This window comes from Notolepis coatsorum, assembly GCF_963971535.1.
Source record: "Notolepis coatsorum genome assembly, chromosome: 4".
Lineage (NCBI taxonomy): Eukaryota > Metazoa > Chordata > Actinopteri > Aulopiformes > Paralepididae > Notolepis > Notolepis coatsorum.
In genome coordinates, this window is record NC_140168.1 from 114,712,909 (window position 1) to 114,784,997 (window position 72,089).

At 44.6% G+C, this 72,089-nt stretch overlaps 2 protein-coding genes across 2 annotated transcripts; both read left to right on the forward strand.

The window, feature by feature from the left end:
- The first annotated feature begins 1,406 nt into the window (after positions 1-1,406).
- LOC311227351 (ubiquitin thioesterase OTUB1-like) lies at positions 1,407-46,122 on the forward strand. Its single transcript, XM_084312964.1, has 8 exons — positions 1,407-1,460; positions 7,221-7,277; positions 13,037-13,101; positions 26,901-26,999; positions 32,889-33,007; positions 35,382-35,466; positions 40,546-40,740; positions 45,543-46,122. Exons 1-8 carry the CDS (start codon positions 1,412-1,414, stop codon positions 45,738-45,740), a joined length of 867 nt encoding a protein of 288 aa, XP_084169090.1. The 5' UTR covers positions 1,407-1,411; the 3' UTR covers positions 45,741-46,122.
- Positions 46,123-48,513: 2,391 nt separating this feature from the next.
- On the forward strand, positions 48,514-55,880 carry cskmt (citrate synthase lysine methyltransferase). The gene is made up of 2 exons (XM_084312377.1): positions 48,514-48,657; positions 55,173-55,880. The coding sequence occupies exons 1-2, from the start codon at positions 48,570-48,572 to the stop codon at positions 55,874-55,876; spliced, it is 792 nt and encodes a 263-aa protein (XP_084168503.1). The 5' UTR covers positions 48,514-48,569; the 3' UTR covers positions 55,877-55,880.
- Positions 55,881-72,089: the final 16,209 nt, after the last annotated feature.

Consider the following 72,089-nt stretch of genomic DNA (forward strand, 5'->3'; position numbering starts at 1 on the left):
CGGCTGAATGATTGAATGAATGAACGTTATTAACGATTGCAGAATGGGTACAATACAGTACAGCTCAATACAACAACAGTGGACTGACTGGAGGATGAAGACCAGAAAAAGACTTTCGGCTTTTTTACATAAGGGTCCTCCATTTTCAATTCATCAAAACATTTAGAGACATACAAATATACAGTAGTTTCATAAAAATGCTAAAATCCTATTGATTGATTGATTGATTGATTTAAAACTTTATTAACATATTGCAGAATGGGTACAGTACAGCTCAATACATACAATTGTTAAGGGGATGCAGACCAGAGAAAGACTTTCGTCTTGTTTACATCAGGGTCCCCCATTTTCAATTCATCATATTTCATATCTAAATCATATAATATCTCATTGCTAAATATATGCAATATATAATCTAATAATCCAATAATCTAAATCTAATATAAAAATGCTAAATGCATGGGTATTTTATTTTGTCTTTAATGTTAGCTTGCAAACTCAAATACTGTCTTGGTAAGCCTCATAATGAATTGTTTGGGGAAAAAAAGAAAAATATCGTGATGCGTATCGTGTATCGCCGAAAGGTCAGAAAATATCGTGATATCATATTTAGGCCATATCGCCCAGCCCTACAGTATAGTACATAGTAGTGTAGACATAGTAGCAAAGAACATAATAGTAAAAGACAGTACTGTAGTAGTAGTAGTTCACAGTACTAAAGGTTAGTAATTTTATTTATTTATTTTCATTTTAGATATTGATTGAAGAAGTGTGTTTTTAGTCAATGGTCGGACAATTGGGTGTGTTTCGGCTGTACCGACTGGTGGGATGTTCATTCCACCACCGTGGAGTGAAGTACGTTTTTAGAGTTTTTGGAGGTGTTGATTGATTGATTGAAAATTGTATTAACAGATTGCAGAATGGGTACAGTACAGTATGGCTCAATACACACAATTGTTAGGGGATGCAGACCAGAGAAATACTTTCGTCTTGTTTACATCAGGGTCCCCCATTTTCAATTCATCATAACATATATCTGACATACATTGTCATACATGACATACAGATAGACAGTACTGCTACATCTATACATTTATGACATACCAGATCTACAAATACAGTACTGTTTGTGATACAAAAGGAGTCTAAAAAGGAGAATATATACATTTGAGGGGGAAGAAACTGTACATGGGAGGAGGTGGGGTAGGTGGGGGGGGGGTAGGTGGGGTGGCTGGGGGAGGGGATAGAGATTATGTGCAAAATAAATCAGCATTGTTTTCTGGTGAAGTGCGCCTTTATAATGTACAGTAGAGACCATGTCACATTATGTTCTCACTGGAGTCCCCCCCCCCCCCCCGGTGACGCCATGACCCGGATGTTCAGAGGGCGGAAGTAGAACTTCACAGCTAAGATGGCGGAGGAGCAGCAGCAGCAGGACTCAGGACAGGGAGAGATGGAGGGTGAGAGAAGAAGCAATTACACAAAACACAAAACCTCACCTGATAATGCAGCCGTGTTCTTACACGCGTGAATCTCCGCGCCCTGCTTTGTGGTTGTTTGGCGCCTGTAGCCGCCGCGGTCCCGGTGATAAACAGATTTAACCGGAGACCGGGGACAGAGAGGCCACAGGGCTAACGAGGAGCTAACGGGCTAACGGGGAGCTGATGCTACATTCGCTTTGTAACCCTGTGGTCGGACATTCAGAATGATCCACTAGGGATAATAATCCAACAACACTCTGAAGCTCCTAGTTCGCAAACTCCCAAACAACATGTTCAACAACAACACGGCCTTTCACGTCGTCTACGCGTTAATGTTGTTGTTGTTAGCTGAGAGTCCCGTGAGCGTGTATATTTTCCCTAACGGAGTTGCACTTCCGCGTTCGGTTTGCGCGATCTGATTGGCCACTGACTCTACGCCCAACAGCGCGTTACGCGGAAGTGCAACTCCGTTAGGGAAAATATACACGCGTCCCGCGATGACGTGTTGTTTACTATGTGAGCTGCGTGGCTCAGTGTCACCTGTCTTGGCTGAGTTGTAGTTCACAGCAAGACATATTATTATTATTGTAAAGGAAAAGAAACGGCCAAAAACAGTTTAGAGTTAACCCTTTCACTGCTGGTTACCGTCGGTAATAATTAGCTGTATTTTTGTATAGCAGCACCTTTCATACAGAGACTGCAGCTCAAAGTGCTTCACAACAGAATAAAGGGGCATAAAATGAGCACATAAAGTGCAGACATATAAAATCACAGTTTTTCACATTATTAGGCTCTAACATCCCAACAGGCCACCTAGTTTATGGTTTGATTCAGTTTTAAATAAATAGACGATAATAAAAGGAGCAAGATAAAATAGACTGAGTAAAATAGTGCAGTGCAATAGAATTGTAGAATAGATAAAAAAAAATATATATATTTTACAGTGCAATAAAATAGTTGGGTAGTGTGATAGTAAAGGGTTATTGACTTGCCGTTGTGTGGCAGTGAAAGGGTTAACCTTATGTGTGGTGTCGCAGACTGAAAGGGTTAACCTGTGTTGTCGCAGTGAAAGGGTTAACCTTCTGTGTGTTGTCGCAGTGATAGGGTTAACCTTCTGTGTGTTGTCGCAGTGATAGGGTTAACCTTCTGTGTTGTCGCAGTGATAGGGTTAACCTTCTGTGTTGTCGCAGTGATAGGGTTAACCTTCTGTGTGTTGTCGCAGTGAAAGGGTTAACCTTCTGTGTGTTTTGTCGCAGTGATAGGGTTAACTAGAGCTGCCGCGGTATTGATGTTTTCCTTACCGCACACATTTGCAAAATATTTCCTACCGCCGCGGTATTACCGCACACACACACAAAAAAAAAGTTTGAATGCATTTTTTTTGTAGTCTACTCTTTATATAGCATAATAGCCTGCCTCTAGTCTAAATGTCTATCTTTAGAGGATGACTTTGCAGCATGAATATTGTTTGGGATTCGGCATGCACGCATTCGTTATTAAAAGTGAAACACGGATTCGAAGTCTCCCCTCGGTGTCGCGCCCGCCGGTTACCCCCCCGACCCTTTCTTCTTCTTCTTATTATAACGTTACTACTTATGATTACAAAGGCATTCGATTTGTGGCATTAACGTTAGTATAGTTACACGTTCGTATTTACCGGACCACATAGCAAGGCAAGCGTTACTCAATTAATATCTAAGTTCCTTTCTTTGCTCAGAGCGTGCCGAGTTGTACCCATTCTGCGGTCTGTTAATAAAGTTTTCAATCAGACAAGTGTATAGAACGAAGGGCTTTTATTATAACATTTCGTTGCAGTAAAATCATTATGCCTCGTTCCCTGAGGAGCGACGGCGTCGGTAATCCACTCCGGTCTCCGGTGGGAGCTAACGTACTATTAGCCGTGTTGTGATGGCTGAGATTCAGGAAGTAAACGCACTGCAAGATGCTCCAAGCATGTGACGCGTATCTCTTCTGACCAATCAGTGGTCTGCAGTGTTTCATGTGACTTTTCTGGTACCCAATAGGGTCGCTTGGAATCTCGACAGAGAAGTAGGGTATATCTGCAGAGCCGCAAGCCCAACGAGAGCGTAATAATAATAATAATATAATAAAAAACAGCAGTGATGCCGGTATTCAGCCCAACGCTGCGGTGGGCATGATGTAACAGCGATACCGCGGTAATACCGATACCGCGGCAGCTCTAGGGTTAACCTTCTGTGTGTTGTCGCAGTGAAAGGGTTAACCGTTTTGCACGGAGGTAGGAGAGGCCCCGTTCCCCAGCTCCCACCAGAAACGGAACGCAGCATCACCGAGTTGTAGCTTCGTGACACAAAGAAAAACAACAACGGCGTGTTGACGAACACAGTTAACACTTTGGTTGCCTTGGGTTAAATTCATGATATACCATAGGTTGCCGGCTCTATTTGTCTATGGAGAAGTACCCCTTCTTTGCATGGCTATAACTTTTTAAATTCTATTGCTACATTGCCATTATTAGGGCCCATTCAAAGTCCTATATGTATTGTTCATTGTATAGCAACGTTAAACTTTTTCATTCACATATTCATAGTAAAGTATGGTCTATAAGTATGTTTTCATCTCTTTCTGCAGCTTTCTCCAGAACGTGATCTATAGCCCCAAATGCATTATATTGATGATGCAATACAGTTTTATGGCAATCAGCGCGATATAAAAAATTCCAACTAGACGTACTTCTAGAAGTTACTACACGTCATCTGATGTTGACCGGATGGGCTAGGGGGCGTTTATAATTCCGTGGGCAGCGTTATACCAATCATCTAATGTGGGTCAAATGTTGATAATAGCAGTTAGTATCGAAGACGGTAACGTTACACGCTAAAACTCACCCCAGTCTCCGCGCGCCGTTGGGCGATCATCGTAGAGTAGAAATCTTATCATTATGGGATGTAGATTTACCCGGTCCATCTCCAGCTTGTATAATGGTATATACGTCCAAATCATGTTGTTTATCGAGTTATTGGCAATCGATCACTGTGTATTGTGACGAGCTAGAATGCCGGGACCTATAGCGAGTGCCCGGAAGTAATACGGACGTCCAGCACAACCTCTATGGCACATCCTGTTAAGCGATTGCGCCGATCGGCCACCAGATGGCGCTCCTGAACCGCCAGAGAGCTCAGTGGGTCCTCCTGGTGGATCTCAGGCCAGCGGAGGGGACATATGAATCCGATCGCAGATTTTTGAAATATTGATATAAGGACGCTGTAAAGCGTCCTCCGGCAACTTGAGCATGGCCGGGAATGACGTCTAAACACGTTTCCTGGCAGCCAAAGTGTTAACACTTACAGCTACGTGTAATAATAATGTCATAACAATGATTGATATTAGAGAGAGTTGTTGGAAAACATGGTTATTCTATCGTGGTGTCGTTTTTCTTTTTTTATTCAACGCCAGCCGAAAAAAGCAGTCAGTTGTATTGTTTTGGAATCTTCTCGAGCTAACTGTTAGCTAACAGACTGGTCATAAAAGCAACACTTGGAGAGAGATGGCTTGTGTTAAAGTTAAACCGATACAAAATAATAAATATATATATATATATATATAGATGACAAGTCTGCGTCTTTAGCTAACGTCATAATAAACTAGCAGCAAACGTTATAGAATAATGTCGCGTCTGGTAATTTTTATAATGAAGGCTAAAATAGCCAGACAAGAAAGTTGCTCATAATATAATCTTAGTTCATGCGACATGAAACTGCAGGGGGTGTGTATGGGGGGGGGGGGTGAGCTTACATGGCCAGCACAAACACAGCTCTGCATCACTTTTAAAGCCTGGTTACAAAAGGTTTTCCAGACTCTCACTCACCAGTAGTTGGGCTTTTCCAAAAAATAATTATAAAGCATTTCCCAGCCTCAGGTTGGCAGGCGTTCTCCCGGCTGTGTGCTGTCCCGGCGGGGAACACGCTGGCGGCGGTCCGGTCGTGGACCCAGGCACACCACCTGGCAGGCCCATTTATTTAAAATTTATTTTAAGTTGGTAGTACATTTATCGGTTGGCCATTGTACAACTTATCATGCAGCAAACACACGCATGTGAAATGGGCGACACAGTAACACACACACATGCATTGGGTCGCCGATTAAATTCCTTCTCTGCGCTTGACCCATCCCGTCGTCCTTCCCCACAGGGGCAGCCCGGTCCAATCCAAGTGCTCCTGTCTGTCTTCTTCGTAAGGGATGTGACCGCGTTACCGATCTGTTCTGGGTTTTTATCTCTCTTTCTGGAGGGGAAACCCTTGCGAGCGCGGGCAGAACATGCAGACTCTACACAGAAAGGCCCGGGAGACCTGGGCACCACTACCTGGCGTGAATCTTCACAACCAAAAATATATCATTATATATATTTATTTGGCCTGCCGAGTGGTGTTCCCAAGGTTGCATTAAATGATCACACCATCGCATTCCTTGCTGAAACATACTCAACCGCCTGCCAATCGGCAGCTGGGAAATATATTTTGTTATGTGGGGAAGCGCGTCATCTCCGACCTACGTGTGTTCCAGCTACAAAGTCAGAAAAACTTGGATGCTCACACTAAACGCTTTGGGCAGTTTCTTCTCGCACGTTGTCTCGCGTGAACAAGCCGCCATACCGCGGTAGTGGGTGATACCGGTGTTACGGTGTCGAATCAGAGTCGGTCAATGTGATGATTTGATCATTTATTTTATATAGAGAAAATAAATAAACAATTTTGAAGTCTATTCATAAGACGTTCTGGCTAAATACATTGGCATGCCAGCATACGTTAACATAGTTGAGTGCAACCAAGTCACATGACATTTCTTTGAGCATTTAAAAATCAATAAATCTGTTAAGACAACTGTATATGACACCAGATGGCTCAATGCATTAGCCTGCGTGTGGATTTGTCAGAAGCATGTGTTGGAATAATGATAGTGATGCACGATATATCGGCCACCGATATAATATCGGCCGATATGGCCGTTTTTTTACACATCGGTATCGGTCCGATATCAAGATAGGGCCGATATTAAAAAAAAAAATTTGCCTTAAATAGTTTCAAAATATCAGTCATTTCTGAAAATAAGTTACAAAAGTAAAAAAAAAAAGTATGCGTTTTGGAAAATAGCTCTTTATTTGATTATCATAAAGTGTTTTCTATACAGAGATATCGACATCGGTAAATATCGGTATCGGCCAGAACAGCAATATTAATATCGGTTATCGGTATCGGCCACAATTTTCACATTGGTGCATCACTAAATAATGAGTAGGGTTGCCACGGTCATGTGAAATTTCCCATAACTAATAAACTCATGACAATACCGGTATTACCAGACATCTTACATAATGAAACTCAATATCTGTAGAGCGCTTACTTTGATCTTTAACATTATCTGTAGAGCGCTTACTTTGATATTTTTTTTAAAGGCAATGTGCAAATGAGGTATGTTTGTAGTGCAAATCTCTTTAATAAATAGATAAATATGACGTCGTGTTAACCTCTTAGTCTTAAGCATCGGACGGCCCGACGGCGGCATGCAGAGCCGGGCCGGGCCGGGCAGCCATGCACTCGCGCCAGCGCTGCGGCACTTTGTGCTCGTCTGCCGTCTCCGGGCTGCAAATGTCAGAAAATATCGTGATATCATATTTAGGCCATATCGCCCAGCCCTAGTTTTGATACACTTTGAACCTGTACTACATAAGATTTCAGGCTATTGAACAATTATGTTTTCCAGCTCCTACCTCCCAGCTGGAACTTCAAAACAGGCATCTGGCAACAAGTAAACAGAAATGTGAGTACACAAAACCTTTACCTCAGTGTGTTCAAACCTCTGTTACTCTTATTTCATTAGCACTCAAAGTGATACATTCACTCAAAGTGATTATTGTTGTGTAAGAAACTTCAGAATGTTACCTTTCAAAAGAGACCAGACTCGTGCATGTGCTATAAGTATAAAGGGTAATAAATCGCTATTACTTTGGGTATGCAATCGTCAACAACAAAATAGCCCCCATTTTTGCCCCATGCTTAAGAGGTTAAAGTGTCTAGAGTGAGTGTTACGGTGAGTGTTTGTTTAAAGTGTGTGGATGTGTGTGCAGTGAGTGTAGATGGACGGGTGGATGTTACATAGCAGGGCTCCAGACTCACTTTTTACATTGGTTGCACCAGTGCGCCTAACTTTTTCATTTAGGTGCACCAGCGCATAATTTAGGTGCATGCACCCAAAACATTTCACTGCGCCCACTTTGACTACCTAGGATGGCTTAGAGTAGACGACAAGAGTACAGCAACTTGCAATGGGCCTTGTCTACAAGATACACTTCCCAAAGGTCAGTGAATACCACGATCACAACACCAGAGGGAGCTCCACAAATCATGTTAAACCCAGATTCGGCTCAAACAAGGGACTAAACACGTTTTGTAATTATGCCACAACAATGTGGAACGCCCTACCGCGTCTATTCTTTCCCCAATACATTTCCAGTTCCGCGTTCTGCGATCTGATTGGCCACGGACGTTTCTGGTGCGATCTGATTGGCCACTGACGTTTCTGGTCATGTGACATGTGCGCCCAATCGAGTGACGCGCCCATTTCCGCCTCGAAGAGCAGCAAACTACCTAACGCCTAGTTTATCACTGGTTAAGCTTAGGCTTCTATCGCCCTGCTCTAAGACAAACTCTAACCTTAACCAACTTTGAAAGAGTGCCTAAGCTTAACCGGCGAAAGAACTTGCCGTCACACGATTGGCGCGACCAGAAACGTCAGTGGCCAATCAGAGTGCAGAAGGCGAACGCGGAACTGGAAATGTATTGGGGAAAGAATTCAGGCTGCCCTACCCACAGCCGTAAAAAGATGTGAATCCCTACCCACATTCAAAACCGCTCTTAGGGGGCTTTCTCACTCACCCATTTGGGTCCGTTCCGATCCGTTCTGGTCCGATCCGTCTCTGAGTGCGAACTCCCTCCCCCCCCCTCCCTCTCCCCCCTCTAGTTTGTGTACACACTTCAAGTCTTGGTGCGCTCCGGGTTCTGTTTACGGTTTGCGTTTTGAGCGTGTGCGCTTGCCGTAGGCGATGATGTCACGCTCGAAAATGTAAACACAGGAAGTGTTAACACTTTGAGTGCCACTCACGGCTAATCTCGTGTTTACGATACTTACGTTGAAAGCCACTCACGAGATTTCTCGGAATATATATATATATTTTTTTTTAGCGATCTGAAATCATATTGCATCACGCAAGCCTACCCAAGGGCCGCCGGCGATCAGATGTGAAAAAAGCGCCCCCTATCGTCTCCCAGATGACATCAGGGATTTTGGAATGGACTCAATGAAAATGGATGGGGGAAAAAAATATTCCAGTCCACATTTTCCAGTCCACTGATGCAGCCGGGGTACCAGAGTTCATTCTGGAGACTCTGAGCCGCGGCAAGCATGAGTTCTACTGTACACACGTTAGATCTATACACTTATCGATTTTTTCGAATGGTGATCAGGAATTGGAATATACCAGTTGGATACCATCTGATGTCGGGTAAGGCATCTATGTTATCAGTGTTAGGATAATCAGACTCGTTTTGATGAAGATATAAGCTTTTTTCTGATATGTGCTCCAGCGGTTTCACTGTAAAATCCATGAGGAAATGAAAACGGCTATCACGCGCGCCTCGAATGTGCATGCGTGCACGTATACTATTGATCATCTAGCGTTTATTTGAAAACGATTCATAAATAGGCCGACAAATATCAACGTTCTGGAATATTCCAGTAAAAGTCGATTATCACAGAATGGGCTGTTTTTTTACCTCAAAACGGGTGCTTTTCAAAATGCTCTCAATGAAGCGATAAAAAACCAATCTGCCTTGACAGCACTGACTGGAAAATGATTCTTTGATAAGCGACGGGCAGATTAGACACATAGCCATAATTTAAAACATAGATTAGGCGATATTAACGTTAACATGGGCGCCGATGTTGGCATTCAAGCACTAAGTCGTGCGCCCCCTGGTGGCACTGAAAGTGTTAACATGGCGCTGGAGACTGGATGCTGATATAAAATAAACAAATAACCAATAAATATGAAGTTATATTTGAATCTCTGTTGTCAAGCCTTTTCAATATAACCCACCCCCTTTTCACACGAATGGATGGTGTTGTAGAGTCCGCGTTTGAGCGTTTCCCAGGGCTGACGCTAAGCTAACGGCTAACGCTAGTTAGCTTAGCCTGTTCAGCAGCTAACATCCCATCGCTCGTGGCAATTATATTGCATGTCATTGATCTACTGGTCGACCACGGCCCACTGGTTGGGCACCACTGATCTAATAGAAATAAATGCATTCGAACAAGATCGATTAATCGCCCAGCCCTACCCTGATGTAAACAAGACAAACGTCTTTCTCTGGTCCCCTTAACACTTTCAGTGCCCAGCAGGGGGCGCACATTTAGTGCTTGAATGCCCACCATCCACTTCAATGTTAACGTTAATATCGCCTAATCTATGTGTCTAATCTTCCCGTCGCTTATCAATCACTCATTTCCATTCAACATTGTTGAAGCGGATTGTTTTTTTATCGGTTCATTTCCGTTTTATAGCATTTTGAAAAGCCCTCGTTTTCAAGGGGGAAAAAAAGATTGTGATAAACGCCCTGTACTGTAATATTCTAGAACGTTGTCATTTTTCAGCCTATTTATGAATCGTTTTCAAATAAACGCTAGATTATCGATAGTATATGTGTACGTATGCAAGCTGAAAATAGATTATCTTAGTTCCTGATCGCTCGCACAGTCAAACAGCCTGGGGGACACATAGGGGAAAAGCTTATATCTCCGTGAAAACAGGTCTGATTATCCTAAGACTGGAGATCAGATGGTATCCAAATGGATTATTCCAATTCCTGATCGCCATTCCAAAAATCGATCCTTTTATTGATCCAACGCGTATACTGTAAAAAATGACAACGTTCTAGAATATTCCAGTACATGGCGTTATGGAATATTTTCATTTTCCTTGAAAACGAGGGCTGTGCTGAGGGTCCAGAATGAATCTGATCGGCTCCGGTTACATGCGTGAGAAGTAAAATGTGGATTCCGGCGTTTTCTTTTCTCATCCATTTTCATTGAGTCCATTCCAAAAGGTTGCATTACCATCTGGGAGACGATAGGGGGCGCTTTTTTCACATCTGAGCTCCTGATCGGGCTGGTTTACCAACGGGTGACTCGGTTGATGAAATATGAATTCAGATAAAAAATAACACGCTAATTGTCGTGGTGGGCATTCAGGGGGCAGGCTGATAACACGTGTTATGTCATTTTGGGCATTCAAAGTGTTAAGGGTCAACTTTTATTTGACAAAAAGTGATGTTTGGTGAAAGTTAGATTTGCACTTTATTAATCCCAATAGGGAAATTCATTATTGTTTGATGATCAAGAGGCACCTTTTATTTGTTTTAAGTGAAGTTTGGTGAAAAAGCAAGTTATTGCACTACGGTATTAATCCCAATGGGGACATTCATCTTTGTTTGATAATTTTTTAGTGTCAAATAAAAACAAAGGTTATTTGAATGATTTCCTTGGCGTTTCTAGTTTTCAAGAGAGAAAAAATCGATTATAATCGTAAATCGGATTTAAAAAAGAATAATCAGGGATTTTATTTTTAGGCCATATCGCCCAGCCCTACATCAGGGTCCCCCATTTTCTTTTTCTTTTTGATCTACTTTTTCTCCCCGTTTTCTATTTTTCTCCCTTCCCCAATTTCGTATTGTCCAATTCTACCCTCCCCTGTCTCGAACGCTGTTAGGCCACGCCTCCCACAAGCCGGCTGCAATGTGGACCAAGCCTTACATCACGTGTCCCCTCCGGTACTCGAGGAGGCAGCTGTCGCATCTTTTCACCTGCACAGCGCGATCTCTCAGCGGCGAAGGTCTGCGTGGGAGGGACATGCCGCCCTCGTCGCTTCCTGATTCTACTGCGCAGGCGCACCAACCGACCTGTAGGAGTCGCTGTCCACAACGTCCGATCCCCACCCATCAGCTTCCCACCCCCTAATACTGCCAATTGTGTTAGTATGAACGACCAGCCAAGCTGATGGCAATGTGGAGAGCTGGGCTCGAACCCAGCGTCTCCTGCATTGGTGGCGAGCGCCCCAGGGTCCCCCATTTTCAATTCATAGTGAACATTGCTGCGGTTGAGTAGTAGTAGCTACTTACTGGTCACGGGAGGCTTCAATAACGTTTGAATGATAATCCATTTTGTGAATACATTTGTTGAAACAACTTTGTTGGCAGACAGCTCCTGCTATCTTAACGTTAGCTGCACTCTAACGTTACAAAGCTTAATTAACGTGTATAACATACCTGTAACGTTAAGCAGCTTGTGTTCCGCTGGGAAAGCATCACTGCATACACTTTGTTTAATCCAAACGTCCATTCGGAAACGTATTATGAAACCAGTATGAGACGATGTGCTTATTTATCGTTTCAATTCAAAAAGTTGATTCTCATTTAGTTTAGCCCGTCATTCAGCCAAGACGAATTTCAGGGTGATGATCAGAGCCAATCAGAGGCAGATCGGGGCTGGTCTTTGCAGAATGCACGTGTTAGAGCCAATCAAAAGGCAGAGATTCTTTTTCTTTTTTGAGAACGCACATGGCCACGGGGGGGGGGGGGGGGGGCGCGCTACACACACACACACATATACACACAGACCTGCTGGGAGCATCAGTGCAACAAGGGAAAACATTAAGTCGCACTGAACTGATTTTTGGTCGCACTCTGGAGCCCTGCATAGAAGCTGTGACAAGTACAATGACTAGTATCTATTTGTTGGACAGACAAGTTGACGTTATGTTCTAATTTAGTAATAAACCAACAGACAGTAATACCTTCCATCAATTTTCTATCTGACAGATCAATCTAGCTGTTATTTAGCGCATAGATCCTCTGAGCTCCTCTCCAGTTGAGCTTTCGCTGCTGCAGAATTTAAATCCAAAATATTGCCAAATTCTTGTCTCCTCTAGACCCTTCTGTCTCTCCTTCATGTGAAGTTAAATCTACTCTACTACTAGAAGTGAAAGTTAAACTTAAGCTGCTCTGTGCTGCAAAGTCTGCACACTTAAGTTTATAATGTTTAAGTATTGATGACATATTTGACTAATTATATATTTATAATGCGAAAATATATGCGAAAATGAACTAAACCTAAATGGGTTTATATTTCTTTTTTTTAAAACTTTATTTTTTAGCGTTTATCGTTTTCCTGGTCAAGCATGACCGACAGTTGTAGGGTGAAACGAGAGAGAGAGCAGGGGGAGACATTCGGCAAATGACGGCGAGTCCGGGAATCGAACTCGGAGTCAACCAGATCCGCGACGCAGCGCGGTAACATGGTGTGCTACTGGAGCACCCTGGGTTTATATTTCTATTTAAAGAATGGGGTCTCCGACGATTTGAATCGTTGACCTTCAGGGGGCAGCCCTAAGAGAAATAAAACCCATTTAGTTCCGTGCCTACGTTCATCAAATGCACTATGCACTAACACCGTCCTTCCTTCTCCAGCGGGGGTCAACTGTCTGGCATACGATGAGGCCATTATCGCTCAACAGGACAGAATCCAACAGGAGGTAAGAAGCTGGTGATGTGACAGTAAGGGAACAGGAGGTAAGAAGCTGGTGATGTGACAGTAAGGGAACAGGAGATAAGAAGCTGGTGATGTGACAGTAAGGGAACAGGAGATAAGAAGCTGGTGATGTGACAGTAAGGGAACAGGAGGTAAGAAGCTGGTGATGTGACAGTAAGGGAACAGGAGGTAAGAAGCTGGTGATGTGACAGTAAGGGAACAGGAGATAAGAAGCTGGTGATGTGACAGTAAGGGAACAGGAGATAAGAAGCTGGTGATGTAACAGTAAGGGAACAGGAGGTAAGAAGCTGGTGATGTGACAGTAAGGGAACAGGAGGTAAGAAGCTGGTGATGTGACAGTAAGGGAACAGGAGGTAAGAAGCTGGTGATGTGACAGTAAGGGAACAGGAGATAAGAAGCTGGTGATGTGACAGTAAGGGAACAGGAGATAAGAAGCTGGTGATGTGACAGTAAGGGAACAGGAGGTAAGAAGCTGGTGATGTGACAGTAAGGGAACAGGAGGTAAGAAGCTGGTGATGTGACAGTAAGGGAACAGGAGATAAGAAGCTGGTGATGTGACAGTAAGGGAACAGGAGATAAGAAGCTGGTGATGTGACAGTAAGGGAACAGGAGATAAGAAGCTGGTGATGTGACAGTAAGGGAACAGGAGATAAGAAGCTGGTGATGTGACAGTAAGGGAACAGGAGATAAGAAGCTGGTGATGTGACAGTAAGGGAACAGGAGGTAAGAAGCTGGTGATGTGACAGTAAGGGAACAGGAGATAAGAAGCTGGTGATGTGACAGTAAGGGAACAGGAGGTAAGAAGCTGGTGATGTGACAGTAAGGGAACAGGAGGTAAGAAGCTGGTGATGTGACAGTAAGGGAACAGGAGATAAGAAGCTGGTGATGTGACAGTAAGGGAACAGGAGATAAGAAGCTGGTGATGTGACAGTAAGGGAACAGGAGGTAAGAAGCTGGTGATGTGACAGTAAGGGAACAGGAGGTAAGAAGCTGGTGATGTGACAGTAAGGGAACAGGAGATAAGAAGCTGGTGATGTGACAGTAAGGGAACAGGAGATAAGAAGCTGGTGATGTGACAGTAAGGGAACAGGAGATAAGAAGCTGGTGATGTGACAGTAAGGGAACAGGAGATAAGAAGCTGGTGATGTGACAGTAAGGGAACAGGAGGTAATAAGCTGGTGATGTGACATAAGGGAACAGGAGGTAAGAAGCTGGTGATGTGACAGTAAGGGAACAGGAGATAAGAAGCTGGTGATGTGACAGTAAGGGAACAGGAGATAAGAAGCTGGTGATGTGACAGTAAGGGAACAGGAGGTAAGAAGCTGGTGATGTGACAGTAAGGGAACAGGAGATAAGAAGCTGGTGATGTGACAGTAAGGGAACAGGAGGTAAGAAGCTGGTGATGTGACAGTAAGGGAACAGGAGGTAAGAAGCTGGTGATGTGACAGTAAGGGAACAGGAGGTAAGAAGCTGGTGATGTGACAGTAAGGGAACAGGAGGTAAGAAGCTGGTGATGTGACAGTAAGGGAACAGGAGATAAGAAGATGGTGATGTGACAGTAAGGGAACAGGAGGTAAGAAGCTGGTGATGTGACAGTAAGGGAACAGGAGATAAGAAGCTGGTGATGTGACAGTAAGGGAACAGGAGGTAAGAAGCTGGTGATGTGACAGTAAGGGAACAGGAGGTAAGAAGCTGGTGATGTGACAGTAAGGGAACAGGAGGTAAGAAGCTGGTGATGTGACAGTAAGGGAACAGGAGGTAAGAAGCTGGTGATGTGACAGTAAGGGAACAGGAGATAAGAAGCTGGTGATGTGACAGTAAGGGAACAGGAGATAAGAAGCTGGTGATGTGACAGTAAGGGAACAGGAGATAAGAAGCTGGTGATGTGACAGTAAGGGAACAGGAGGTAAGAAGCTGGTGATGTGACAGTAAGGGAACAGGAGATAAGAAGCTGGTGATGTGACAGTAAGGGAACAGGAGGTAAGAAGCTGGTGATGTGACAGTAAGGGAACAGGAGATAAGAAGCTGGTGATGTGACAGTAAGGGAACAGGAGATAAGAAGCTGGTGATGTGACAGTAAGGGAACAGGAGATAAGAAGCTGGTGATGTGACAGTAAGGGAACAGGAGGTAAGAAGCTGGTGATGTGACAGTAAGGGAACAGGAGGTAAGAAGCTGGTGATGTGACAGTAAGGGAACAGGAGGTAAGAAGCTGGTGATGTGACAGTAAGGGAACAGGAGGTAAGAAGCTGGTGATGTGACAGTAAGGGAACAGGAGATAAGAAGCTGGTGATGTGACAGTAAGGGAACAGGAGGTAAGAAGCTGGTGATGTGACAGTAAGGGAACAGGAGGTAAGAAGCTGGTGATGTGACAGTAAGGGAACAGGAGATAAGAAGCTGGTGATGTGACAGTAAGGGAACAGGAGGTAAGAAGCTGGTGATGTGACAGTAAGGGAACAGGAGGTAAGAAGCTGGTGATGTGACAGTAAGGGAACAGGAGGTAAGAAGCTGGTGATGTGACAGTAAGGGAACAGGAGATAAGAAGCTGGTGATGTGACAGTAAGGGAACAGGAGGTAAGAAGCTGGTGATGTGACAGTAAGGGAACAGGAGGTAAGAAGCTGGTGATGTGACAGTAAGGGAACAGGAGATAAGAAGCTGGTGATGTGACAGTAAGGGAACAGGAGATAAGAAGCTGGTGATGTGACAGTAAGGGAACAGGAGGTAAGAAGCTGGTGATGTGACAGTAAGGGAACAGGAGATAAGAAGCTGGTGATGTGACAGTAAGGGAACAGGAGATAAGAAGCTGGTGATGTGACAGTAAGGGAACAGGAGATAAGAAGCTGGTGATGTGACAGTAAGGGAACAGGAGATAAGAAGCTGGTGATGTGACAGTAAGGGAACAGGAGGTAAGAAGCTGGTGATGTGACAGTAAGGGAACAGGAGGTAAGAAGCTGGTGATGTGACAGTAAGGGAACAGGAGATAAGAAGCTGGTGATGTGACAGTAAGGGAACAGGAGGTAAGAAGCTGGTGATGTGACAGTAAGGGAACAGGAGATAAGAAGCTGGTGATGTGACAGTAAGGGAACAGGAGGTAAGAAGCTGGTGATGTGACAGTAAGGGAACAGGAGATAAGAAGCTGGTGATGTGACAGTAAGGGAACAGGAGGTAAGAAGCTGGTGATGTGACAGTAAGGGAACAGGAGATCAGAAGCTGGTGATGTGACAGTAAGGGAACAGGAGGTAAGAAGCTGGTGATGTGACAGTAAGGGAACAGGAGGTAAGAAGCTGGTGATGTGACAGTAAGGGAACAGGAGATAAGAAGCTGGTGATGTGACAGTAAGGGAACAGGAGATAAGAAGCTGGTGATGTGACAGTAAGGGAACAGGAGGTAAGAAGCTGGTGATGTGACAGTAAGGGAACAGGAGATAAGAAGCTGGTGATGTGACAGTAAGGGAACAGGAGATAAGAAGCTGGTGATGTGACAGTAAGGGAACAGGAGATAAGAAGCTGGTGATGTGACAGTAAGGGAACAGGAGATAAGAAGCTGGTGATGTGACAGTAAGGGAACAGGAGGTAAGAAGCTGGTGATGTGACAGTAAGGGAACAGGAGGTAAGAAGCTGGTGATGTGACAGTAAGGGAACAGGAGGTAAGAAGCTGGTGATGTGACAGTAAGGGAACAGGAGATAAGAAGCTGGTGATGTGACAGTAAGGGAACAGGAGGTAAGAAGCTGGTGATGTGACAGTAAGGGAACAGGAGGTAAGAAGCTGGTGATGTGACAGTAAGGGAACAGGAGGTAAGAAGCTGGTGATGTGACAGTAAGGGAACAGGAGATAAGAAGCTGGTGATGTGACAGTAAGGGAACAGGAGGTAAGAAGCTGGTGATGTGACAGTAAGGGAACAGGAGATAAGAAGCTGGTGATGTGACAGTAAGGGAACAGGAGGTAAGAAGCTGGTGATGTGACAGTAAGGGAACAGGAGGTAAGAAGCTGGTGATGTGACAGTAAGGGAACAGGAGGTAAGAAGCTGGTGATGTGACAGTAAGGGAACAGGAGGTAAGAAGCTGGTGATGTGACAGTAAGGGAACAGGAGGTAAGAAGCTGGTGATGTGACAGTAAGGGAACAGGATATAAGAAGCTGGTGATGTGACAGTAAGGGAACAGGAGGTAAGAAGCTGGTGATGTGACAGTAAGGGAACAGGAGGTAAGAAGCTGGTGATGTGACAGTAAGGGAACAGGAGATAAGAAGCTGGTGATGTGACAGTAAGGGAACAGGGGGTAAGAAGCTGGTGATGTGACAGTAAGGGAACAGGAGGTAAGAAGCTGGTGATGTGACAGTAAGGGAACAGGAGATAAGAAGCTGGTGATGTGACAGTAAGGGAACAGGAGATAAGAAGCTGGTGATGTGACAGTAAGGGAACAGGAGATAAGAAGCTGGTGATGTGACAGTAAGGGAACAGGAGATAAGAAGCTGGTGATGTGACAGTAAGGGAACAGGAGATAAGAAGCTGGTGATGTGACAGTAAGGGAACAGGAGATAAGAAGCTGGTGATGTGACAGTAAGGGAACAGGAGGTAAGAAGCTGGTGATGTGACAGTAAGGGAACAGGAGGTAAGAAGCTGGCGATGTGACAGTAAGGGAACAGGAGATAAGAAGCTGGCGATGTGACAGTAAGGGAACAGGAGGTAAGAAGCTGGCGATGTGACAGTAAGGGAACAGGAGATAAGAAGCTGGCGATGTGACAGTAAGGGAACAGGAGATAAGAAGCTGGTGATGTGACAGTAAGGGAACAGGAGGTAAGAAGCTGGTGATGTGACAGTAAGGGAACAGGAGATAAGAAGCTGGTGATGTGACAGTAAGGGAACAGGAGATAAGAAGCTGGTGATGTGACAGTAAGGGAACAGGAGATAAGAAGCTGGTGATGTGACAGTAAGGGAACAGGAGATAAGAAGCTGGTGATGTGACAGTAAGGGAACAGGAGATAAGAAGCTGGTGATGTGACAGTAAGGGAACAGGAGGTAAGAAGCTGGTGATGTGACAGTAAGGGAACAGGAGATAAGAAGCTGGTGATGTGACAGTAAGGGAACAGGAGGTAAGAAGCTGGTGATGTGACAGTAAGGGAACAGGAGGTAAGAAGCTGGTGATGTGACAGTAAGGGAACAGGAGATAAGAAGCTGGTGATGTGACAGTAAGGGAACAGGAGGTAAGAAGCTGGTGATGTGACAGTAAGGGAACAGGAGGTAAGAAGCTGGTGATGTGACAGTAAGGGAACAGGAGGTAAGAAGCTGGTGATGTGACAGTAAGGGAACAGGAGGTAAGAAGCTGGTGATGTGACAGTAAGGGAACAGGAGATAAGAAGCTGGTGATGTGACAGTAAGGGAACAGGAGGTAAGAAGCTGGTGATGTGACAGTAAGGGAACAGGAGGTAAGAAGCTGGTGATGTGACAGTAAGGGAACAGGAGGTAAGAAGCTGGTGATGTGACAGTAAGGGAACAGGAGGTAAGAAGCTGGTGATGTGACAGTAAGGGAACAGGAGATAAGAAGCTGGTGATGTGACAGTAAGGGAACAGGAGATAAGAAGCTGGTGATGTGACAGTAAGGGAACAGGAGGTAAGAAGCTGGTGATGTGACAGTAAGGGAACAGGAGATAAGAAGCTGGTGATGTGACAGTAAGGGAACAGGAGATAAGAAGCTGGTGATGTGACAGTAAGGGAACAGGAGATAAGAAGCTGGTGATGTGACAGTAAGGGAACAGGAGGTAAGAAGCTGGTGATGTGACAGTAAGGGAACAGGAGGTAAGAAGCTGGTGATGTGACAGTAAGGGAACAGGAGATAAGAAGCTGGTGATGTGACAGTAAGGGAACAGGAGGTAAGAAGCTGGTGATGTGACAGTAAGGGAACAGGAGATAAGAAGCTGGTGATGTGACAGTAAGGGAACAGGAGATAAGAAGCTGGTGATGTGACAGTAAGGGAACAGGAGGTAAGAAGCTGGTGATGTGACAGTAAGGGAACAGGAGATAAGAAGCTGGTGATGTGACAGTAAGGGAACAGGAGATAAGAAGCTGGTGATGTGACAGTAAGGGAACAGGAGATAAGAAGCTGGTGATGTGACAGTAAGGGAACAGGAGATAAGAAGCTGGTGATGTGACAGTAAGGGAACAGGAGATAAGAAGCTGGTGATGTGACAGTAAGGGAACAGGAGATAAGAAGCTGGTGATGTGACAGTAAGGGAACAGGAGATAAGAAGCTGGTGATGTGACAGTAAGGGAACAGGAGGTAAGAAGCTGGTGATGTGACAGTAAGGGAACAGGAGGTAAGAAGCTGGTGATGTGACAGTAAGGGAACAGGAGATAAGAAGCTGGTGATGTGACAGTAAGGGAACAGGAGATAAGAAGCTGGTGATGTGACAGTAAGGGAACAGGAGATAAGAAGCTGGTGATGTGACAGTAAGGGAACAGGAGATAAGAAGCTGGTGATGTGACAGTAAGGGAACAGGAGGTAAGAAGCTGGTGATGTGACAGTAAGGGAACAGGAGATAAGAAGCTGGTGATGTGACAGTAAGGGAACAGGAGATAAGAAGCTGGTGATGTGACAGTAAGGGAACAGGAGATAAGAAGCTGGTGATGTGACAGTAAGGGAACAGGAGGTAAGAAGCTGGTGATGTGACAGTAAGGGAACAGGAGATAAGAAGCTGGTGATGTGACAGTAAGGGAACAGGAGGTAAGAAGCTGGTGATGTGACAGTAAGGGAACAGGAGATCAGAAGCTGGTGATGTGACAGTAAGGGAACAGGAGGTAAGAAGCTGGTGATGTGACAGTAAGGGAACAGGAGGTAAGAAGCTGGTGATGTGACAGTAAGGGAACAGGAGATAAGAAGCTGGTGATGTGACAGTAAGGGAACAGGAGATAAGAAGCTGGTGATGTGACAGTAAGGGAACAGGAGGTAAGAAGCTGGTGATGTGACAGTAAGGGAACAGGAGGTAAGAAGCTGGTGATGTGACAGTAAGGGAACAGGAGATAAGAAGCTGGTGATGTGACAGTAAGGGAACAGGAGATAAGAAGCTGGTGATGTGACAGTAAGGGAACAGGAGATAAGAAGCTGGTGATGTGACAGTAAGGGAACAGGAGATAAGAAGCTGGTGATGTGACAGTAAGGGAACAGGAGGTAAGAAGCTGGTGATGTGACAGTAAGGGAACAGGAGGTAAGAAGCTGGTGATGTGACAGTAAGGGAACAGGAGGTAAGAAGCTGGTGATGTGACAGTAAGGGAACAGGAGATAAGAAGCTGGTGATGTGACAGTAAGGGAACAGGAGGTAAGAAGCTGGTGATGTGACAGTAAGGGAACAGGAGGTAAGAAGCTGGTGATGTGACAGTAAGGGAACAGGAGATAAGAAGCTGGTGATGTGACAGTAAGGGAACAGGAGGTAAGAAGCTGGTGATGTGACAGTAAGGGAACAGGAGATAAGAAGCTGGTGATGTGACAGTAAGGGAACAGGAGGTAAGAAGCTGGTGATGTGACAGTAAGGGAACAGGAGGTAAGAAGCTGGTGATGTGACAGTAAGGGAACAGGAGGTAAGAAGCTGGTGATGTGACAGTAAGGGAACAGGAGGTAAGAAGCTGGTGATGTGACAGTAAGGGAACAGGAGGTAAGAAGCTGGTGATGTGACAGTAAGGGAACAGGATATAAGAAGCTGGTGATGTGACAGTAAGGGAACAGGAGGTAAGAAGCTGGTGATGTGACAGTAAGGGAACAGGAGGTAAGAAGCTGGTGATGTGACAGTAAGGGAACAGGAGATAAGAAGCTGGTGATGTGACAGTAAGGGAACAGGGGGTAAGAAGCTGGTGATGTGACAGTAAGGGAACAGGAGGTAAGAAGCTGGTGATGTGACAGTAAGGGAACAGGAGATAAGAAGCTGGTGATGTGACAGTAAGGGAACAGGAGATAAGAAGCTGGTGATGTGACAGTAAGGGAACAGGAGATAAGAAGCTGGTGATGTGACAGTAAGGGAACAGGAGATAAGAAGCTGGTGATGTGACAGTAAGGGAACAGGAGATAAGAAGCTGGTGATGTGACAGTAAGGGAACAGGAGATAAGAAGCTGGTGATGTGACAGTAAGGGAACAGGAGGTAAGAAGCTGGTGATGTGACAGTAAGGGAACAGGAGGTAAGAAGCTGGTGATGTGACAGTAAGGGAACAGGAGATAAGAAGCTGGCGATGTGACAGTAAGGGAACAGGAGGTAAGAAGCTGGCGATGTGACAGTAAGGGAACAGGAGATAAGAAGCTGGTGATGTGACAGTAAGGGAACAGGAGATAAGAAGCTGGTGATGTGACAGTAAGGGAACAGGAGGTAAGAAGCTGGTGATGTGACAGTAAGGGAACAGGAGATAAGAAGCTGGTGATGTGACAGTAAGGGAACAGGAGATAAGAAGCTGGTGATGTGACAGTAAGGGAACAGGAGATAAGAAGCTGGTGATGTGACAGTAAGGGAACAGGAGATAAGAAGCTGGTGATGTGACAGTAAGGGAACAGGAGGTAAGAAGCTGGTGATGTGACAGTAAGGGAACAGGAGATAAGAAGCTGGTGATGTGACAGTAAGGGAACAGGAGATAAGAAGCTGGTGATGTGACAGTAAGGGAACAGGAGATAAGAAGCTGGTGATGTGACAGTAAGGGAACAGGAGGTAAGAAGCTGGTGATGTGACAGTAAGGGAACAGGAGATAAGAAGCTGGTGATGTGACAGTAAGGGAACAGGAGGTAAGAAGCTGGTGATGTGACAGTAAGGGAACAGGAGATAAGAAGCTGGTGATGTGACAGTAAGGGAACAGGAGGTAAGAAGCTGGTGATGTGACAGTAAGGGAACAGGAGGTAAGAAGCTGGTGATGTGACAGTAAGGGAACAGGAGGTAAGAAGCTGGTGATGTGACAGTAAGGGAACAGGAGGTAAGAAGCTGGTGATGTGACAGTAAGGGAACAGGAGATAAGAAGATGGTGATGTGACAGTAAGGGAACAGGAGGTAAGAAGCTGGTGATGTGACAGTAAGGGAACAGGAGATAAGAAGCTGGTGATGTGACAGTAAGGGAACAGGAGATAAGAAGCTGGTGATGTGACAGTAAGGGAACAGGAGGTAAGAAGCTGGTGATGTGACAGTAAGGGAACAGGAGATAAGAAGCTGGTGATGTGACAGTAAGGGAACAGGAGATAAGAAGCTGGTGATGTGACAGTAAGGGAACAGGAGGTAAGAAGCTGGTGATGTGACAGTAAGGGAACAGGAGATAAGAAGCTGGTGATGTGACAGTAAGGGAACAGGAGATAAGAAGCTGGTGATGTGACAGTAAGGGAACAGGAGATAAGAAGCTGGTGATGTGACAGTAAGGGAACAGGAGATAAGAAGCTGGTGATGTGACAGTAAGGGAACAGGAGATAAGAAGCTGGTGATGTGACAGTAAGGGAACAGGAGATAAGAAGCTGGTGATGTGACAGTAAGGGAACAGGAGGTAAGAAGCTGGTGATGTGACAGTAAGGGAACAGGAGGTAAGAAGCTGGTGATGTGACTAGGGCTGCAACTAACGATTATTTTGGTAATCGGCTAATCTGTCGATTATTTTTTCGATTAGTCGACTAATCTAACGATTATTTTTGTCATTCGATTAGTCTACTAATCTAACGACTATTTTTGTCACACCCTCAAGCTCTGCTTCCTGTGGGCATGGCTCCTTCTCCGGTGCATGTTTTACCTCACATGCTCAAGTCTGCACACCTGTGAATGTCACCCTGTTGTCCAGTCCCTCTGCCTTAACAGTTAACTTAACATAACATGATGATCCCATAGCAAATTAAAATAATGACTCATGAAACATTTGAATTTGGATCTTAAGCCACTTTAAATCAACAATCACTCATAACAAGATAAATAATTAAATAAGACAAATTAAAGTGGAAGTGTTTAAATAACTAAAAAAAATATATAGCAGACTTCTTAGCTTAACATCCCAGGGAACTAATGGGATAACTGGGGATGTTGTTTGCTCCTGACAAGAGTCTCAAAGTCTGGGGTGATGGTAGACAAAGCAACTCTGAGGTCATGCTCAATGTCCAATCTGTTCCTCTGCTTTGTCTTCAGCTGGACCAGAGCTGAGAAGCCACTTTCATAAAGATAGGTAGTGCAAACTTTTTTATTTAATTTTTTTTAGCGACTAATCGACGCAAACATTCTGCGTCGACGAGTTTTTATGATCAACGTCGTCAATTATGTCGACTAATCGTTGCAGCCCTAGTTGTGACAGTAAGGGAACAGGAGGTAATGTAATCGTTATCGGCCACATGCGTCCCTTCTCATCGTGTCTGGTCTCTCCTCAGATCGCCGCCAGTAACCCTGGTCTGGTCTCTCCTCAGATCACCACCAGTAACCCTGGTCTGGTTTCTCCTCAGATCGCCACCAGTAACCCTGGTCTGGTCTCTCCTCAGATCACCACCAGTAACCCTGGTCTGGTCTCTCCTCAGATCACCACCAGTAACCCTGGTCTGGTTTCTCCTCAGATCACCACCAGTAACCCTGGTCTGGTTTCTCCTCAGATCGCCACCAGTAACCCTGGTCTGGTTTCTCCTCAGATCACCACCAGTAACCCTGGTCTGGTCTCTCCTCAGATCACCACCAGTAACCCTGGTCTGGTTTCTCCTCAGATCGCCACCAGTAACCCTGGTCTGGTCTCTCCTCAGATCGCCACCAGTAACCCTGGTCTGGTCTCTCCTCAGATCGCCACCAGTAACCCTGGTCTGGTTTCTCCTCAGATCGCCACCAGTAACCCTGGTCTGGTCTCTCCTCAGATCACCACCAGTAACCCTGGTCTGGTCTCTCCTCAGATCACCACCAGTAACCCTGGTCTGGTTTCTCCTCAGATCGCCACCAGTAACCCTGGTCTGGTCTCTCCTCAGATCGCCACCAGTAACCCTGGTCTGGTCTCTCCTCAGATCGCCACCAGTAGCCCTGGTCTGGTCTCTCCTCAGATCGCCACCAGTAACCCTGGTCTGGTTTCTCCTCAGATCGCCACCAGTAACCCTGGTCTGGTTTCTCCTCAGATCGCCACCAGTAACCCTGGTCTGGTCTCTCCTCAGATCACCACCAGTAACCCTGGTCTGGTCTCTCCTCAGATCGCCACCAGTAACCCTGGTCTGGTTTCTCCTCAGATCGCCACCAGTAACCCTGGTCTGGTTTCTCCTCAGATCGCCACCAGTAACCCTGGTCTGGTTTCTCCTCAGATCACCACCAGTAACCCTGGTCTGGTTTCTCCTCAGATCACCACCAGTAACCCTGGTCTGGTCTCTCCTCAGATCACCACCAGTAACCATGGTCTGGTCTCTCCTCAGATCACCACCAGTAACCCTGGTCTGGTTTCTCCTCAGATCACCACCAGTAACCCTGGTCTGGTCTCTCCTCAGATCACCACCAGTAACCCTGGTCTGGTCTCTCCTCAGATCACCACCAGTAACCCTGGTCTGGTTTCTCCTCATATCACCACCAGTAACTAGGGCTGCAACTAACGACTAATTTGGTAGTCGACTAATCTGCCGATTATTTTTTCGATTAGTCGACTAATCGAAAACCAATGTAAACAACAACCAAAAAAAAAAAAAAAACTTTTTTTTTTTTTTTTTTTTTTTTTTTATATTACCTATCTTTGTGAAAGTGGTTTCTCAGCTCTGGTCCAGCTGAAGACAGAGCAGAGGAACAGATTGGACATTGAGCATGACCTCAGAGTTGCTTGTCTACCATCACCCCAGACTTTGAGACTCTTGTCAGGACCAAACAACAACATCATAACATGATGATCCCATAGCAAATTAAAATAATGACTCATGAAACATTTGAATTTGGATCTTTAAGCCACTTTAAATGAAAATGTATTTGAAGAACAATACAGCAATCACTCATAACAAGATAAATAAATTAAATAATACAAATTAAAGTGGAAGTGTACTTTAAATAACTTTTGTTTGCTGTGTGTGAGAGGAGTCCGTGTGTGTGTGTGTATGTGTGTGTGTCTTACTCTGATCGCTGTGTGAGTGAGAGGAGTGTGTGTACTGTGTAATTTGTGTGTGTCTTACTCTGATCGCTGTGTGAGTGAGAGGCGTGTACTGTGTAATTTGTGTATGTGTGTGTCTTACTCTGATCGCTGTGTGTGAGTGAGAGGAGTGTGAATGTGTGTGTGTCTTACTCTGATCGCTGTGTGTGAGAGAGAGGAGTGTGAATGTGTGTGTGTCTTACTCTGATCGCTGTGTGTGAGTGAGAGGAGTGTGTATGTGTGTGTGTCTTACTCTGATCGCTGTGTGTGAGTGAGAGGAGTGTGTATGTGTGTGTCTTACTCTGATCGCTGTGTGTGAGTGAGAGGAGTGCGTGTGTAATGTATTGTGTGTCTAGTCTGATCATCATCTCCTGCAGGGGAACAATGTTTTCAATGTCCAAAATTTGCTATGGGATCATCATGTTATGATGTTGTCTGGAACCCTGAGAAGCCACTCTCACAAAGATAGGTAGTGCACAAAAAAAAAAAAAAAAATTAAATTAAATAAATTTTTTATTTATTTATTTTTATTTTTTTAATGACTAATCGACGCAACAATTTCTCGTCAACGATTTTTTTATAATGTCGACTAATCGTTGCAGCCCTACCAGTAACCCTGGTCTGGTTTCTCCTCAGATCACCACCAGTAACCCTGGTCTGGTCTCTCCTCAGATCACCACCAGTAACCCTGGTCTGGTTTCTCCTCAGATCACCACCAGTAACCCTGGTCTGGTCTCTCCTCAGATCGCCACCAGTAACCCTGGTCTGGTTTCTCCTCAGATCGCCACCAGTAACCCTGGTCTGGTCTCTCCTCAGATCACCACCAGTAACCCTGGTCTGGTCTCTCCTCAGATCACCACCAGTAACCCTGGTCTGGTTTCTCCTCAGATCGCCACCAGTAACCCTGGTCTGGTTTCTCCTCAGATCGCCACCAGTAACCCTGGTCTGGTCTCTCCTCAGATCGCCACCAGTGACCCTGGTCTGGTCTCTCCTCAGATCACCACCAGTAACCCTGGTCTGGTCTCTCCTCAGATCACCACCAGTAACCCTGGTCTGGTCTCTCCTCAGATCACCACCAGTAACCCTGGTCTGGTTTCTCCTCAGATCGCCACCAGTAACCCTGGTCTGGTCTGGTTTCTCCTCAGATCACCACCTGTAACCCTGGTCTGGTTTCTCCTCAGATCGCCACCAGTAACCCTGGTCTGGTCTCTCCTCAGATCGCCACCAGTAACCCTGGTCTGGTCTCTCCTCAGATCGCCACCAGTAACCCTGGTCTGGTCTCTCCTCAGATCACCACCAGTAACCCTGGTCTGGTCTCTCCTCAGATCGCCACCAGTAACCCTGGTCTGGTTTCTCCTCAGATCACCACCAGTAACCCTGGTCTGGTTTCTCCTCAGATCACCACCAGTAACCCTGGTCTGGTCTCTCCTCAGATCGCCACCAGTAACCCTGGTCTGGTTTCTCCTCAGATCGCCACCAGTAACCCTGGTCTGGTTTCTCCTCAGATCACCACCAGTAACCCTGGTCTGGTCTCTCCTCAGATCACCACCAGTAGCCCTGGTCTGGTCTCTCCTCAGATCACCACCAGTAACCCTGGTCTGGTTTCTCCTCAGATCGCCACCAGTAACCCTGGTCTGGTTTCTCCTCAGATCACCACCAGTAACCCTGGTCTGGTCTCTCCTCAGATCACCACCAGTAACCCTGGTCTGGTTTCTCCTCTCCTCAGATCGCCACCAGTAACCCGCTGGTGTCGGACAGGCAGGACCTGTCTGTGCTGCAGAGAGAGTACGCTGAGGAAGATGCCATCTACCAGCTCAAGATCAAGGTCAGTCACACCATCAGAGCAGGGTCAGGGGTCGCGGGCTCAGGGCCGTGTGTACAGAAGATATTCATGGATATACTGAAACGTATGTGTTCTGGAAACTGTTGGGGAAATGATGATTTTCCACATTTCTCAGGAAAGGGAATCTGCACATTTAAATGTGAGGAAAATGTACTGTAACCTGGATCTACTGTAACCTGCATCCATGAGCGCGCATTTAGTTATTAATGAATCATTTAAACAGATGAGCATATCAGACTAATAGAGCTCCAAGCGTTCGCTCTCACACCTTCAAAGGGAATACAGCCGGTCAAAGGTCAGACGTTCTGTAGTAATGTCATCACAATGAATACAGCGGGTCAAAGGTCAGACGTTCTGTAGTAATGTCATCACAATGAATACAGCGGGTCAAAGGTCAAACGTTCTGTAGTAATGTCATCACAATGAATACAGCGGGTCAAAGGTCAAACGTTCTGTAGTAATGTCATCACAATGAATACAGCGGGTCAAAGGTCAAACGTTCTGTAGTAATGTCATCACAATGAATACAGCGGGTCAGACGTATGGCAGGGGTTCCCAAAGTGGGGGTCGCCAGATGATAAAAAAAAAAATCCAATTTTTTTTTTTTTTTTTTTTGTCAGTCAGGCTACTGAACTTAGAAGCAGGCCAGGCCAGTGTTTCTAGTTGCAGCAGCGCAATAGTTAGATAACCTAGGTGGGGAACAACCAGGAGATCACTGCAACTCACACAAGTTGGAGAACTATCTCTCTCTCTCTCTCTCTTGCTCTCACACACACACACAAAAGGAGCCGCATGTGATTGGTGGAGGCGGGACCCTTACAAAAAACTGTTAATCATTGACACATGCTATCCTGTAATAATCCCCCCCAGAAAAATCTACTTTGCATTTGATATATTGCAAATATATGCCATCACACACACTGGCATTTAAAGGGTCAGAATTATAAAATGAATATTTGGTGTTATGATCAGGGCTGAAATTGAATAAAAGATTGTATTTTCTTTCAATCTGACATTACAAAAAAACTGAAAATCCATCAAAATCAGTGTTGTTGCTAATCAAATTTGTGATGCCATCACAAACACTGGCATTTAAAGGGTACAAATAAAAAAAAAACCTGCACCAGAATGCAGGAAATGAAGTCTTTGTAACAAAACATTTCCTGGTGGCAGTGGTGGGGGACCCCCAGACCTCCGCTTAAAAAGTGGCCTGACTGGGGCTATATTTTGCACTATATTTCCTGGCCTGAATGATTTCCCCAGTCCGGCCCTGGTTAAAAGCCTCCAATGCTTATTAGTGTGTGTGCGTTTGAACGTGTGCATGTTTCAACCATACATTTCCATTTATAAAAAAAAAGAAGAAAAATAATAATAGTGGGGGTCTGTTTACCGTGTGGTAAGAACGCCACCGCTTTAAAGAATAGGGATAGATGACTGTGTTTGCAGGGCTCAAACTATATTAATAAGGCCAGGTCTTGCTCGAAAAAGAGATCTTTGATCTCAAGTGACTACCTGGTAAAATAAAGGTAAAATAAAATATCATAGCAATGGATATAAAACTATTGCCCATTTGACATCGGGTATCCATCGTTCAATTTGCGAAAAAGAAATAATTTTCTCATCCATACATTCCCGTTTTATACTGTGGTGTAGGGCTGGGCGATATGGCCTAAATATGATATCACGATATTTTCTGACCTTTCGGCGATACACGATACACATCACAATGTTTTTCTTTTTTTCCCCAAAAAATTCATTGAGGCTTACCAAGACAGTATTTGAGTTTGCAAGCTAACATTAAAGACAAAATAAAATACCCATGCATTTAGCATTTTTATATTATATATTAGATTTAGATTATTGGATTATTAGATTATATATTGCATATATTTAGCAATGAGATATTATATGATTTAGATATGAAATATGATGAATTGAAAATGGGGGACCCTGATGTAGGGCTGGGCGATATAACGATAACGATAAATATCGCGATATATTTTAATAATCGATATCGAATATCGAAATAAAAAAAAAACGAAAAATCGTTTTTTTTTTTTTTTTTTCCTGCAACAGGGCAGTTTTAAAACCAGAGACAGTGGACAGACTTGTCTTTCTTGCCTGCAACTTAAAGTAATGGCTTTGCTTGTCCAAATGACAATACTGACCAAATTCAGATTTCTTTTTCTCTTGTCCATTTATTTTGTTTGCTTTCTAATTTAAAATACAGTTTGAAACCATCTGTACACAGTAGGCTATGTGTGCTAGCAGAACTAGACTCCAGTCACGAGTCACAGTGCACATGTGCGGTGGTTTGTCCACCAAAAAAGCGCCAAAAGATCGAAAATAAACGAGCAGAGCCAGAACTGTTCAACTCCCCTGGAGCCACAGCCAGCAGAGAAGCCGGTTTACTTTAGCTTTTAAACCAGCTGCAGCCTGAGAACTGGAGTGTGAGGGGATGTAACACTAAAGATGGCAGCAATGACAAAGAATTGCTGCAAAATAAACATACAGCTGTTGTTAAAAAAAAAAAAAAAAAAAAAAAAAATTTTATACTTATAACAATTCGATAATTATCGATATCGAGAAATAAAATAAAATTATCATATAGTTATCGCGATATGATTTTTTTCCATATTGCCCAGCCCTACCCTGATGTAAACAAGACGGAAGTCTTTCTCTGGTCTGCATCCCCTTAACAACTGTATGTATTGAGCCGTACTGTACCCATTCTGCAATATGTTAATAAAGTTTTAAATCAATCAATCAATCAATCAATCAATCAATCAATAGCATTTTAGCATTTTTATGAAACTACTGTATATTTGTATGTCTCTAAATGTTTTGATGAATTGAAAACAGAATAATTTTGATTGACAGTCGAGTCTGCCAATTACATCACACCGCTTGCACCCGCCCTGCTGTTCTTAGCACCAATCGGCAAGCGCGTATGCATTTTTTACTTCCGCTATATCCGCCATTGATTTTGACGAGAGCTCAACGACAACAACAACGGAAGCTCCCCGCGGTCGACGTTTAGCTTTTAGCTCCGCAAGATGACTAAACGAGGCATAATGATTTTACTGCAACGAATGTTATAATAAAAGCCTTTCCATACATCTGTCTGATTGAAAACTTTATTAACAGACCGCAGAATGGGCACAACTCAGCGGCGCACAGGCTGAGATATGAACTATATAACGTTAATGCCACAAAACGAATGCCTTTATCATAAGTAGTAACTTTGATGCAGTAGTGTGTGTGTGGGGGTGGCGTTGTTCAAAAGTTTGAACGTGTGGACCAGATTGACGCAACACAATCCTCTTGGGCAAAACATCACGATATCCACGATACGTTTAAAAAGTGTATCGTTAATTAACTGTACCCGATATTTATATAATATCGTCATATCGCCCAGCCCTACTGTGGTGAATATGAGTATAGTTTTAGAGTAATCCTGTGTAATCCCAAAAAACGCCGCTATGCAGCGTTTAGTGCATTTCACTAGAAACCGTGGCGTTTCTAGCATATATCAACAATCAATCTGAAATCAACGCTATATTATTGGTATTATGTTTCATCGTGAATGTGTGAAAGGGTGGGGGGGAGGTCATTTTTTGATGGTCTGATCGCAACCAACGGCATACGTTGTGGAGTAACATTACAGTAAAACCTTCGGATCACAATGAAGACATGCTCGGATCAGCGCAAGATTGATACCATATAGCCCTTACCTTGACTAGGATGTACTCCGAAAAGAATATTCCAATTACCTGATCGCCATTCCAAGTATTCATGTCGATCGTGTTGCCAACATAATCCACCAAAGAACATGAACCGGGAGTGCTTGATTCTCCTCAATCCATGTGTTATAACCGCTTGCCATGCCAGACTAGGAAAACCCGGACTGGACTTTTTAGATCGACATACAGCCCAAGCCAGAGAGTTTCCAAGGATGTGCAATACCGGCGGCAGGCGGCGGTATTGGATGTTTGTGATCTCAGAATCATTCCCAATGATGACACAGGCTCCCTGGATGGATTATGAATTATGATTATGAATGGGAATATCGAATGAAAGAAATAACAATAGAAAACCCAACTTTTCTCGGGTTTGGCGCTCAAGCGATGGCGAGTTAACCCGACTTTATACATGAGTGGCGTCCAATGAGTTAAGTGATGTAGACTTAACTGGATGTGATTTTCCGTCGTCGACTAAAAACACACTTCAATAATCTGAAATTAGGTGGCGCAGTGGGCAAGGCGCTCGCCACCAACGCAGGAGCCGCTGGGTTCGAGCCCAGCTCTCGGCGTTGCTACCAGCTTGGCTGGTCGTTCATAGTAATACAATTGGCAGTGTTAGGGGGTGGGAAGCTGGTGGGTGGGGATCGGACGTTGTGGACAGCGACTCCTACAGGTCGGTTGGTGCGCCTGCTATAGAACCTACAAGCGACAGGGGCGGCGTGTCCCTCCCACGCAGACCCTCGCCGCTGAGAGATCGCGCTGTGCAGGTGAAAAGATGCGACGGCTGCCTCCTCGAGTACCGGAGGGGACACGTCAACACTTCAGGCAACCAACTTGCGTTCAGCGTTTCTCTGATTGGCCACGACGCCCATGTGACCGCGGCAGAGCGAGAGAGCGGCAGAGCGGAAATAGGCTGACAGGCATTAGGGATGGGTACCTTTCACATTTGAACCGATACCGGTACCGGTACCTGTGAATCGATACCGATACCCAACGGTACCTTTTTTCGGTACTTTAGTCTCAAGAAATTTAATTTACCTACCTCAGTCGTAAAAAAAAAAAATCCAAACTTCAAATAACTACAATTTCGACAGTTTTCGGCTTGTCATTGCTCCAACTGCTTTGTTGTTGAATCAAGTCAAATCCTAGGTAAGCATATATTGTGCGTGTGAACGTTGACATGAAAAGAAAAAAGTAAAAAAAAATTTAAAAAAAAATTAATAAAAATATATATATATATATTTTATTTTTTATTTTTTTTCTCGGTTTCTCACTTGATTCGATACTCGGTAGTACCGACGTGTTTCGGTTCGGTACCTCAAAAGTACCGAATTCGGTACCCATCCCTAACAGGCATTCTATTGCCATGCTCTGCGACAAACTCTAACCTTAACCAACTCCGAAAGAATGCCTAAACTTAACCGGCGAAAGAAAGAAGTTTATATAGAGAGGCGATAAATTAATTAAACGTAAAAAAAAAAAATTGAAGTGATTCGAACTCGTCACCAACTGGACCGCAGGCTCCACAGCAAGACGGCGAACGAGTTGAGCTAACCCTCTATGTGAAAACAGGGGGGATTGCGTGCGGCAACCTGCGCGCCTCTGCCTCTGCCGCTCCGGCACTGCCGCGGGGGCGTGCTAGGCGCAAGATGGTTGCCTTAAGTAATGAAGCGGAGGGGACACGTGATGCAAGGCTTCGTCCACATTGCAGCCGGCTTGTGGGAGGCGTGGCCTAACAACGTTCGAGACAGGGGAGGGGAGAATTGGACGATACGAAATTGGGGACGGGAGAAAAATGGGGAGAAAAGAAATCTGAAATGAAGGAGAGAGAAAAAACAACGTGTACTGTGTTTTACTATTATGCACTCTGCTACTAAACGTACATTTATTACTGTATGTATTTGCCTGTATTACTACCTACTATGCTAATATGTCCATACTACTATGCACTCAAGACTGTAGCACTGAAGTTCAAGACTGTTTGACAAACAATGTTACTGACCCTTAGCTGCCAGAGTCGTACCTTTCCTGCTGACTAAATCACTAAATGCAAATGTATGTCAATGATTCGCCTTTTTCTTTATATATATATATAAATAAATAATTCTGTACTTTTTGTGTTGATCAGGACCTACACAAAAAATACTCCTACATTCGCAAGACACGACCAGACGGGAACTGTTTCTACAGAGCGTTTGGTTTCTCGCATCTCGAGTCGCTTCTGGACGACAGCAAAGAACTCCAGAGGTGAATGTCATGATATACATGGTGTTAGATCCACCTCCCCTGGTGTTAGATCCACCTCCCCTGGTGTCTGATCCACCTCCCTGGTGTTAGATCCACCTCCCTGGTGTTAGATCCACCTCCCTGGTGTTAGATCCACCTCCCCTGGTGTTAGATCCACCTCCCTGGTGTTAGATCCACCTCCCCTGGTGTTAGATCCACCTCCCTGGTGTTAGATCCACCTCCCCTGGTGTTAGATCCACCTCCCCTGGTGTTAGATCCACCTCCCCTGGTGTTAGATCCACCTCCCTGGTGTTAGATCCACCTCCCCTGGTGTTAGATCCACCTCCCCTGGTGTTAGATCCACCTCCCTGGTGTTAGATCCACCTCCCCTGGTGTCGGATCCACCTCCCTGGTGTTAGATCCACCTCCCCTGGTGTCGGATCCACCTCCCCTGGTGTTAGATCCACCTCCCCTGGTGTTAGATCCACCTCCCTGGTGTTAGATCCACCTCCCCTGGTGTCGGATCCACCTCCCCTGGTGTTAGATCCACCTCCCCTAGTGTCGGATCCACCTCCCTGGTGTTAGATCCACCTCCCCTGGTGTCAGATCCACCTCCCCTGGTGTTAGATCCACCTCCCCTGGTGTTAGATCCACCTCCCTGGTGTTAGATCCACCTCCCTGGTGTTAGATCCACCTCCCCTGGTGTTAGATCCACCTCCCCTGGTGTTAGATCCACCTCCCTGGTGTTAGATCCACCTCCCTGGTGTCAGATCCACCTCCCTGGTGTTAGATCCACCTCCCCTGGTGTTAGATCCACCTCCCTGGTGTTAGATCCACCTCCCCTGGTGTTAGATCCACCTCCCCTGGTGTTAGATCCACCTCCCCTGGTGTTAGATCCACCTCCCCTGGTGTTAGATCCACCTCCCTGGTGTTAGATCCACCTCCCCTAGTGTCGGATCCACCTCCCCTGGTGTCAGATCCACCTCCCCTGGTGTTAGATCCACCTCCCTGTTGTCAGATCCACCTCCCCTGGTGTTAGATCCACCTCCCCTGGTGTTAGATCCACCTCCCCTGGTGTTAGATCCACCTCCCCTGGTGTTAGATCCACCTCCCCTGGTGTCAGATCCACCTCCCTGGTGTTAGATCCACCTCCCTGGTGTCAGATCCACCTCCCCTGGTGTTAGATCCACCTCCCCTGGTGTTAGATCCACCTCCCTGGTGTTAGATCCACCTCCCCTGGTGTCGGATCCACCTCCCCTGGTGTCGGATCCACCTCCCCTAGTGTCGGATCCACCTCCCTGGTGTTAGATCCACCTCCCCTGGTGTCAGATCCACCTCCCCTGGTGTTAGATCCACCTCCCCTGGTGTTAGATCCACCTCCCTGGTGTTAGATCCACCTCCCCTGGTGTTAGATCCACCTCCCCTGGTGTTAGATCCACCTCCCCTGGTGTTAGATCCACCTCCCTGGTGTTAGATCCACCTCCCTGGTGTCAGATCCACCTCCCTGGTGTTAGATCCACCTCCCCTGGTGTTAGATCCACCTCCCCTGGTGTTAGATCCACCTCCCCTGGTGTTAGATCCACCTCCCCTGGTGTTAGATCCACCTCCCTGGTGTTAGATCCACCTCCCCTAGTGTCGGATCCACCTCCCCTGGTGTTAGATCCACCTCCCCTGGTGTTAGATCCACCTCCCCTGGTGTTAGATCCACCACCCTGGTGTTAGATCCACCTCCCCTGGTGTCAGATCCACCTCCCCTGGTGTTAGATCCACCTCCCTGGTGTTAGATCCACCTCCCTGGTGTTAGATCCACCTCCCCTGGTGTCAGATCCACCTCCCCTGGTGTTAGATCCACCTCCCCTGGTGTTAGATCCACCTCCCCTGGTGTCGGATCCACCTCCCCTGGTGTTAGATCCACCTCCCTGGTGTTAGATCCACCTCCCTGGTGTTAGATCCACCTCCCTGGTGTCAGATCCACCTCCCCTGGTGTTAGATTCACCTCCCTGGTGTTAGATCCACCTCCCTGGTGTTAGATCCACCTCCCTGGTGTTAGATCCACCTCCCTGGTGTTAGATCCACCTCCCCTGGTGTTAGATCCACCTCCCCTGGTGTTAGATCCACCTCCCTGGTGTTAGATCCACCTCCCCTGGTGTTAGATCCACCTCCCCTGGTGTTAGATCCACCTCCCCTGGTGTTAGATCCACCTCCCTGGTGTTAGATCCACCTCCCCTGGTGTTAGATCCACCTCCCCTGGTGTTAGATCCACCTCCCCTGGTGTTAGATCCACCTCCCCTGGTGTTAGATCCACCTCCCTGGTGTTAGATCCACCTCCCTGGTGTTAGATCCACCTCCCCTTGTGTGCTTCCTGTACTGATGGATTGACTGGCCGCTCCCGCAGGTTCAAGGCTGTGGCTGGTAAAAGCAAACAGGACCTGGTTAACGAGGGCTTCACTGAGTTCACCATCGAAGACTTCCACAACACTGTGAGTAAAGGGTCATTCTGCTCACTTTCAACCTCCAGCCTATTGTGCTCTCATCATCATCTGGCATTATGCCAATCAATATACCAATCAATCAATATACCAATCCATTCTAACTGGGGATGCACCGTTTAACGGTTAACCTTTCACTACCACACTACAGAGGGTTAACCTTTCACTACCACACTACAGACTGTTAACCTTTCACTACCACACTACAGACGGTTAACCTTTCACTACCACACTACAGAAGGTTGACCTTTTCACTACCACACTACAGACGGTTAACCTTTCACTACCACACTACAGAAGGTTAACTTTTCACTACCACACTACAGAAGGTTAACCCTTTCACTACCACACTACAGAAGGTTAACCTTTCACTACCACACTACAGACGGTTAACCTTTCACTACCACACTACAGAAGGTTAACCTTTCACTACCACACTACAGAAGGTTAACCTTTCACTACCACACTACAGAAGGTTAACCTTTCACTACCACACTACAGAAGGTTAACCCTTTCACTACCACACTACAGAAGGTTAACCTTTCACTACCACACTACAGACGGTTAACCTTTCACTACCACACTACAGAAGGTTAACCCTTTCACTACCACACTACAGACGGTTAACCCTTTCACTACCACACTACAGAAGGTTAACCTTTCACTACCACACTACAGAAGGTTAACCTTTCACTACCACACTACAGAAGGTTAACCCTTTCACTACCACACTACAGAGGGTTAACCTATCACTACCACACTACAGACGGTTAACCCTTTCACTACCACACTACAGACGGTTAACCTTTCACTATCACACTACAGACGGTTAACCTTTCACTACCACACTACAGACGGTTAACCTTTCACTACCACACTACAGAAGGTTAACCCTTTCACTACCACACTACAGAAGGTTAACCCTTTCACTACCACACTACAGAAGGTTAACCTTTCACTACCACACTACAGAAGGTTAACCTTTCACTACCACACTACAGAAGGTTAACCTTTCACTACCACACTACAGAGGGTTAACCTTTCACTACCACACTACAGAAGGTTAACCTTTCACTACCACACTACAGACGGTTAACATTTCACTACCACACTACAGAAGGTTAACCTTTCACTACCACACTACAGAAGGTTAACCTTTCACTACCACACTACAGAAGGTTAACCTTTCACTACCACACTACAGACGGTTAACCCTTTCACTACCACACTACAGAAGGTTAACCTTTCACTACCACACTACAGACGGTTAACCTTTCACTACCACACTACATAAGGTTAACCCTTTCACTACCACACTACAGAAGGTTAACCCTTTCACTACCACACTACAGAAGGTTAACCGCTTTCACTACCACACTACAGAAGGTTAACCTTTCACTACCACACTACAGACGGTTAACCTTTCACTACCACACTACAGAAGGTTAACCGCTTTCACTACCACACTACAGACGGTTAACCTTTCACTACCACACTACAGACGGTTAACCTTTCACTACCACACTACAGAAGGTTAACCTTTCACTACCACACTACAGAAGGTTAACCGCTTTCACTACCACACTACAGAAGGTTAACCTTTCACTACCACACTACAGAAGGTTAACCTTTCACTACCACACTACAGAAGGTTAACCTTTCACTACCACACTACAGAAGGTTAACCCTTTCACTACCACACTACAGAAGGTTAACCTTTCACTACCACACTACAGACGGTTAACCTTTCACTACCACACTACAGAAGGTTAACCTTTCACTACCACACTACAGAAGGTTAACCCTTTCACGACCACACTACAGAAGGTTAACCTTTCACTACCACACTACAGACGGTTAACCTTTCACTACCACACTACAGAAGGTTAACCCTTTCACTACCACACTACAGAGGGTTAACCTATCACTACCACACTACAGACGGTTAACCCTTTCACTACCACACTACAGAAGGTTAACCTTTCACTACCACACTACAGAAGGTTAACCTTTCACTACCACACTACAGAAGGTTAACCCTTTCACTACCACACTACAGAGGGTTAACCTATCACTACCACACTACAGACGGTTAACCCTTTCACTACCACACTACAGACGGTTAACCTTTCACTATCACACTACAGACGGTTAACCTTTCACTACCACACTACAGACGGTTAACCTTTCACTACCACACTACAGAAGGTTAACCCTTTCACTACCACACTACAGAAGGTTAACCCTTTCACTACCACACTACAGAAGGTTAACCTTTCACTACCACACTACAGAAGGTTAACCTTTCACTACCACACTACAGAGGGTTAACCTTTCACTACCACACTACAGAGGGTTAACCTTTCACTACCACACTACAGAAGGTTAACCTTTCACTACCACACTACAGACGGTTAACATTTCACTACCACACCACAGAAGGTTAACCTTTCACTACCACACTACAGAAGGTTAACCTTTCACTACCACACTACAGAAGGTTAACCTTTCACTACCACACTACAGACGGTTAACCCTTTCACTACCACACTACAGAAGGTTAACCTTTCACTACCACACTACATACGGTTAACCTTTCACTACCACACTACAGAAGGTTAACCCTTTCACTACCACACTACAGAAGGTTAACCCTTTCACTACCACACTACAGAAGGTTAACCGCTTTCACTACCACACTACAGAAGGTTAACCTTTCACTACCACACTACAGACGGTTAACCTTTCACTACCACACTACAGAAGGTTAACCGCTTTCACTACCACACTACAGACGGTTAACCTTTCACTACCACACTACAGACGGTTAACCTTTCACTACCACACTACAGAAGGTTAACCTTTCACTACCACACTACAGAAGGTTAACCGCTTTCACTACCACACTACAGAAGGTTAACCTTTCACTACCACACTACAGAAGGTTAACCTTTCACTACCACACTACAGAAGGTTAACCTTTCACTACCACACTACAGAAGGTTAACCCTTTCACTACCACACTACAGAAGGTTAACCTTTCACTACCACACTACAGACGGTTAACCTTTCACTACCACACTACAGAAGGTTAACCTTTCACTACCACACTACAGAAGGTTAACCTTTCACTACCACACTACAGAAGGTTAACCCTTTCACTACCACACTACAGAAGGTTAACCTTTCACTACCACACTACAGACGGTTAACCTTTCACTACCACACTACAGAAGGTTAACCCTTTCACTACCACACTACAGAGGGTTAACCTATCACTACCACACTACAGACGGTTAACCCTTTCACTACCACACTACAGAAGGTTAACCTTTCACTACCACACTACAGAAGGTTAACCTTTCACTACCACACTACAGAAGGTTAACCCTTTCACTACCACACTACAGAGGGTTAACCTATCACTACCACACTACAGACGGTTAACCCTTTCACTACCACACTACAGACGGTTAACCTTTCACTATCACACTACAGACGGTTAACCTTTCACTACCACACTACAGACGGTTAACCTTTCACTACCACACTACAGAAGGTTAACCCTTTCACTACCACACTACAGAAGGTTAACCCTTTCACTACCACACTACAGAAGGTTAACCTTTCACTACCACACTACAGAAGGTTAACCTTTCACTACCACACTACAGAAGGTTAACCTTTCACTACCACACTACAGAGGGTTAACCTTTCACTACCACACTACAGAAGGTTAACCTTTCACTACCACACTACAGACGGTTAACATTTCACTACCACACTACAGAAGGTTAACCTTTCACTACCACACTACAGAAGGTTAACCTTTCACTACCACACTACAGAAGGTTAACCTTTCACTACCACACTACAGACGGTTAACCCTTTCACTACCACACTACAGAAGGTTAACCTTTCACTACCACACTACAGACGGTTAACCTTTCACTACCACACTACAGAAGGTTAACCCTTTCACTACCACACTACAGACGGTTAACCTTTCACTACCACACTACAGAAGGTTAACCGCTTTCACTACCACACTACAGACGGTTAACCTTTCACTACCACACTACAGACGGTTAACCTTTCACTACCACACTACAGACGGTTAACCTTTCATTACCACACTACAGCAGGTTAACCTTTCACTACCACACTACAGACGGTTAACCGTATGTAGTGTGGCTGTGAAAGGGTTAACCCTTTGTCGTGTGGCAGTGAAAGGGTTAACGCCAGAAATCACTTTAACCTCCTCTCTGTGTCCTCCTCCAGGTCATGGACCTGATCTTTAACCTCCTCTCTGTGTCCTCCTCCAGGTCATGGACCTGATCTTTAACCTCCTCTCTGTGTCCTCCTCCAGGTCATGGACCTGATCTTTAACCTCCTCTCTGTGTCCTCCTCTAGTTCATGGACCTGATCTTTAACCTCCTCTCTGTGTCCTCCTCCAGGTCATGGACCTGATCTTTAACCTCCTCTCTGTGTCCTCCTCCAGGTCATGGACCTGATCTTTAACCTCCTCTCTGTGTCCTCCTCCAGGTCATGGACCTGATCTTTAACCTCCTCTCTGTGTCCTCCTCCAGGTCATGGACCTGATCTTTAACCTCTCTGTGTCCTCCTCCAGGTCATGGACCTGATCTTTAACCTCCTCTCTGTGTCCTCCTCCAGGTCATGGACCTGATCTTTAACCTCCTCTCTGTGTCCTCCTCCAGGTCATGGACCTGATCTTTAACCTCCTCTCTGTGTCCTCCTCCAGGTCATGGACCTGATCTTTAACCTCCTCTCTGTGTCCTCCTCCAGGTCATGGACCTGATCTTTAACCTCCTCTCTGTGTCCTCCTCCAGGTCATGGACCTGATCTTTAACCTCCTCTCTGTGTCCTCCTCCAGGTCATGGACCTGATCTTTAACCTCCTCTCTGTGTCCTCCTCTAGTTCATGGACCTGATCTTTAACCTCCTCTCTGTGTCCTCCTCTAGGTCATGGACCTGATCTTTAACCTCCTCTCTGTGTCCTCCTCCAGGTCATGGACCTGATCTTTAACCTCCTCTCTGTGTCCTCCTCTAGTTCATGGACCTGATCGAGCTCTGTGAGAAGCAGCCGGGCCTGAAGGAGCTGCTGTGCTCGCTCAATGACCAGAACGTGTCGGACTACGTGGTGGTGTACCTGCGCCTGCTCACCTCCGGGTACCTGCAGCGGGAGCACGCCTTCTTCCAGCACTTCATCGAGGGCGGGCGCTCCGTCAAGGAGTTCTGCCAGCAGGTGGGCTGGGTCACTCCCCTCCCCTCGTGTTGGGCTGGGTCACTCCCCTCGTGTTGGGCTGGGTCACTCCCCTCCCCTCGTGTTGGGCTGGGTCACTCCCCTCGTGTTGGGCTGGGTCACTCCCCTCGTGTTGGGCTGGGTCACTCCCCTCGTGTTGGGCTGGGTCACTCCCCTCGTGTTGGGCTGGGTCACTCCCCTCGTGTTGGGCTGGGTCACTCCCCTCGTGTTGGGCTGGGTCACTCCCCTCCCCTCGTGTTGGGCTGGGTCACTCCCCTCGTGTTGGGCTGGGTCACTCCCCTCCCCTCGTGTTGGGCTGGGTCACTCCCCTCGTGTTGGGCTGGGTCACTCCCCTCGTGTTGGGCTGGGTCACTCCCCTCGTGTTGGGCTGGGTCACTCCCCTCCCCTCGTGTTGGGCTGGGTCACTCCCCTCCCCTCGTGTTGGGCTGGGTCACTCCCCTCGTGTTGGGCTGGGTCACTCCACTCCCCTCGTGTTGGGCTGGGTCACTCCCCTCGTGTTGGGCTGGGTCACTCCCCTCCCCTCGTGTTGGGCTGGGTCACTCCCCTCGTGTTGGGCTGGGTCACTCCCCTCGTGTTGGGCTGGGTCACTCCCCTCGTGTTGGGCTGGGTCACTCCCCTCGTGTTGGGCTGGGTCACTCCCCTGGTGTTGGGTCGGTTCCTGTATTCACATGATGCACTGTTACCAGAGGGCAGAGCAGCTCCTATACCGCGGTGATTCATCCAGTCAGGATGCTCTCTGTCGTGCCTCTGTAGAAGGTTCTGTACCACTGTCGGGTTCTGTAGAAGGCCTGTAGGTTCTGTACCACTGTCGGGTTCTGTAGAAGGCCTGTAGGTTCTGTACCACTGTCGGGTTCTGTAGAAGGTCTGTAGGTTCTGTAGAAGGCCTGTAGGTTCTATAGAAGGCCTGTAGGTTCTGTAGAAGGCCTGTAGGTTCTGTAGAAGGCCTGTAGGTTCTATAGAAGGCCTGTAGGTTCTGTAGAAGGCCTGTAGGTTCTGTAGAAGGCCTGTAGGTTCTGTACCACTGTCGGGTTCTGTAGAAGGCCTGTAGGTTCTGTACCACTGTCGGGTTCTATAGAAGGCATGTAGGTTCTGTACCACTGTCGGGTTCTATAGAAGGCCTGTAGGTTCTGTACCACTGTCGGGTTCTATAGAAGGCATGTAGGTTCTGTACCACTGTCGGGTTCTGTAGAAGGCCTGTAGGTTCTGTACCACTGTCGGGTTCTATAGAAGGCATGTAGGTTCTGTACCACTGTCGGGTTCTGTAGAAGGCCTGTAGGTTCTGTACCACTGTCGGGTTCTATAGAAGGCCTGTAGGTTCTGTACCACTGTCGGGTTCTATAGAAGGCCTGTAGGTTCTGTAGAAGGCCTGTCGGTTCTGTACCACTGTCGGGTTCTATAGAAGGCCTGTCGGTTCTGTACCACTGTCGGGTTCTATAGAAGGCCTGTAGGTTCTGTAGAAGGCCTGTAGGTTCTGTACCACTGTCGGGTTCTGTAGAAGGCCTGTAGGTTCTGTACCACTGTCGGGTTCTATAGAAGGCCTGTAGGTTCTGTACCACTGTCGGGTTCTGTAGAAGACCTGTCGGGTTCTATAGAAGGCCTGTAGGTTCTGTAGAAGACCTGTCGGGTTCTATAGAAGGCCTGTAGGTTCTGTAGAAATGTAGGTTCTGTAGAAGGCCTGTAGGTTCTGTAGAAGGCCTGTAGGTTCTGTAGAAGGCCTGTAGGTTCTATAGAAGGCCTGTAGGTTCTGTAGAAGGCCTGTAGGTTCTATAGAAGGCCTGTAGGTTCTGTAGAAGGCCTGTAGGTTCTGTAGAAGGCCTGTAGGTTCTGTAGAAGGCCTGTAGGTTCTATAGAAGGCCTGTAGGTTCTGTAGAAGGCCTGTAGGTTCTGTAGAAGGCCTGTAGGTTCTGTAGAAGACCTGTAGGTTCTGTAGAAGGCCTGTAGGTTCTGTAGAAGGCCTGTAGGTTCTGTAGAAGGCCTGTAGGTTCTATAGAAGGCCTGTAGGTTCTGTAGAAGGCCTGTAGGTTCTATAGAAGGCCTGTAGGTTCTGTAGAAGGCCTGTAGGTTCTATAGAAGGCCTGTAGGTTCTGTAGAAGGCCTGTATGTTCTATAGAAGGCCTGTATGTTCTATAGAAGACCTGTAGGTTCTGTAGAAGGCCTGTAGGTTCTATAGAAGGCCTGTAGGTTCTATAGAAGACCTGTAGGTTCTATAGAAGACCTGTGGGTTCTGTAGAAGGCCTGTAGGTTCTGCAGAAGGCCTGTAGGTTCTGTAGAAGGCCTGGTTCTGTAGAAGGCCTGTAGGTTCTATAGAAGGCCTGTAGGTTCTGTAGAAGGCCTGTAGGTTCTATAGAAGGCCTGTAGGTTCTATAGAAGGCCTGTAGGTTCTATAGAAGGCCTGTAGGTTCTATAGAAGGCCTGTAGGTTCTATAGAAGACCTGTAGGTTCTGTAGAAGACCTGTAGGTTCTGTAGAAGGCCTGTAGGTTCTGTAGAAGGCCTGTAGGTTCTATAGAAGACCTGTAGGTTCTGTAGAAGGCCTGTAGGTTCTGTAGAAGGCCTGTAGGTTCTATAGAAGGCCTGTAGGTTCTGTAGAAGGCCTGTAGGTTCTATAGAAGGCCTGTAGGTTCTATAGAAGGCCTGTAGGTTCTATAGAAGGCCTGTAGGTTCTATAGAAGGCCTGTAGGTTCTGTAGAAGGCCTGTAGGTTCTATAGAAGACCTGTAGGTTCTGTAGAAGGCCTGTAGGTTCTGTAGAAGGCCTGTAGGTTCTGTAGAAGGCCTGTAGGTTATATAGAAGGCCTGTAGGTTCTATAGAAGGCCTGTAGGTTCTGTAGAAGGCCTGTAGGTTCTATAGAAGGATTGTCAATCTCTCCCCTCTAGGCTGTTTCGTCGTTATTGGTGATTATTATTACACCCATCACTGTTGTCATCTGAAAACCTAATCACCATGTTGCATTTGTGTGTGTGATAATGTGTGTATAATGTGTTATGTTGCGATGTTGCATGTAGGGCTGTCTTAAATACTTCGAAGCTTCGTTTGATGGCATGAGCTTCGAACATTAAAAAAAAAGTGTAAAAAAAATATATATATATTTATTTTTTATTTATTTTTGCCTCCAAAATGCATCTCCAAGGGAATGTTGTACACAACGGAGACGCCACACAAAACATTAATAAGGCTATGCCTATGCTGCTATGACTAATGTGTTACCAAGTTGGCTAATTTAATTGTAATCATCTGCTTTTGTAGGTGCATTGTCTGATATAATTATAAATTAAATATTATATAATTGTTTGCTTGATAGACGAAGGTTGCAATATAATTATGTCATGTCGTTGGCTGTGAGAGCAGCCCCACTGCACCCAGGCAGCGCAGCCGAGTGAAACCTTGTTGGCTGCGTCACAGTCACGTAAGGGGCTACTTAATTAATGAATCCAATCCACTTTATTTATAGAGCACATTTAAAAACAACAAAGTTTACCAAAGTGCTGTACAAGTCCCACAACATAAGATTATCATAATGAATTATTATTATATATTTTTTTCTAAGCTTCGAATTATAATCGAAGCTCGGCCCCGAAGCTTCGATTGCCAAAAAAAGCTTCGAAGGTCAGCCCTAGTTGCATGTGTGTGATAATGTGTGTATAATGTGTTATGTTGCGTGTGTGATAATGTGTGTATAATGTGTTATGTTGCGATGTTGCATGTGTGTGATAATGTGTGTATAATGTGTTATGTTGCGTGTGTGATAATGTGTGTATAATGTGTTATGTTGCATGTGTGTGTGTGTGTGATAATGTGTTATGTTGCGATGTTGCATGTGTGTGTGTGATAATGTGTGTATAATGTGTTATGTTGCATGTGTGTGTGATAATGTGTTATGTTGCGATGTTGCATGTGTGTGTGTGTGATAATGTGTGTATAATGTGTTATGTTGCGATGTTGCATGTGTGTGTGTGTGATAATGTGTGTATAATGTGTTATGTTGCGATGTTGCATGTGTGATAATGTGTGTATAATGTGTTATGTTGCGATGTTGCATGTGTGTGTGTGATAATGTGTTATGTTGCATGTGTGTGTGTGTGCTAATGTGTGTATAATGACATGATTGACATCACATCATAAATCACATCAACTAATGTTTGTTAGAAAATGTTATCAACTTTAATTGACTGAATTTATTAAGTCATTGGGCAAAAGCACATTTGATTTCGGACAACGCAGGGAAGTGCGCAACATTGAAATTGCGTAGTTGCGTCTCAAATAGACGAAGCTTCGCACAGAATGCTTTCATGTTGCATAAAGCTGTGGTACGAGCTGGTCTTTGACTTGTTCAGTGTGTTAAGATGATCAGTAGGGATGGGTACCTTTCACCTGTGAATCGATACCGGTACCCAACGGTACCTTTTTTCGGTACTTTAGTCTCAAGAAATTTCATTTACCTACCTCAGTCGTAAAAAAAAAAATCCAAACTTCAAATAACTACAATTTCGACAGTTTTCGGCTTGTCATTGCTCCGACTGCTTTGTTGTTGAATCAAGTAAAATCCTAGGTAAGCATATATTGTGCGTGTGAACGTTTTTTTTTTTTTTTGGGGTATCGCTTGATTCGATACTCGGTAGTACCGACGTGTTTCGGTCCGCGTCCGCGGAGCTAATGATGGAGCATCGCCGTCGGTTGTGTGATAGTAAAGGGCTATCCTTCTGTATTGTCACAGTGAAAGGGTTAACCGGCTGTGGTGTGGCAGTGGAAGGGTTAACCTGTGGTCTCCGCTCTCTCTCTCTCTCCAGGAGGTGGAGCCCATGTCTAAGGAGAGCGACCACATCCACATCATCGCCCTGGCCCAGGCGCTGGACGTGTCCATCCTGGTGGAGTACATGGACCGGGGCGAGGGCGGCACTGTCAACCACCACGTGTTCCCCGAGGGCAGCGAGCCGCGCGTCTTCCTGCTCTACCGGCCCGGCCACTACGACATCCTGTACAAATAACGGCCCGGGGCGCTGTCGCACCCGCACGGGGGGGGGGGGGCTTCATGATCCATGTCGATGATGCAGACATCTGTGTATGAAGATTACACTGTTGTTGTATTTGAGGAAGTGATATGAAATCACAATACATCCTCCCTCCCTCCCCTCACATGTTCTCTTCCCTACTCATCACAGAATGGTTAATTAATTACAAATAAATACATTTAAAAAATAATAATAATAATATCATTGGGGGGAGGGGGGTGGGGTAGACGTGACCCAGGCGTATTAGTTGTACAGGTTTTATTTTGTGGTTGTAAATGTTCTCTACTTGCTTTTTTGTTGGATTATTTTCCTTTGTTACTGCGTTTCATTGAGTTTTATTAAAGGGATTTACATCTTGTGTCGTTTTGTCGTGTTTTACCGGCTCGCACACTGAACCAGACACTGTTGATACTTTATGACATCACAAAGTTGAGTATTAGCACTTATGACATCACAAAGTTGAGTTTAAGGAATAACATGCAAGTCTTAGACCAGAGGAATAACATGTAAGTCTTAGACCAGAGGAATAACATGTATATCTTAAATTGGACGTAGTCCCCCTCTTAAGTTGTGATAATGTGAATCCACTGTGACTAGTTGGAACTAGTAAAAACCCCCTTTTTTTTTTTTTTTTTTTTTTTATACCTGCTGTTATTGTTATAATGTCTAGACCGTTATGTTAACCTTCCTGGCTACAGCAACTAGACCATAATATAAATATAACCCACGGGAGACCATCTTGTGGTTCTTTTTATGTCGATTAATGCACAGTTACCTCGCATTACGGAAATATATGGTCACTACGATAATGCTAGTGTCCAAAGACTGGAAATACCATGATATTTCCATTAGTATCAAGGTTTCAATTGGATTATACCATGGTATAAGTGCAAATAGTATCAATCAATACAACCGATGGCTGGTTCAAAGTATTGGGGAGTAGTTAACTACATGTAGTTCAATTACTACGCAATTCAAGATTTATTGCAAATTGTATTAACAGATTGCAGAATGGGTACAATGCAGTACAGCTCAATACATACATTTGTTAAGGGGATGCAGACCAGAGAAAGACTTTCGTCTTGTTTACATCAGGGTCCCCCATTTTCAATTCATTATAACATATGTATTTGTCATTATGCACAGTTACACTGTACAATGAAAATCTGACTTTGCTACTCCCCCCACTTCACACAGAATCACAAAATATAGACTTAGAATAAAAAAACTTAAGAAAAAGGAGGAATCCATGTGAGGGGGGGCTGCTCCTGGGAGGGACTGCAGGTCTGATCACATGACGCAGGAGTGCCTTCCTGTCCTTGGCGGTGACCTACCAGACTGGGAGGTCTGATCACATGACGCCGGAGTGCCTTCCTGTCCTGGGCGGTGTCCTACCAGACTGGGAGGGACGCTCTCCACGTACATCTGGAGAAGAGTCCACCTCTGTTTCACCTACAGTATGTACAGTAGTGTGTACTGCACACCTGTCCTCTGTTTCACCTACAGTATGTACAGTAGTGTGTACTGCACACCTGTCCTCTGTTTCACCTACAGTATGTACAGTAGTGTGTACTGCACACCTGTCCTCTGTTTCACCTACAGTATGTACAGTAGTGTGTACTGCACACCTGTCCTCTGTTTCACCTACAGTGTGTACTGCACCTCTGTCACCTACAGTATGTACAGTAGTGTGTACTGCACACCTGTCCTCCTTGGGTCAATCAGAATCAGAAGGGTCTTTATTTTTTGGTGCGACATTAACGGACAGATAATAAACAAAAGGTGGAATAAAGTAAAATTGAATATAATCTAATAGAAGTAAAATAAATGATAAAAATAGAAGTAACAATCATCTCCTTGGTTTTGTCTGCATTCAGGGAAAGACTATTGTCCTGACACCAGGCCACCGGTGATCAGTCCAATGACTAGTATTATCATCCGCAAACTTTGATTTGATTTTGATTTGTCTCGAACATAGAAACATAAAACAAGTTTAAAAAAACAAAAAGGTAAATAGTCGAAGACTATTTCCATACAATAAGTGTTCGAGAAGGAACAGGGGGAAGTAAAACACTTATCAAGCCCTGCCCCTTCCTTACAATATTTTACATTATAATTGAATACAAATAAAAATAATGAAATAAAAGTACAGTTTTTTATATATCCAATTATCCAAATCAGAAAAAATATGTATTAGGCAGTCACATTACTGCTCAAACTCCTCTCTCTCTCATGTGTCCATAAGTGCTTGTTTATAGCTACCTTTAAATTGGTTGATATTATTGCTTAATTTTATATTCGCACCCAGACCATTCCAGAGTGATATCCCACAAACTGCAATGCACATACTTTTAAGAGTTGTATGTACCGTAGGTTGCTTTAAAGCTAATGTCCCTCTAAAATGATAAACACTCTCTCTAGCCATGAACATTTTTTGAATGTTGCTTGGTCATTTGTTTTTTATTGCCAGAAACATAATTTGTGCAGATTTGAATTTGATTAAGTCCATGCATTTTAATGTTTGACTCTTTACAAACAGACTATTTGTGTTTGTGTGTAACTTGATGATGATGATGACGAGGTGAACTACATGTTGTATGAATTTGTATGAATGAACATTATTATGTTCTTTGTATACAATAATGTAAACTGTCCCCTGGTATTTTAGTTTACACATTCACCAGCAGGTGGCGCAGCGAGAATGAGACCAACCCGCCTGACCTTGAGAACAACCAACGAGGAAGTGTCGGTAAAGCAGCAGCTCGTTGTGAAGAAGAAGAAGCAGCAGCTCTGTTGTCCAACAACATGATGAAGACCATGATGAAGACCATGTCGCACAGAAGGCTGTTTGTAACAGAGGCTTGTGTTCGGCGGCACTCCTCTCTTACAATAAGTAGGTTTGAACCAGCAAGCAGCTGTGTTGTTCACAACATGCTGTTAGATGCTGCTGCTAACTAACTGCTAATGCTGACCTGCTTCTGAAACAAGGCTGCTGCTACTTGATTGATTGATTGATTGATTGATTGATTGATTGATTGATTGAAAAGTTTATTAACAGATTGCAGAATGGGTACAGTACAGTACAGCTCAATACATACAATTGTTAAGGGGATGCAGACCAGAGAAAGACTTTCGTCTTGTTTCCATCAGGGTCCCCCATTTTCAATTCATCATATGACACACACGACATACTGCTACTGATAGACAGTACTGCTACATCTATACATTTATGACATACCAGATTTGCAAATACAGTACTGTTTGATACTAAAAAAAATCCAGAAAAAGAGTGTATATACATTTGACATAGAAACTGTACATTGGAGGAGGTTGGGTAGGTTGGGTGGGGCTGTACATTGGAGGTGGGGGGGGGGGGGGGGGTTGGGTAGGGGGGGGGACACTACATTGGAATACTGACATACATTTGACATAGAAACTGTACATTGGAGGAGGTTGGGTAGGTGGGGCTGTACATTGGGGGGGGGGGGGTTGGGTAGGGGGGGGGGGGGGGGGCACTGTACATTGGAATACTGACAAAGCCATGCTTGGTCTTTATTGTACAACTGGGTTAGGACATTTGTAGGGGCCAGTTTCGAATTGCAGTCTCCCGTAGGTGTTCTTTGAGAGTGTTTTTGAAGGTGGGTAGTGATTCTCGAAGTCAACTTCCTGCCTGTTGTTGCTAGGCAACTGCAGCGTGGGGGGTAACTGCCCCGCCTCGTACATTGTGTATGGTTCATTTAGTGCAGAAACGGATCGTTAAAGCGTCAAATTAAAGACTATCAAGCGGAATTTTCTTCAGTCCTTCACAATGCCAAAGAGCTGCTGTGTTACGCGTTGTACTAATGACAAAAACAAATCCAAATCGCAAGTTTTATACCATTACGGAGGAAAAAGTGGCTGGTGGCTAACGTTCGGCTAACTCGCTCTGTGTTGTGGTCGTGGTAGCTACATGCTAAGCTAACGTTAATTACATAATATTGAACCGATAGGAGCTTATCTTATCTAATCTTACGTGGATGTTTGATCGGGTAGTGGCACACGTGGTACCACCACGTAAGATTAGATGAGATAAGCTCCTATCGGTTCGATATTATGTAATTAACGTTAGCTTAGCATGTAGCTACCACGACCACAACACAGAGCGAGTTAGCCGAACGTTAGCCACCAGCCACTTTTTCCTCCGTGATGCATCAGCTGGTATTATATAAAACTTGCGATTTGGATTTCTGTGTTCGTTATTAGTACAAAACGTAACACAGCAGCTTCAATTTGGGTATTCGAGAGATGTATAATTACTGCCTTCACTGTAATGTTAGAATACCTAGTATAATAATTACTGCCTTCACTGTAACGTTAGAATACCTAGTATAATAATTACTGCCTTCACTGTGTAATGTTAGAATACCTAGTATAATAATGACTGCCTTCACTGTAACGTTAGAATACCTAGTATAATAATTACTGCCTTCACTGTGTAATGTTAGAATACCTAGTATAATAATTACTGCCTTCACTGTGTAATGTTAGAATACCTAGTATAATAATTACTGCCTTCACTGTAACGTTAGAATACCTAGTATAATAATTACTGCCTTCACTGTGTAATGTTAGAATACCTAGTATAATAATTACTGTCTTCACTGTGTAATGTTAGAATACCTAGTATAATAACTACTGCCTTCACTGTGTAACGTTAGAATACCTAGTATAATAATTACTGCCTTCACTGTAATGTTAGAATACCTAGTATAATAATTACTGCCTTCACTGTGTAATGTTAGAATACCTAGTATAATAATTACTGCCTTCACTGTGTACCGTTAGAATACCTAGTATAATAATTACTGCCTTCACTGTAATGTTAGAATACCTAGTATAATAATTACTGCCTTCACTGTGTAATGTTAGAATACCTAGTATAATATGTTACGTGCCCCCGTGGGGAGACGCAACACTAGGCCACAGACAGGATAGGTGAGGGTGCAGTGACACAAAACACCGGAGATAGATTGTAAAATAACTATTTATTTTACAAATAAGGATCAGCAACACAGAGAGCAAAGAGGACCTACCAGTGAGCACCAAATAATATCAAAAGGAAACAAAAGCCCACCCCCCCCCTTGACAGGCGCGGACGCCCCAAAGTACAGGAGGTGGTGCTCACTCTAAACTGGTGTCTTTAACAGTAGTTATCCTACGTGATGCAGATGTAGACCCCAGGGTATCTTCCTGCCCTCAATGTCCCTGTGTGCGAAACAAAAGATTAATAACAAAGCAAAACAATCACCATAGGCTGGGTGACGAGGAAATACACAAGTTAGGAACAAAACTGAAATGTACAAATAACTAAACTAATGCCAACCAGGCCACAGCTCTATACAACACACAAACAGCACAAAACTATACCAAAGTCCTAAACTAACTAATAGCACAAAGTGCCAGAGCCTTCACCAGCTCTATTACCAGACCACACAAAGATGAGCTCCCACACAGACACAGACCAAGTATAATTACCACAACCACAGACCAAACGAACCAGGGAGCCAACTAACACTGAAACACAAAGGGTATTATGAAGGGAGAGTGGATGTTGATTGCAGAACGAGTCTCAGCTGCCGCTGCACCGGGGTGAGTTGCTGATTGACCAGCTGCTGCTGCAACTGGGAACCTGGGGATATGTAGACACAAGAGGGAGACAAGACAACAACAAACAAAACATGCCTATATACACAACAGATTACATACATTACTCCCATATATATACACATAAGGACACTGTCCGTAACATAATAATTACTGCCTTCACTGTGTAATGTTAGAATACCTAGTATAATAATTACTGCCTTCACTGTGTAATGTTAGAATACCTAGTATAATAATTACTGCCTTCACTGTGTAACGTTAGAATACCTAGTATAATAATGACTGCCTTCACTGTGTAACGTTAGAATACCTAGTATAATAATTACTGTCTTCACTGTGTAACGTTAGAATACCTAGTATAATAATTACTGCCTTCACTGTGTAACGTTAGAATACCTAGTATAATAATTACTGCCTTCACTGTAACGTTAGAATACCTAGTATAATAATTACTGTCTTCACTGTGTAATGTTAGAATACCTAGTATAATAATTACTGCCTTCACTGTAATTTTAGAATACCTAGTATAATAACGACTGCCTTCACTGTGTAACGTTAGAATACCTAGTATAATAATTACTGCCTTCACTGTGTAATGTTAGAATACCTAGTATAATAATTACTGCCTTCACTGTAACGTTAGAATACCTAGTATAATAATTACTGCCTTCACTGTGTAACGTTAGAATACCTAGTATAATAATTACTGCCTTCACTGTGTAATGTTAGAATACCTAGTATAATAATTACTGCCTTCACTGTAACCTTAGAATACCTAGTATAATAATTACTGTCTTCACTGTGTAATGTTAGAATACCTAGTATAATAATTACTGCCTTCACTGTAATGTTAGAATACCTAGTATAATAACTACTGCCTTCACTGTGTAACGTTAGAATACCTAGTATAATAATTACTGCCTTCACTGTGTAATGTTAGAATACCTAGTATAATAATTACTGCCTTCACTGTAACGTTAGAATACCTAGTATAATAATTACTGCCTTCACTGTGTAACGTTAGAATACCTAGTATAATAATTACTGCCTTCACTGTGTAATGTTAGAATACCTAGTATAATAATTACTGCCTTCACTGTAACCTTAGAATACCTAGTATAATAATTACTGCCTTCACTGTGTAATGTTAGAATACCTAGTATAATAATTACTGCCTTCACTGTAATGTTAGAATACCTAGTATAATAATTACTGCCTTCACTGTGTAATGTTAGAATACCTAGTATAATAATTACTGCCTTCACTGTAATGTTAGAATACCTAGTATAATAATTACTGCCTTCACTGTGTAACGTTAGAATACCTAGTATAATAATTACTGCCTTCACTGTAATGTTAGAATACCTAGTATAATAATTACTGCCTTCACTGTAATGTTAGAATACCTAGTATAATAATTACTGCCTTCACTGTAACGTTAGAATACCTAGTATAATAATTACTGTCGTCACTGTGTAACGTTAGAATACCTAGTATAATAATTACTGCCTTCACTGTGTAACGTTAGAATACCTAGTATAATAATTACTGCCTTCACTGTAACGTTAGAATACCTAGTATAATAATTACTGTCTTCACTGTGTAATGTTAGAATACCTAGTATAATAATTACTGCCTTCACTGTAATTTTAGAATACCTAGTATAATAACTACTGCCTTCACTGTGTAACGTTAGAATACCTAGTATAATAATTACTGCCTTCACTGTGTAATGTTAGAATACCTAGTATAATAATTACTGCCTTCACTGTAACGTTAGAATACCTAGTATAATAATTACTGCCTTCACTGTGTAACGTTAGAATACCTAGTATAATAATTACTGCCTTCACTGTGTAATGTTAGAATACCTAGTATAATAATTACTGCCTTCACTGTAACCTTAGAATACCTAGTATAATAATTACTGTCTTCACTGTGTAATGTTAGAATACCTAGTATAATAATTACTGCCTTCACTGTAATGTTAGAATACCTAGTATAATAACTACTGCCTTCACTGTGTAACGTTAGAATACCTAGTATAATAATTACTGCCTTCACTGTGTAATGTTAGAATACCTAGTATAATAATTACTGCCTTCACTGTAACGTTAGAATACCTAGTATAATAATTACTGCCTTCACTGTGTAACGTTAGAATACCTAGTATAATAATTACTGCCTTCACTGTGTAATGTTAGAATACCTAGTATAATAATTACTGCCTTCACTGTAACCTTAGAATACCTAGTATAATAATTACTGCCTTCACTGTAATGTTAGAATACCTAGTATAATAATTACTGCCTTCACTGTGTAATGTTAGAATACCTAGTATAATAATTACTGCCTTCACTGTAACCTTAGAATACCTAGTATAATAATTACTGCCTTCACTGTGTAATGTTAGAATACCTAGTATAATAATTACTGCCTTCACTGTAATGTTAGAATACCTAGTATAATAATTACTGCCTTCACTGTGTAATGTTAGAATACCTACTCTAGTATAATAATTACTGCCTTCACTGTAATGTTAGAATACCTAGTATAATAATTACTGCCTTCACTGTGTAACGTTAGAATACCTAGTATAATAATTACTGCCTTCACTGTAATGTTAGAATACCTAGTATAATAATTACTGCCTTCACTGTAATGTTAGAATACCTAGTATAATAATTACTGCCTTCACTGTAATGTTAGAATACCTAGTATAATAATTACTGTCTTCACTGTAACCTTAGAATACCTAGTATAATAATTACTGCCTTCACTGTGTAACGTTAGAATACCTAGTATAATAATTACTGCCTTCACTGTAATGTTAGAATACCTAGTATAATAATTACTGCCTTCACTGTAATGTTAGAATACCTAGTATAATAATTACTGCCTTCACTGTGTAACGTTAGAATACCTAGTATAATAATTACTGCCTTCACTGTGTAATGTTAGAATACCTAGTATAATAATTACTGCCATCACTGTAATGTTAGAATACCTAGTATAATAATTACTGCCTTCACTGTGTAATGTTAGAATACCTAGTATAATAATTACTGCCTTCACTGTCTACAACTGCCTTACAATGTAATCATAACTACCTACCTCAACACCCTGACACTGTATGATAGCCATGTACAATAACACTATACCATATATATATTTTTGTTTACATACTGTACACTGTATACTATAACTATATGAATATATCCCATACCTACTCTTATTAGTTATACCACTGGCCAGTATGGCTTACTACCATAGTGTATTTATATATATCACTACATAATAATACTGTACAACAATCCCCCCCCCCCAACTTTGTTATATATTCCATTTAATCACTTGTTACACTGTACACCTGTCCTGTATATTGTTGATGCACATTACTGTTGCCTTGCATTCTGGTTAGTTACCTATAAGGACATGGTGCCTATGCAGACAGGGTTTAAGTCAGGACAGCCGAAACCCGTCCAATATTTCGCCGTCGACTAAAGATGCACTTCTTCAACCATTATCTGAAATGAAAAAAATGTAATCTAACCCTGACTAACCTTACTGTCATGCACTTGTCCTAATAAACTAACCTACACTGTAACACGCAACACTTTGATGAACATTGTTACTCAGCTGATAGAGTCGTGCCCTTCCTTCCTGATGACTTGTCGTACAGAACTTGTAAGTCGCTTTGGATAAAAGCGTTTCAGCTAAATGACATGAAATACATTTGAATCTAATTTCATTTCTGTGCCATAGCTGAACTAATTGAAAACATGGACAAGAAGGCCACCTGGGACCGATTCTACACCGAGAACGGCAGCAAGTCGGCCAACTTTAAGAACTTCGAGTGGTTCTTCGGTTTCGACGCGATCCGGGACTTTATCCTGCCGCTGCTGGTCCAGGGGGGGTCCCAGGGGGGGTCCCACTCCCCCCACCCTGTGGCCGCGAGGCGGGTCCTGGACGTGGGCTGCGGCACCTCCGCCCTGGGGCCCTGCATCTACAGACACTCCCCCTTCCCCGTCCACGTCACATGCGCAGACATCTCCCCCGTAGCCGTGCGTCAGATGCAAGAACACACCAGAGGTCAAGAGGTCGAGCCCCAGAACCCGTCTTCCAGGCTGGAGTTCTTAGAACTGGACTGCACGGCTCTGCTCGGACACTACGGGCCCGGGTCAGATCTCCTGGATCTCATCGTGGACAAAGGCACCACAGATGCCTTGCTGAGGTCCAAGGAGGGACAAGGGAAGGCCGGCCGGATGTTGAGACAGTGTGTCGGGGCGCTGCGGAGCTCCGGGTCTCTGCTCCAGTTCTCAGACGAGGACCCTGACGCCCGGCTGCTGTGGCTGGAGACGGAGGTCCGGGGGGCCAGTGTGGGGGTGCAGGAGGTCGGGGAGCTGAGAGGAGTGTCTTATTACTGCTATCAAGTGAGCCCTCGCCCCCCTGCCATGTCTCGGTGTTGAGGGTCGTTGTGTACCGTAATGTAACACAGATGTAAATAAATTCTATATTGAGTAAGAGTCACTGTTTACACTCTTTCATTTTAATTCATGAGGATTTGTTGTGGAATAAAATGACTTATTATTCGTTACTAACGTTCGCTTGACATGACAACACAACACCACCTCGGTTTTGTTTGCCCATATCACTTTTAACTAGTGCTGTTAATAGATAAAAAAAAAAACTAATTAATCTCACAATTTTCTGTAATTAATCTAGATAAATCTAGATAAAAAATTTCATTTTTCTACTTAAGACCGAAGCTTGTAACAGATATTTACTTGAGTAAAGTCATGGAATTAATGTAAAATCAACACAAAGAAAGTCTATTTAGATTCAAAGACTATTTTAATAGCTTTCTTTGAATACAGTTTCTCTCCTGTGAAATACAAATGTTCAACAAAACCATCAACATTGACTCAGCTTTAAAGATCTCTCTCTTATATCCGCGGCGCTAACAGAAATAAAAACAACCGAGACCTATGTTAAAGTGCAGATTGGCTTAGAGGACGATAATGTCTTGTATGAACTACCAGTAATATAAATCATATTAACAACAAACGACAAATGTGTTCCATCTTCATGTCAGATGATTTTCAAAAAGGTGCATGAGTCAATGCAAAAAAAGAACAAGCAAATATACTGCTGAAAGTTCAGAAAGTTTTTCACTCCATAGATTAATCTAGATAAACTTTTTTTTAACGCTTTAAATAATTTTTATTAATCTCAAATTAAAGCATTAATTTTGACAGCCCTATTTTTAACGTTAGCTAATGGGCAAGTATTTATCATGACATATAGAGACTGACTACATTGATCCATTGATTGTGTGTTTTATACATTTTACAATTAAGGTCCCTATTTCTTTCATGTGTGATCCAGTCGGCGATATTCCGAGTGTTGAATCAATGACAGAAAGTGAGTGCTGCTGTTTTGTCGTTTACATGTTTATACTGTGATGTGAATGAGCTGCAGGGCAATGCCGTCAGGTCAGGAGCAGGGAGTCACCTACCCCCCACAGTCGGTCTGGGAGAGTGGAGGCTATCACGTGCTTCCTCCGACACACGTCTAGCCAATCAACCGCTTCTTTTCACCTGGCAGCGCGGACTCTCACTGAGAGGGTGTAACGTGTGGAAGGATCACACTACCTCTCTTAGATCCTATCCTCGCTGAGCAGGCGCCCCGACCGAACTGTAGGAGTCGCTGTTTACAACGACCAGGACCCACCCACCAGCTTTCCCACCCTCTAATACTGCCAATTGTGTTAGTATGAACGGCCAGCCAAGCTGATAGCAATGTTCAAGTTCAAGTTCTTTAATAGTTGTCATACAGAAGTACAGAATACTTTCATACAAAATGCTTCTTACTGTTACGCTCCAGAGACTGTGCTAGACAAGATAGTATCAAATAACATAATATAGCATGTAATTTAGAAGAAGAAAAATGAGGTCACAGTGTTCGGTATAGACATATGTACAATGTTCTGAGTTACCATATAATATACAATACTATGCAGTGTACTAATGTACAGTACTATCTAGTGCAAAGCAGAAATGGGATGAGGTACAATTTTAGGTACAATTTACAGTAAGGTGTACGAGTTGTAGTGCAATCCTTCATCAATAAATATAAAGTGTGGGGAGTGGGTGCTACAGTGTGTTTGTTTAAAGTGGGTGTGTGCTATAAAGTGTGTGGAGTGGGTGCTACAGTGTGTTTGTTTAAAGTGAGTGTGTGCGTGTGGATGTGTGTGCTATGTGCGTTTGGTGGTTGTTGTTGTGTAGTGTTCATTCATTGTTCGTTTAGCAGCCTGATGGCCTGGGGATAGAAGCTTCTTCTGAGTCTTTCTGTGCTCGCCTTGAGACTCCGGTATCGCTTGCCTGACCGCAGCAGTTCAAAGAGGCAGTTGTTCGGGTGACTGGAGTCTTTAATGATTCTCTTAGCCTTGCCCTTGCAACGCTTGTTGTAAATGTTCTGGAGGGTGGGGAGCCCCCCTCCAATTGTGCGTTCGGCTGAACGTGTCACTCTTTGTAGTCTGCTTCGGTCTTGTGCAGTGCTATTCCCAAACCAGGAGGTGATGTTGCCGGTCAAGATGCTCTCTATTGTACATGAGTAGAAGTTCTTAAGGATCTTCTGACTGACTTGGAACTTCCTTAGGCGCCTGAGGAAGTAGAGGCGTTGTCGTGCCTTCTTCACAACACTGTCAATGTGTGTGGTCCATGTCAAGTCCTCGGATATGTAGGCTCCGAGGTACTTAAAGCTGTTGACTCTCTCAACCGGTGCCCCGTCGATGCTGAGGGGGCTGTAGTCCTTGACCCCCGACCTCCTGAAGTCCACAATCATCTCCTTTGTTTTGCTGACGTTCAGGGAGAGGCTGTTTTCCTGGCACCATCCCGCCAGGACCTTGACCTCTTCCAGGTAGGCCCTCTCGTCGTTGGCAGAGATCAGGCCCACCACCACTGTGTCGTCAGCAAATTTGATGATTGTATTGCTACTCCGCTGAGCCACACAGTCGTGTGTGTACAGGGAGTAGAGGAGGGGACTCAGAACACAGCCCTGGGGGGCCCCTATGTTGAGGGTGATGGATGAGGAGGTGCAGTTGCCTGCTCTCACCACCTGGGGTCTGCCAGTCAGGAAGTCCAAGACCCACTGGCAGAGGTCATAGCCCAAGCCCAGGTCCCTGAGCTTGGCTATGAGTATGGAGGGGACTATGGTATTGAATGCCGAGCTGTAGTCGATGAATAGCATTCTCACATAGTTCCCCTGCCTCTTGTCCAGGTGTGATGCTGCTGTGTGCAGCACATGGGCTATGGTGTCCTCCGTGGACCTGTTGGGGCGGTATGCAAATTGCAGGGGGTCCATGTTGATGGGGAGGGAGGAGCAGATGTAGCCCTTTACTAGCTTCTCAAAGCACTTCATGGCTATGGAGGTGAGAGCTACAGGGCGGTAGTCGTTGAGGCAAGCAGGCTTGGATTTTTTGGGTACAGGGATAATAGTGGACTTCTTCAGGCAGGTGGGGATGACAGCCTGTTCTAAGGACAGGTTAAATATGTCAGTGAATACTGGGGCCAGTTGGTCGGCACAGACTTTTAGGACGCGGCCGGGGATGCCGTCCGGACCTGCTGCCTTCCTGATATTCACCTCATGCTCTGTTACCCTGAACACTGCGCCTCCATCAGCAGCCGACCCCCCCCCCCCCATTGCCGTGGCTTGTGAGCTGGTGTTGTTATTACCAGCATCAAACCTCGCATAGAAGGTATTGAGGTCATTTGCTAAGGAGATGTCACTGTTCAGTTTGAGGGAGGCGCCTTTGTAGTCTGTCATCGTTTTGAGCCCCTGCCACATAGCTCTAGAGTCAGCTTGTTCAAACTGGAGTTCAATTTTATCCCTGTAGCGCCGTTTGGCCTCTGACACTGTCCTCCTTACGTTGTATCGCGCCACCTTGTGGTCATTCATGTTGCCTGCCACTAGGCCGTCGTTGTATGCTTTGGTGCGCTCTCTCAGAGCTTCACGGACGGATTTGTCTACCCAGGGTTTTTGATTTGGGTAAACTCTCATTTTGGTAGTGGGGATTGTTTCTTCCACCCTAGTACAAACATAGTCCAGCACTGTCTCCGTGTAGACATTAATGTTATCTGTGTCGCGGAACACATTCCAGTCTGTGCAGTGAAACACAGACCGGAGCGTCTCCTCTGACGTCAAATCCCATTTCTGCACCTCTCGCGAGACTACAGGAGTACTTTTAATTCTCTGTTTGTACTTTGGTGAAAGAAAGATTGACGCGTGATCTGATTTACCAAAGCCACTATCAGAATGAGCCTTGTAGCCACCTTTAAATTGCGTGTAACAGTGATCTAGGATGTTACCGCCTCTGGTGTTGCAAGTCACATGCTGATAGAAGTCAGGTAATACCTTTCTCAGATTGGCGCTGTTGAAATCGCCCAGCACCAAAATGGCGGCGTTAACGTTCGTCGCTTGTATTCTATTTACCTCGTCGTGGAGTCTGGAGAGCGCGGCGTTGTTGCTGGCTTGCGGTGGAATATACACTCCGATCAGGATGATCGCCGTTAACTCCCTCGGGAGGAAGAAAGGACGACACTTGATGGTTATATATTCCAGGTCTGGGGAGCAGTGGTTGGATAATTCCTTCACGTTAGTTGGATCGCTCCAATTTTTGTTAAACATGAAGGCTTGATTGATTGATTGATTGATTGATTGATTGATTGATTGATTGAATTGATTGATTGATTGAAAACTTTATTAACAGATTGTAGAATGGGTACAATACAGTACAGCTCAATACACACAATTGTTAAGGGGATGCAGACCAGAGAAAGACTTTCGTCTTGTTTACATCAGGGTCCCCCATTTTCAATTCATCAGGAATACCTCCTCCACGTTGTTTACCGGACTCTGATGGCCGATCCTTGCGATGGATAAAGAAGTGATCGGCTGGTTGAATTGCGTGGTCTGGAACCTCCGGCGTGAGCCACGTTTCAGTGAAGCAGAGAACATTGCAGTCCCTAACGTCTCTTTGATATTGAATCCTTGCTCGAATGTCATCCAGTTTATTGTCAATTGATTGTACATTGGCTAGCAATATACTGGGTAGTGGTGTCCTGTGCCGCCTGGTTCTCAGCCTGTTACGGACTCCAGCTCTCTTTCCTCGCCGTCTGGGTCCTCTGTTCCTGGGATCAAGGAACAAAGGATCTGGTCCTAATCTCCGGAGAATTTCTTCAGGCCATTGTTGCGGTTCAGAAAGCTGGTCCAGTGAGTAATCCAGTTGGTAAGTTTCCCGTAATCCAATGTCTATGAGTGACTGACGGTCATACACATTAAATGCACCAACAGTTGGTACAAACAAAACTCTAAAAACTATAAATATTAACAAAAGTAAGCACAGTCTCGACGGAGCGCACAGACAGGCAGCCGTTCGTTGCGGCGCCATCTCTCATGCGTCTCCTGCATTGGTGGCAAGCGCCTTGCCCACTACACCACCTAGCCGCCCAATATAGTTTTTACCTATACATTCGGATCAGCAGTTCAGCACCTGCACTGTTGGTGGGTGAGCCTAGTAAAGGATGTCGCATTGCGTTCATCTTCAATGAATGGACCAATGCAATAGTCTACCAAAGCCCCCCCTCTCTCTCTATATATCACACACACACACACACACACACTTCAGAAACAAACATAGTATCAATGAGAGCATCAATAAATACACCTGAGTGATGTCTAGTAAAAATATATATATATATATTTATTTCTGCCCCCCAGTGTGGGGCCCTTGGAATCATCCTAAGCTCCCCCCCCCCCAGCTACGCCCCTGCTACCACCAATCTGCTTTGCTAGCTCTATCGTGGGAAAAATATAATCGCCCAAAATAATTATACTGCGTGCGTAATTGCAGAATAACTATGTGTGTAAAACGGCAGTGCAAAACAATTCATGGTGTTTGATGTAAGAGCCCCGATGCCAGAGAGCGTTAGGCTGACCAGCGAGATGAACAGTAACAGTGTTGTAAACCTGGCTGCAGAGACACTGTACTATATAGTAACGTCTAACGTTAGTTCCCATCCTCAGTGCTACTGACAGTAAACCTGGCTGCAGAGACACTGTACTATAGTAACGTCTAACGTTAGTTCCCATCCTCAGTGCTACTGACAGTAAACCTGGCTGCAGAGACACTGTACTATAGTAACGTCTAACGTTAGTTCCCATCCTCAGTGCTACTGACAGTAAACCTGGCTGCAGAGACACTGTACTATAGTAACGTCTAACGTTAGTTCCCATCCTCAGTACTACTGACAGTAAACCTGGCTGCAGAGACACTGTACTATATAGTAACGTCTAACGTTAGTTCCCATCCTCAGTGCTACTGACAGTAAACCTGGCTGCAGAGACACTGTACTATAGTAACGTCTAACGTTAGTTCCCATCCTCAGTACTACTGACAGTAAACCTGGCTGCAGAGACACTGTACTATAGTAACGTCTAACGTTAGTTCCCATCCTCAGTGCTACTGACAGTAAACCTGGCTGCAGAGACACTGTACTATATAGTAACGTCTAACGTTAGTTCCCATCCTCAGTACTACTGACAGTAAACCTGGCTGCAGAGACACTGTACTATAGTAACGTCTAACGTTAGTTCCCATCCTCAGTGCTACTGACAGTAAACCTGGCTGCAGAGACACTGTACTATAGTAACGTCTAACGTTAGTTCCCATCCTCAGTGCTACTGACAGTAAACCTGGCTGCAGAGACACTGTACTATAGTAACGTCTAACGTTAGTTCCCATCCTCAGTGCTACTGACAGTAAACCTGGCTGCAGAGACACTGTACTATATAGTAACGTCTAACGTTAGTTCCCATCCTCAGTGCTACTGACAGTAAACCTGGCTGCAGAGACACTGTACTATAGTAACGTCTAACGTTAGTTCCCATCCTCAGTGCTACTGACAGTAAACCTGGCTGCAGAGACACTGTACTATATAGTAACGTCTAACGTTAGTTCCCATCCTCAGTACTACTGACAGTAAACCTGGCTGCAGAGACACTGTACTATAGTAACGTCTAACGTTAGTTCCCATCCTCAGTACTACTGACAGTAAACCTGGCTGCAGAGACACTGTACTATAGTAACGTCTAACGTTAGTTCCCATCCTCAGTGCTACTGACAGTAAACCTGGCTGCAGAGACACTGTACTATAGTAACATCTAACGTTAGTTCCCATCCTCAGTGCTACTGACAGTAAACCTGGCTGCAGAGACACTGTACTATAGTAACGTCTAACGTTAGTTCCCATCCTCAGTGCTACTGACAGTAAACCTGGCTGCAGAGACACTGTACTATAGTAACGTCTAACGTTAGTTCCCATCCTCAGTGCTACTGACAGTAAACCTGGCTGCAGAGACACTGTACTATAGTAACGTCTAACGTTAGTTCCCATCCTCAGTGCTACTGACAGTAAACCTGGCTGCAGAGACACTGTACTATAGTAACGTCTAACGTTAGTTCCCATCCTCAGTACTACTGACAGTAAACCTGGCTGCAGAGACACTGTACTATAGTAACGTCTAACGTTAGTTCCCATCCTCAGTACTACTGACAGTAAACCTGGCTGCAGAGACACTGTACTATAGTAACGTCTAACGTTAGTTCCCATCCTCAGTACTACTGACAGTAAACCTGGCTGCAGAGACACTGTACTATAGTAACGTCTAACGTTAGTTCCCATCCTCAGTGCTACTGACAGTAAACCTGGCTGCAGAGACACTGTACTATAGTAACGTCTAACGTTAGTTCCCATCCTCAGTGCTACTGACAGTAAACCTGGCTGCAGAGACACTGTACTATAGTAACGTCTAACGTTAGTTCCCATCCTCAGTGCTACTGACAGTAAACCTGGCTGCAGAGAGACTGTACTATAGTAATGTCTAACGTTAGTTCCCATCCTCAGTACTACTGACAGTAAACCTGGCTGCAGAGACACTGTACTATAGTAACGTCTAACGTTAGTTCCCATCCTCAGTGCTACTGACAGTAAACCTGGCTGCAGAGACACTGTACTATAGTAACGTCTAACGTTAGTTCCCATCCTCAGTACTACTGACAGTAAACCTGGCTGCAGAGACACTGTACTATAGTAACGTCTAACGTTAGTTCCCATCCTCAGTGCTACTGACAGTAAACCTGGCTGCAGAGACACTGTACTATAGTAACGTCTAACGTTAGTTCCCATCCTCAGTGCTACTGACAGTAAACCTGGCTGCAGAGACACTGTACTATAGTAACGTCTAACGTTAGTTCCCATCCTCAGTACTACTGACAGTAAACCTGGCTGCAGAGACACTGTACTATAGTAACATCTAACGTTAGTTCCCATCCTCAGTACTACTGACAGTAAACCTGGCTGCAGAGACACTGTACTATATAGTAACGTCTAACGTTAGTTCCCATCCTCAGTGCTACTGACAGTAAACCTGGCTGCAGAGACACTGTACTATAGTAACGTCTAACGTTAGTTCCCATCCTCAGTGCTACTGACAGTAAACCTGGCTGCAGAGACACTGTACTATAGTAACATCTAACGTTAGTTCCCATCCTCAGTGCTACTGACAGTAAACCTGGCTGCAGAGACACTGTACTATATAGTAACGTCTAACGTTAGTTCCCATCCTCAGTGCTACTGACAGTAAACCTGGCTGCAGAGACACTGTACTATATAGTAACGTCTAACGTTAGTTCCCATCCTCAGTGCTACTGACAGTAAACCTGGCTGCAGAGACACTGTACTATAGTAACGTCTAACATTAGTTCCCATCCTCAGTACTACTGACAGTAAACCTGGCTGCAGAGACACTGTACTATAGTAACGTCTAACGTTAGTTCCCATCCTCAGTGCTACTGACAGTAAACCTGGCTGCAGAGACACTGTACTATAGTAACGTCTAACGTTAGTTCCCATCCTCAGTGCTACTGACAGTAAACCTGGCTGCAGAGACACTGTACTATAGTAACGTCTAACGTTAGTTCCCATCCTCAGTACTACTGACAGTAAACCTGGCTGCAGAGACACTGTACTATAGTAACGTCTAACGTTAGTTCCCATCCTCAGTACTACTGACAGTAAACCTGGCTGCAGAGACACTGTACTATAGTAACGTCTAACGTTAGTTCCCATCCTCAGTACTACTGACAGTAAACCTGGCTGCAGAGACACTGTACTATATAGTAACGTCTAACGTTAGTTCCCATCCTCAGTGCTACTGACAGTAAACCTGGCTGCAGAGACACTGTACTATAGTAACGTCTAACGTTAGTTCCCATCCTCAGTGCTACTGACAGTAAACCTGGCTGCAGAGACACTGTACTATATAGTAACGTCTAACGTTAGTTCCCATCCTCAGTGCTACTGACAGTAAACCTGGCTGCAGAGACACTGTACTATAGTAACGTCTAACGTTAGTTCCCATCCTCAGTGCTACTGACAGTAAACCTGGCTGCAGAGACACTGTACTATAGTAACGTCTAACGTTAGTTCCCATCCTCAGTGCTACTGACAGTAAACCTGGCTGCAGAGACACTGTACTATAGTAACGTCTAACGTTAGTTCCCATCCTCAGTGCTACTGACAGTAAACCTGGCTGCAGAGACACTGTACTATAGTAACGTCTAACGTTAGTTCCCATCCTCAGTGCTACTGACAGTAAACATGGCTGCAGAGACATTGTACTATAGTAACGTCTAACGTTAGTTCCCATCCTCAGTGCTACTGACAGTAAACCTGGCTGCAGAGACACTGTACTATATAGTAACGTCTAACGTTAGTTCCCATCCTCAGTGCTACTGACAGTAAACCTGGCTGCAGAGACACTGTACTATATAGTAACATCTAACGTTAGTTCCCATCCTCAGTACTACTGACAGTAAACCTGGCTGCAGAGACACTGTACTATATAGTAACGTCTAACGTTAGTTCCCATCCTCAGTGCTACTGACAGTAAACCTGGCTGCAGAGACACTGTACTATAGTAACGTCTAACGTTAGTTCCCATCCTCAGTGCTACTGACAGTAAACCTGGCTGCAGAGACACTGTACTATAGTAACGTCTAACGTTAGTTCCCATCCTCAGTGCTACTGACAGTAAACCTGGCTGCAGAGACACTGTACTATAGTAACGTCTAACGTTAGTTCCCATCCTCAGTGCTACTGACAGTAAACCTGGCTGCAGAGACACTGTACTATAGTAACGTCTAACGTTAGTTCCCATCCTCAGTGCTACTGACAGTAAACCTGGCTGCAGAGACACTGTACTATAGTAACGTCTAACGTTAGTTCCCATCCTCAGTGCTACTGACAGTAAACATGGCTGCAGAGACATTGTACTATAGTAACGTCTAACGTTAGTTCCCATCCTCAGTGCTACTGACAGTAAACCTGGCTGCAGAGACACTGTACTATATAGTAACGTCTAACGTTAGTTCCCATCCTCAGTGCTACTGACAGTAAACCTGGCTGCAGAGACACTGTACTATATAGTAACATCTAACGTTAGTTCCCATCCTCAGTACTACTGACAGTAAACCTGGCTGCAGAGACACTGTACTATATAGTAACGTCTAACGTTAGTTCCCATCCTCAGTGCTACTGACAGTAAACCTGGCTGCAGAGACACTGTACTATAGTAACGTCTAACGTTAGTTCCCATCCTCAGTGCTACTGACAGTAAACCTGGCTGCAGAGACACTGTACTATAGTAACGTCTAACGTTAGTTCCCATCCTCAGTGCTACTGACAGTAAACCTGGCTGCAGAGACACTGTACTATATAGTAACGTCTAACGTTAGTTCCCATCCTCAGTACTACTGACAGTAAACCTGGCTGCAGAGACACTACTATATAGTAACGTCTAACGTTAGTTCCCATCCTCAGTACTACAGACAGTAAACCTGGCTGCAGAGACACTGTACTATATAGTAACGTCTAACGTTAGTTCCCATCCTCAGTACTACTGACAGTAAACCTGGCTGCAGAGACACTGTACTATAGTAACGTCTAATGTTAGTTCCCATCCTCAGTGCTACTGACAGTAAACCTGGCTGCAGAGACACTGTACTATATAGTAACGTCTAACGTTAGTTCCCATCCTCAGTGCTACTGACAGTAAACCTGGCTGCAGAGACACTGTACTATAGTAACGTCTAACGTTAGTTCCCATCCTCAGTGCTACTGACAGTAAACCTGGCTGCAGAGACACTGTACTATAGTAACGTCTAACGTTAGTTCCCATCCTCAGTACTACTGACAGTAAACCTGGCTGCAGAGACACTGTACTATAGTAACGTCTAACGTTAGTTCCCATCCTCAGTGCTACTGACAGTAAACCTGGCTGCAGAGACACTGTACTATAGTAACGTCTAACGTTAGTTCCCATCCTCAGTGCTACTGACAGTAAACCTGGCTGCAGAGACACTGTACTATAGTAACGTCTAACGTTAGTTCCCATCCTCAGTACTACTGACAGTAAACCTGGCTGCAGAGACACTGTACTATAGTAACGTCTAACGTTAGTTCCCATCCTCAGTGCTACTGACAGTAAACCTGGCTGCAGAGACACTGTACTATATAGTAACGTCTAACGTTAGTTCCCATCCTCAGTACTACTGACAGTAAACCTGGCTGCAGAGACACTGTACTATAGTAACGTCTAACGTTAGTTCCCATCCTCAGTACTACTGACAGTAAACCTGGCTGCAGAGACACTGTACTATAGTAACGTCTAACGTTAGTTCCCATCCTCAGTACTACTGACAGTAAACCTGGCTGCAGAGACACTGTACTATATAGTAACGTCTAACGTTAGTTCCCATCCTCAGTACTACTGACAGTAAACCTGGCTGCAGAGACACTGTACTATAGTAACGTCTAACGTTAGTTCCCATCCTCAGTGCTACTGACAGTAAACCTGGCTGCAGAGATACTGTACTATATAGTAACGTCTAACGTTAGTTCCCATCCTCAGTACTACTGACAGTAAACCTGGCTGCAGAGACACTGTACTATAGTAACGTCTAACGTTAGTTCCCATCCTCAGTGCTACTGACAGTAAACCTGGCTGCAGAGACACTGTACTATAGTAACGTCTAACGTTAGTTCCCATCCTCAGTACTACTGACAGTAAACCTGGCTGCAGAGACACTGTACTATAGTAACGTCTAACGTTAGTTCCCATCCTCAGTACTACTGACAGTAAACCTGGCTGCAGAGACACTGTACTATATAGTAACGTCTAACGTTAGTTCCCATCCTCAGTACTACTGACAGTAAACCTGGCTGCAGAGACACTGTACTATAGTAACGTCTAACGTTAGTTCCCATCCTCAGTACTACTGACAGTAAACCTGGCTGCAGAGACACTGTACTATATAGTAACATCTAACGTTAGTTCCCATCCTCAGTACTACTGACAGTAAACCTGGCTGCAGAGACACTGTACTATAGTAACGTCTAACGTTAGTTCCCATCCTCAGTGCTACTGACAGTAAACCTGGCTGCAGAGACACTGTACTATAGTAACGTCTAACGTTAGTTCCCATCCTCAGTGCTACTGACAGTAAACCTGGCTGCAGAGACACTGTACTATAGTAACGTCTAACGTTAGTTCCCATCCTCAGTGCTACTGACAGTAAACCTGGCTGCAGAGACACTGTACTATAGTAACGTCTAACGTTAGTTCCCATCCTCAGTACTACTGACAGTAAACCTGGCTGCAGAGACACTGTACTATAGTAACGTCTAACGTTAGTTCCCATCCTCAGTGCTACTGACAGTAAACCTGGCTGCAGAGACACTGTACTATAGTAACGTCTAACGTTAGTTCCCATCCTCAGTGCTACTGACAGTAAACCTGGCTGCAGAGACACTGTACTATAGTAACGTCTAACGTTAGTTCCCATCCTCAGTGCTACTGACAGTAAACCTGGCTGCAGAGACACTGTACTATAGTAACGTCTAACGTTAGTTCCCATCCTCAGTGCTACTGACAGTAAACCTGGCTGCAGAGACACTGTACTATAGTAACGTCTAACGTTAGTTCCCATCCTCAGTGCTACTGACAGTAAACCTGGCTGCAGAGACACTGTACTATATAGTAACGTCTAACGTTAGTTCCCATCCTCAGTACTACTGACAGTAAACCTGGCTGCAGAGACACTGTACTATAGTAACGTCTAACGTTAGTTCCCATCCTCAGTACTACTGACAGTAAACCTGGCTGCAGAGACACTGTACTATATAGTAACGTCTAACGTTAGTTCCCATCCTCAGTACTACTGACAGTAAACCTGGCTGCAGAGACACTGTACTATAGTAACGTCTAACGTTAGTTCCCATCCTCAGTGCTACTGACAGTAAACCTGGCTCCAGAGACACTGTACTATAGTAACGTCTAACGTCAGTTCCCATCCTCAGTGCTACTGACAGTAAACCTGGCTGCAGAGACACTGTACTATAGTAACGTCTAACGTTAGTTCCCATCCTCAGTGCTACTGACAGTAAACCTGGCTGCAGAGACACTGTACTATAGTAACGTCTAACGTTAGTTCCCATCCTCAGTACTACTGACAGTAAACCTGGCTGCAGAGACACTGTACTATAGTAACGTCTAACGTTAGTTCCCATCCTCAGTGCTACTGACAGTAAACCTGGCTGCAGAGACACTGTACTATAGTAACGTCTAACATTAGTTCCCATCCTCAGTGCTACTGACAGTAAACCTGGCTGCAGAGACACTGTACTATAGTAACGTCTAACGTTAGTTCCCATCCTCAGTGCTACTGACAGTAAACCTGGCTGCAGAGACACTGTACTATAGTAACGTCTAACGTTAGTTCCCATCCTCAGTACTACTGACAGTAAACCTGGCTGCAGAGACACTGTACTATAGTAACGTCTAACGTTAGTTCCCATCCTCAGTGCTACTGACAGTAAACCTGGCTGCAGAGACACTGTACTATATAGTAACGTCTAACGTTAGTTCCCATCCTCAGTACTACTGACAGTAAACCTGGCTGCAGAGACACTGTACTATAGTAACGTCTAACGTTAGTTCCCATCCTCAGTGCTACTGACAGTAAACCTGGCTGCAGAGACACTGTACTATAGTAACGTCTAACGTTAGTTCCCATCCTCAGTGCTACTGACAGTAAACCTGGCTGCAGAGACACTGTACTATATAGTAACGTCTAACGTTACTTCCCATCCTCAGTGCTACTGACAGTAAACCTGGCTGCAGAGACACTGTACTATAGTAACGTCTAACGTTAGTTTCCATCCTCAGTGCTACTGACAGTAAACCTGGCTACAGAGACACTGTACTATAGTAACATCTAACGTTAGTTCCCATCCTCAGTACTACTGACAGTAAACCTGGCTGCAGAGACACTGTACTATATAGTAACGTCTAACGTTAGTTCCCATCCTCAGTGCTACTGACAGTAAACCTGGCTGCAGAGACACTGTACTATAGTAATGTCTAACGTTAGTTCCCATCCTCAGTGCTACTGACAGTAAACCTGGCTGCAGAGACACTGTACTATAGTAACGTCTAACGTTAGTTCCCATCCTCAGTACTACTGACAGTAAACCTGGCTGCAGAGACACTGTACTATATAGTAACGTCTAACGTTAGTTCCCATCCTCAGTGCTACTGACAGGAAACCTGGCTGCAGAGACACTGTACTATAGTAACGTCTAACGTTAGTTCCCATCCTCAGTGCTACTGACAGTAAACCTGGCTGCAGAGACACTGTACTATAGTAACGTCTAACGTTAGTTCCCATCCTCAGTACTACTGACAGTAAACCTGGCTGCAGAGACACTGTACTATATAGTAACGTCTAACGTTAGTTCCCATCCTCAGTACTACTGACAGTAAACCTGGCTGCAGAGACACTGTACTATATAGTAACGTCTAACGTTAGTTCCCATCCTCAGTGCTACTGACAGTAAACCTGGCTGCAGAGACACTGTACTATAGTAACGTCTAACGTTAGTTCCCATCCTCAGTGCTACTGACAGTAAACCTGGCTGCAGAGACACTGTACTATAGTAACGTCTAACGTTAGTTCCCATCCTCAGTGCTACTGACAGTAAACCTGGCTGCAGAGACACTGTACTATATAGTAACGTCTAACGTTAGTTCCCATCCTCAGTACTACTGACAGTAAACCTGGCTGCAGAGACACTACTATATAGTAACGTCTAACGTTAGTTCCCATCCTCAGTACTACAGACAGTAAACCTGGCTGCAGAGACACTGTACTATATAGTAACGTCTAACGTTAGTTCCCATCCTCAGTACTACTGACAGTAAACCTGGCTGCAGAGACACTGTACTATAGTAACGTCTAATGTTAGTTCCCATCCTCAGTGCTACTGACAGTAAACCTGGCTGCAGAGACACTGTACTATATAGTAACGTCTAACGTTAGTTCCCATCCTCAGTGCTACTGACAGTAAACCTGGCTGCAGAGACACTGTACTATAGTAACGTCTAACGTTAGTTCCCATCCTCAGTGCTACTGACAGTAAACCTGGCTGCAGAGACACTGTACTATAGTAACGTCTAACGTTAGTTCCCATCCTCAGTACTACTGACAGTAAACCTGGCTGCAGAGACACTGTACTATAGTAACGTCTAACGTTAGTTCCCATCCTCAGTGCTACTGACAGTAAACCTGGCTGCAGAGACACTGTACTATAGTAACGTCTAACGTTAGTTCCCATCCTCAGTGCTACTGACAGTAAACCTGGCTGCAGAGACACTGTACTATAGTAACGTCTAACGTTAGTTCCCATCCTCAGTACTACTGACAGTAAACCTGGCTGCAGAGACACTGTACTATAGTAACGTCTAACGTTAGTTCCCATCCTCAGTGCTACTGACAGTAAACCTGGCTGCAGAGACACTGTACTATATAGTAACGTCTAACGTTAGTTCCCATCCTCAGTACTACTGACAGTAAACCTGGCTGCAGAGACACTGTACTATAGTAACGTCTAACGTTAGTTCCCATCCTCAGTACTACTGACAGTAAACCTGGCTGCAGAGACACTGTACTATAGTAACGTCTAACGTTAGTTCCCATCCTCAGTACTACTGACAGTAAACCTGGCTGCAGAGACACTGTACTATATAGTAACGTCTAACGTTAGTTCCCATCCTCAGTACTACTGACAGTAAACCTGGCTGCAGAGACACTGTACTATAGTAACGTCTAACGTTAGTTCCCATCCTCAGTGCTACTGACAGTAAACCTGGCTGCAGAGATACTGTACTATATAGTAACGTCTAACGTTAGTTCCCATCCTCAGTACTACTGACAGTAAACCTGGCTGCAGAGACACTGTACTATAGTAACGTCTAACGTTAGTTCCCATCCTCAGTGCTACTGACAGTAAACCTGGCTGCAGAGACACTGTACTATAGTAACGTCTAACGTTAGTTCCCATCCTCAGTACTACTGACAGTAAACCTGGCTGCAGAGACACTGTACTATAGTAACGTCTAACGTTAGTTCCCATCCTCAGTACTACTGACAGTAAACCTGGCTGCAGAGACACTGTACTATATAGTAACGTCTAACGTTAGTTCCCATCCTCAGTACTACTG

Excerpts from the sequence above, each read along its gene's own strand:
- LOC311227351 (XM_084312964.1), top strand. The coding sequence starts at position 1,412 with ATGGCGGAGGAGCAGCAGCAGCAGGACTCAGGACAGGGAGAGATGGAG. Across the intron at positions 7,278-13,036 it reads GGCAACAAGTAAACAGAAAT|CGGGGGTCAACTGTCTGGCA; the intron begins GTGAGTACACAA and ends TTCCTTCTCCAG. Across the intron at positions 40,741-45,542 it reads TCAAGGAGTTCTGCCAGCAG|GAGGTGGAGCCCATGTCTAA; the intron begins GTGGGCTGGGTC and ends CTCTCTCTCCAG.
- cskmt (XM_084312377.1), top strand. The coding sequence starts at position 48,570 with ATGATGAAGACCATGATGAAGACCATGTCGCACAGAAGGCTGTTTGTA. Across the intron at positions 48,658-55,172 it reads GCACTCCTCTCTTACAATAA|CTGAACTAATTGAAAACATG; the intron begins GTAGGTTTGAAC and ends TCTGTGCCATAG.